This window comes from Panthera tigris, chromosome D4 (genome assembly GCF_018350195.1).
Source record: "Panthera tigris isolate Pti1 chromosome D4, P.tigris_Pti1_mat1.1, whole genome shotgun sequence".
Lineage (NCBI taxonomy): Eukaryota > Metazoa > Chordata > Mammalia > Carnivora > Felidae > Panthera > Panthera tigris.
The window spans coordinates 78,805,233-78,876,662 of record NC_056672.1 but is presented as its reverse complement, the minus strand read 5'-3'; the positions used below and the strand labels follow the sequence as shown (position 1 = coordinate 78,876,662).

The following is a 71,430-nucleotide window of genomic DNA, read 5'->3' as shown; positions in this document are numbered from 1 at the left end:
CTGTCTCTCAATAATAAATAAACGTTGAAAAAAAAAAAAAAAAGAAAAGAAAATGAGACAGACCACATCAGTTACCCAGAGGAACATTTCAAGACATTGGATAAAGGAATTAAAAAAAAAAAAAAAAGGATAATCCTGGAAAAAATCCGCCTCCTGGTCAGTTCAGTGCTTTAGTGATGCAAACAAAGTTGGCTGACAAGAAGGAGTCAAGAATGCAAACAATAGAGAGACAGATGGGCTTTTAAGGCATAACCCTTTGCTTCAGGGGGACATGTTTCACATCTTGCACTTGGAAGGACAAAGCCTTTTTTGTTTTTTGTGTTTTTTTGTGTTTTTTTTTTTTCCTGCTTTTTGCTTTTGGACCCTTCTGATATATTCCTTGAATTGTGGAGACCAGATGTTCAATCCTGCACGTATGCAGGCCCACGCCAGGGCCTTTGCACATGCTCGCTCCTTTTTCCTGGAAGCCTTGTCTCTATTCCTTACACAACCAGCTCCTTATTTTTTCCTTTGTGTCTCAGCTCAGTGCTTATGCTTCGGGCGGCCTTCCCTAACCCCTCGTCTTGTCATGTGCCCTCTCGGCCTTTTGCGGTTCTTTTTATACACCTGCCACCATCTGCCACCATTTGACTTGTCTGCTTCCTTGTGTAACGTGTCCTCCTTTCTGGAATGTAAGCCTCACGTGCACAAAAATGACTTCTCCCTCGTTCACTGCTATACCATCAGCACCCAGAATCAGTGCCTGAGATAGAGCAGGAGCTCAGCAAATGTTTGTGGAACAAATAAATGACTTTTGGGTGGATCGCCAGCTTGGAGGGCATCTCTGAACGTGCCCCCACCTCCAAGAGCCTTTGAGTTTACGAATATTTTGCCACCGAAGCAATGGTGACTCATCCCGTAGCCATGAAACACAAGAAGGCAAATCCTTCGGTCTGGATGAAGAGGCTTCTCCACGAGACACGGGAAGGCTGTCCCGAAAGATAGTGAGCTGAGTCTGCGGACCTTCCTCCCAGGGTCCCTTTGGGCGGCGGGATGGGGGGCTTCCCTCTGGCACGTGCACCCCTGTCCCAGACACAACGTAGCACACGCCGGCTTGGGCCAGCGGGAGTCTCAGGAGTGGCCTTAAATCACGCAGTGGTCCCGAGGCGGGAGCAGACCGCTGGCCCCAGTCCTAGATCACCGGCACGAGGCGGATGTCATATATCACCCAACTCCATAAAGCCTTGGTGGCACCCGGGAAGCTGCTCGAAGCGCTTCACTGAACAGCGCGGAGTAATTGTCCTCATATGTAACTTGCCCTGCGCTCAGGAGGGCCGCTGCTGCCTTTTCATTCTCCCCGTCTTCCTTATCGCTAGGTTTTATTCTCTCCCTCCCTCCTTCCCTCCTTCCCTTGCTTTCTTTTATTTTCTGAAAGGGAGTACAATGCTACCACTGTCGTTGTTTGGAACAATGCAGTGTGATGGGGGGAGAGGAGAGGAGACAAGGGAGGGAGAACTCGAGGGGATCCCAGAGCGCAAGGAGAGCAAACCCAGGAGGACCCCGGCACCCCCCCACCGCCGCAACCCCAACCCCGGAAAACCACGGAGCAGAGAGGGTCGGCCAGCCTCCTGTATGTGCTGGGTTCTCTGGTTGGTGGGTAGTGGGGAAGCCAGCGTGGTCCTGGGGCTGTGATGGACCTGGGTTCGAATGCTGGCTCCCTCCTTTACTTTCCCAGACATTGCGAGAGATGTGACAGCATCGTAGAAGGAAAGTGGACTCTAGGGACAGTCAGATATGGGTCCCGGTGCCCTTCCCACGACTCCCCTGACCTGAGCACCTTTCTCAAGCCTCTTTCCCCATCCTTACAGTGGGGTATGGACAGTGAGTTGCTCATGACGCTGGAGAGCGAAAGCAGCCACAGCGTGCAGGTGCTTAACACACTGTAGAGAGCCCTACAGACAGGTGACGGCAACGATCAAGGTTATTAACCTCAGTGAATGATGCAGCGCTGCTCACAGGGAGCTGATGGTCCAGGAGCATCTTTGTCCAGAGCGGCTTCTGTGGGAGGAGATTCTGGTGCCCTGTCCTCCAAAGGGTGTCCCAGAGAACCTCTCTGTGACTAAATCAGACACAAAGTTAGGGGAAGGGGAGGGAGAGAGAGATTGTAGATCTTGGCCATTTGCCCTGTTGATGAGACAATGGGGTCTTGGGAAGGGGACCCTGTGTGGCTTCACGGGTGGAAAAACAAAGAATCCTTTGTTTTCTTTGGCCACTGTGTAGTTGACCCAGGAGATGGCCAGAGCATAGAACGGGTGTTGCGCAACATCTGCTCCCTATTTAGCAAGGCCACTGGAGCCCCTGGACTGGCAGCCAGACCAGCTCATGGGTTGGTGGCAGTATGTGTTCCAGAAGCCCACCCATCTGGCTGGCAGTGCGCCCTAGGGCACGTTATTCAAACTTTCCAGACTCGGTTTTTGTCCTCATGAAACAGAGCCTCCAATTCGGGGACTGTGGGAGTCTGAACCCCCCTGAGCATCCCCTGGGGGGGGTTGGGGCAGGCAGGGGGACGAGAGTCCCGTGGTCCCCCAGGTCCTTGGCTCTGCTGTCTGTTGGTTCTGTACCATGATCACCAGACAGGAAAGTTCTCAAATCCCCCAAACGAGGCCCACCCCCACCCCCAGATATCTAGATCCAAGTGTGTGAAGGTTTGCCCTTGCTGGAGGAGGAGTTCATATCCTTGAGATAGGGACGACTGAAAAGGGGATTTGAGGCCTTTCCTTCCTTAAAGTGTTGGTCAGCTGACCTGCCTCATCAATGTGAGTGGGCATCGTCTGATCTACTGAGGGCCTGACTGGAACCAGAGGGCAGAGGAAAGGCCAATTCACTCTCTCTGCTTGAGCTGAGACCTCTGTCTTCTCCCGCCCTTGGACACGGGAGCTCCTGGTTCGCAGGCTCTCAGACCCGACTGAATCACCACCAGCCTCCTCCTTCTCCAGCTTGCAGGTGACAAATCATGGGATCTTCTTGGCCTCCGTAACCACATGAGTCAATTCCTATAATAAATTTCCTCTTAATGTATCTCTAGATAGCCTGTTGGTTCTGCTTCTCTGGAGAACCCTGACCAATATGACCACCTGCTGGAGGGTTTCTTCAGCTCTTAAAATGCTGCCAGCCTCACCTCATCTAGCTGAGTCCCTGTGTTAGTGTTCTGGACTCTCTAACAAAGTGCTTTAAACTGGGTGGTTTAAAATGATAAGTATGTATTCTCTTGTAGTTCTGGAGGCTAGAAGTCTGAAATGAGAACGTTGGCAGGGCCACCCTCCTTCCACAGCTTCTAGAGGAGGATCTCTCCTTGCCTCTGCTGCCTTCCGGGAGCCCCAGGCGTCCCTTGGCTTGTGGTTTCAATCCCTGTCTGTCTTCATGTGTCTTCCTTCTGTTTTTGTGTGTCTGTCTTCTTATAAAGACTGTCAGAATGGATTAGGGCCCACCCTAATTACTTATGATGTCGTCATCTTAGCTTGACTGTATCTGCGGAGAACCTGTTTCCAGATAAGGTCACATTCATGTTGGGGGTGAAGATTCCAACATATCTTTTTGCAGGGACACTGTCCAACCCACCACAGTTCTCTTTCATCTTCTGTTATCTCTCCACCTGCTCAGCCATCCCCCTGTCCCCTCTAGAATGCCCCCCCCCCAAAAAATCTGTATGTTCTTCTCTTCGGCAGAGCTCTTAACCCCTCCAGGCACCTGTAGCCAAGATATACCCTCACTGATCTAAAACCATCCAGACGACCATGACTTTCGATTCGGCAGGGTCCATCCTTCCTGGAACCCAGACCAGAGCTTCTTCCTTTTTCCTTTCCCATTACACATAGCATACAAATGAGATCATGTTATACATACTGTTCTATACCTTGGCTGTTTTTGTTTGTTTGTTCGTTTGCTTGCTTACTACTTCGCAGTACATCATGGACATCTTTCCATGCTAACAAACATAGTTCTACGGCTTGCTTTTTAAGGGCCACGTAGAAGTGTGTCCGTGCATGGCTCTCCCATAATTTAATTAACCAATTTAATTAACCAATCGCCAGCTGCTGCGATGCGGGCCGCTTCCACTTTCACACTGCGGATCACATCCTCATGATGAGCTCCACCGCAAGCCCGCGCTCTGGAATTCAGCGGTTTCCCCCGATGGGCTTTTATCTATGTGCGCACTGGGTGAACAGGAGGTACACGCTTTGCCAAGCCAGCAGAATAACCGCAGCCAGAGCTAAAGATGGGCACAAGCTCCTGACGCAGCACCTTATGCTGTCCATTAATAGGGTCGGATGACGCTCGGGTGCCTTAAATCTGCAGGCCTGTCTAATTCTAGAAGGAAACGGATGGCGCCCATCCTGGAGTCAGTGTTTGGAAACAACAAAAGGGAAGCTTTATTAACACTGGAAATGTACTCTCAGCTCGTGTTTCCTTTTCAACACCCGTCTTGTTCATCTCACAGCTCAATGAACTGTTAACGTCACATGTATCTTTTGTTCCAGCGCCGAATCCAGTTACTCCAGGCTTCTGCTAACTGCAGACAGATGAGATTTCACTTTCCCAGGGAGCAAGAGAAAGAGAGAGAGAGAGAGATTAAATCTGTATAGATGATCTTGGCAGGGCTGAGGGGGGTGGAGGAGGCACAGTGCTCCTTCGATCAGATGTGGCCTCAGGTGCTTCCGTCTTCTGTTGGTGTGACTGGAAATTCCAGATCTGTTTTCCCGAGTTGAAGAAGGCCTCCGTTCCACCCATTTTTTGGTAGAAAGTGTTGAGTTGACTATGGCCACTGCCTGTCCACTTGAAGAGAAGCCGAGAGCCATCGAGGTTCCAGAAAGGAACACCTTTCCATTCAGGCCCAGAGGATGGCCCAGCATTTAACCCTGATTTCCCTTGTAGATAGTTCACCCCAGATCAGAAAGGGACATCATGACAAATGGCAATTTAAAGGTGAAAGGATACTTTTTCCTACTTGCCTAGATGGGGCTGACACCCTCCCTGACTTGACCTTGAAGGTTTTCAAGCTGATGTCCATCCTTGACTATAATCCTCGCTCTTATGTTGCCATGATTCCCCATCAGATCTTTTTCTTGCTTATCCTAATCCAGTGTTGTCATGTACTTGGTGGGGGTGGTGGGGTTCCATATCAGGGCTTTCACTGCACATTTCAAGTTTAGAAGGGCTGTCTCAGCTTTGTTTTTGTTTTTTGTTTTGTTTTGTTTTTTCTGAATGGAACACCAATAGGGGTAGAATTCCTGGCATCAGTTTCAGGCCCTCAAAACAACCAGGTCTTTGGAGTCAGAACATGTGGCTCAGATCTCTCCTAATGTTTATTATGGCTGTCATTCTGGGTGAGTTAAAGCCTTTCCTCACCTGTCAAGTGGCCCCTATAAGAAATCTAACCTCTGTTCGCCTCTGTGGACTTTTGCTGCTTTCAAGGGAAATGGGAACGACACAGCATTTTAAAAACTGCCAGGTGGTTGACCATGGGGACTCACTGATTTCTGGGATGCAAAGGAGTATGTGATTTGGAGTTTGGCAGATATGGGCTAGAATGCTCTTTCTACTTCTCTGAGTTGAATGTCCTCATCCATAGAATTTATAATGGCTAACGGTGATCGAAGGTATGCTATGTGCCATATTCAATTCTAAATGTTTTGTGTGGGTTGAAGTATCAACTTGCAATATGATCTCCATGGGGTAGACGCCATTAATATCTCCATTTTAGAGAAGAAAAAACAGAGGCACAGACAGGTGAAGAACGCTCTGAACCTGCCAAGGATCGTCCAGTCGGAAGCTGTCGTAGTTGGGATTTGACAAACCAGGCAGAGGCTCACCTCTATTATTGGGTTGTGCTGAGGATCATATTGGTGTCTTCCAGATTTCTCCACCACAAGGTTACCATTTTCCCCTTTGTACTTGACATCACGTGGTGAGATTTTCCAAGATTATGCTGATATCATCTTGCTCATGAAACTCCCCACCCACTGACCATAATATCCACTGTCAATTCCTACCTAAATTAGCCTCTCATTGATGGTTGCCCAATGGTGATTTTCTATTTCTATCACTCCTTCCACATTTAATAGTTGGAGTTCCACTGTAAGGAGGAGTCTTCTCTCCTCCCTACTTGTTCATTAACTAACTACCTAGCTAACTAGCTACCTACCTAACTAAACAATACCAGTATGGAATTAATGGACTCCTATTTCATTTAATGAATTGTAATCCATTGTGATCATTATTTACTCTGATGCTCAAATTGTCCTAGATTTCCCCACTGGGAGTCCCCTCAAGCTGCTCCTATGTACTTTTAAGCCATTTCTCTACTTAATGCCATGAGGTATTTCACATTTGTCTTGTACTTTCTTGCCCTGCTCCAGCCCTAGAACCAGCTGTTTCTCCAAGGACCCCTGGTTCCTATTAGTAAAGGATGGTATTTAGAAGCCAACGTTTGAGTGCTCAGGGTGCTCATTCTACTCTAGCTTCCAGGTTCTTTTAATGGACAGTGCTAGAAACACGTATGTGTATATGCATACGCATACATCTCTATGTCGATGTGTATGTATGTATGTGTGTACCTGTCTATCTCATACATTTATAGCCATACTTCCAATTCCAATCCAACACCATTCATTCCTGCTTTCTCTCTTCCCATATTTTAAAATCTCTCCTCTGACAGCGACCAACAAGATCCTTACTTTTCTCAGTATATTTACATAATTGTTAGTATCCCTGTATATAGCCAATATCCAAACCAGATAATTCTGGCTGTCTGTTTGACCAGTCACATCCACTGTCCTCTACCTCTTGCAGTCTCTTGGACAGCAAGCACGGTATGACCTCCACTCTCTTGATGGAGGGAAATTCAGGGAAGATCTCTTGGTGTGAAAGAAAGGTCCTACATTTGGGCCCCTGTAGGAGAAAAAAGGTCATGGTGGCATTTCTCTCCATCCAGGTGCATTCATTGAGGTTATAGTCAATGTCATTCACTGTTCTGGACGTCGGGACTACATATGTAGATAAACCCTAGTTCTGAACCTCAAAAACCTCATTGTTTCTTAAAGGACGTGGACATATGGACTGATATTGTTAATTAGAGTGTCAAAGATGCTATATAGAGTCTCTGCTACGTGACTGACTCTGCCAGGGAGGGCATAACAGAGAAGGGACCTCACTGGGTGACTATGAGTTGGCCAAGTGAGTAAGAGGGTGAGGGTGTGCTGGAAACAGACACTCCAGGCAGAAGGCACAGCAAGCCAAAGGCACAGAAGCATGAAATTGTTTGTTCATTGGTAGGACTGCCACTCTCATAATCCTTTGGCAACTGACTCTTGAAGGTCAGATGATTGCTCACAGTCAGGGCCATCAGAGACATGTGGGTTCACTCAGCAGGCCAACAATTTAATATCTCATCAAACTTCTAGTATTTAAATCCTAATTTAGGCTTTGTTTGGGAGAGTCAGGGAAAGAGTTTTTGGTTCATAAAAACGTATGTCCCTCTTTGTTTAGTTAAGAAGTCAAAGACTTAATGCAAGATGTTTCAGATCATGTAGCTCTTTGGGAGTGTTCCCAAATAATCAGTTGATTGGTCCAGGGCTGGTGATATGGTGTGCTGTTGCATCCTGCTATCTGTACACATTTAGGGGGTGACTTTAGGTGCCTTCTATGACAAAGGACAGGACCAGTTGACTGTTTTCTTTTTTAAAAATTTTAAAAAATGTATATTTATTTTTGAGAGGGACAGAGTGTGAGCAGGGGAGGGGCAGAGAGAGAGGGAGACACAGAATCCTAAGCAGGCTCCAGGCTCCGAGCTGTCAGCACAGAGCACGACGTGGGGCCCTGAACTCACGAACCACAAGATCATGACCTGAGCCGAAGTCGGACGCTCAACCGACTGAGCCACCCAGGTGCCCCAGTTGACTATTTTTTATTATGTAAGGAGTTGTAGGTGAAACCTGAATTGCCTGACTGAAACCACATTCCTGGTGGTTTCAGTGAGGCTTTATTTAGCACCTGTCATAGGCTAGTATCCTGAGCAGTTCTAGTTTTTCCACGGCTCCAGAGTGAACCAGGGTCACAGGAAATTCTTCTGGTTGGTGATGACCTCCTTTCACTATTATATTATGCTTCCCATTTCACCCAACCCAAACACATATTGGCTCCATTCAATATTGCCCGACCCGTCCAGCTTGGACCAAGAACAAGGTAGAACCAAAGAACAGTCTCCTAAGCCTCCAAATGCTCTTGGGATCCCATAAACCACCATGGAGACTGGAGGCACCAATTAAGGATTTGTCATGATTTTCTCAAACGTGGGGCAAGTGCTCCTCTGTGCAGGCCATGAAGAGAAAGTTGGGGAAGCAAATTGGTGCTGTAAACAAGCTCTCGAGGGCCATGTTTTCTTGAGACAAGAAATTGTTTACAAGCTCCATGGGAGTGCCATTTACATAAAACAATCACTATGCTCATTACCAAGCATTTTCATTTATTCATTAAAACAGGTACCTGCAGGACTTGGCAAACCTTTGTTTGCTGGGTTCTGTGGATTTCTGTTCCCCCAAAGGGAGATTTGGGAGGGATATTTACTCCTTTAATGTTTTCAATCTGATGATAGTAACGGGTACCATATACTGAGGACTTGCTCAGGGCCAGCTGCTGTGGATACATTTTGTTATGTAACCTTCACAGCAGTCTGGTGACGTGTGACATCTCATCCCATCTGATGCATTAAAAAAATGAGATTCACAGATTCGTGGTGCTCATCCAAGACCTTCTTGCAGGTGGGCAGTGGGGCTGGGCTGGCTGTTTCTCTGGGGCGAATTGGATAGGATGAAGCCGTTACTACGCAGAAGCCGTGTATAAACCAAAGGGTAGGCCGGAAGCTTGCACACCTGTTTTGCTGTCTCCTTGAACAGTTGCAGCCTTAGCAGAGGGCCAAGGAGCTCCAAAATGCTTGCTGAAAGCGAGGTTTTACAGCTGGTGAAAAATAGCCCATAACTGGGGGTCATTGGCTCCTACCTTGATTTGATTGGGGAAATCTGGGTTCAGCCCTGCCGTACGAGTCAAATCACATCCTCTTTCTGGGCCTCTGGTTCTCCATCTCTAAAATGGGGGGAAATTAACTAGTTTAAGAGGTTCGTGGGTCTGGGTGCCTGGGTGGCTCAATCGGTTAAGCATCTGACTCTTAAAATTTTTCTTAAATGTTTATTTATTTTTGAGAGACAGAGAGAGAGAGGGAGAGAGAGAAAGAGAGAGAGAGATGGACAGACAGGGCATAATCAAGTAGTGGCAGAGAGAGAGGGAGACACAGAATCCAAAGCAGGCTCCAGGCTCTGAGCTGTCAGCACAGAGCCCGACACGAGGCTCGAACTCACAAACTGTGAGATTATGACCTGAGCCGAAGTCGGATGCTCAACCGACTGAGCCACCCAGGTCCCCCTAAACGTCTGACTCTTGATTTTGGTTCAGGTCATGATCTCACGTTTGTGAGATCGAGCCCCGAGTTGGGCTCCATGCTTGGCTGTGGAACCTGCTTGTGATTCTCTCTCCCTCTCCTTCTGCCCCTCCCCGCCCCGCCCCGTTCATGCACATGTGCTCTCTCTCTCTCTCTCTTTCTGTCTCTACCAAAAACAGAGAAAAAAAAAAGAGGTTTATGGGTCTTGATCAGATCCATTGGTAGGGTTTTGGAGGGGGATGCTTGAAGTTAAATGCAAAATTACGTGCAGTGCGTGTTTCGGGTCCTCGGAATGGTTTCTGGTCTGATACTAATCACCACGACGACAACAGAAGTGACAATTTTATTGAGTACCGAGTACGATGCTCTTTACTTTGTCTTATTTAATTCTCACAAAGCCCTATGAGGTAAGGATTATTATTTTCACTTTACACGCGGGCGAAACTCAGGCTAAGGAATTATGACCACAAAGCTGGTGAGCGGCGGACGGAGGGTGAGAGCCCAGGGAGGCCTTGACCTTAACCGCATCACTGCCTCATATCTGTCCTGTTCCAGGCTTCTTCCTCAGTCCTTGAAGATGTGAAAAAAAAAAAAAAAAATGACCACACGGAATGATAGCTCTGACCGGTCGTGGTTTGGAAGTGAAGACTGGGGGGGGTTGTGAGGGCGGCCATGAAACACCACCCCCCACCGCCCTGGAGGAGGGAAGTCACCGGCTTGCTTGGCCACTCTGCCATTCACTCAGCAAACACCAAACTCCCATGGCCTGTGCCGGGTGCTGTGAGCCTGGGGATGGGGCCTTCACCCGGCCTGGGGCAGTGGGGAGGATAGGAAAGACCCTGCTGAAGTACAATCTCATCTGGGGTTTTGCAGCTCCTTCGCCGAGTCAGGGACAATTCCTGGAGCTCGTGCCAGGAGGCCTTTACGGCAACAACAAATTATAAGCTCACTTTATTGAGTCTTTACCTCTCCCCAGGGCCTGCTCCCATTCAGCCTTCACGTGGATCCCCTGCGTGGGTGCCGCTGTGACCATTTCCCATCTGAGGAAACCAAGGCTCATGGGGCCGGAGAGACTTGACAACATTTATGCAACGAGAAATGGCGAAGTCAGGACCAGAACTCGCGTCTGTCCGCCTCTCCAATCCCCGAGCGCCAGGCTTCCGTCATCCTAGGGGGAGGAGACTGACCGGAGCCCAGGAGGAGGGCAGGCTCTGGGAGACACAGGGGTTCACGTGTTCGCTGTGGGGTGTGCTGATACGGAGTTTTCTCTCCACTTAGGGGACGAGGGACTGAGGACCAGGGAGGGAGTGGGGGTCTCCACGAGGCCGGGCGGCTGATCCGCTCCAGGGCTGGGGTTCCCTTCCGGGCCGGCCCGGTGCCAGAGCCTCCGTGCTTCTCACCAAAACACAAGCTTTGAAACTCAATGCCAGGACTCCACGCCGAAGAAGTCCCACCTCTCTCTTCACCCGTCTCAATGGGCCGTGCAGATTCAATACCTCCACACAGCACGCACCTGCTCCCTGGGTCTGAATCTATGCTCTTACCCTTGTTAGCTAGGTGACCTGAGTCAGGCTACCTGGCCTCGCCGAGCATCTCTTTTGCTGACTGTAAAACGGGGAATAGCATAGCACGGGCTTCCGAAAGCCAGAAATGAGATAAGGCGTGGCACCTTGCCGAGAGTAACGCTGCTCTGTCATTGCTTACTTCATTTTTCGCAAATAGGAAGGCATTCGATAAATTATTAAGTTGCTGTACCGATGGAGGAGGGAGGAGGCGGATAGGACTCAGGACTTTTCCACCTTCTTCTGAGCCTGCAACTCGAATTCTGTTACTATCCTCCGATGTGACATTGTTTGCACACCTTCCCCGGGGAGCTAAGCAGGCACCTAATTAGCAAAGGTGGTTTAGCTCCAAGGGGTGGGGTTGTGTCCTCGGCTGGATGATGGCCTGGTGGCGCCCCCGCCAGGGGCTGTAGGAGGGGGTGCAGGGTAGAGGGCATTGCATCCGCCCTTTACAGCCCTCCTGCTCCACCCCTGCCTGCCTCCTCCACTCTCCCTCCTCCCATCCGCCCACTTGAGCCCCAGAGCAGCCATTGTTTGTTCCCAAGAAGAAAAGAAACACAAGCCACAGACCTAACAGCCCCCTCCCCACTCCCCGCCCCAGTTAATCTAAGAAAACAAGGATGTGGCCACACACACACACAGTCATGAAGAAGCTGAAAGCCAAGGCTTCATGTGAGGCCCTGTGATTGTAGGACACAGAGCTGTAACTCAAATCCTGGTTTTTATCCCTGAAGTGAGATCTCTTTCTCCCACTCAGCTGCCTCTTCCTTCTGTCTCTTTCTCCTGAGAGACTGAAGATACCCAGGGACGAGGGCCTGACTGTATGTGACAAGAGAACCCTAACCACACCTTCTGCAACAATGAGCCCGAATGGGCAGGACTCGGGCAATGACGGACAGCTTTCCTATTCTTTGCCCTGGCTCCTGATTCGGGACCCACCAGAGAAAGCCAAGTATGTTCCCCCAAAAACCCACTGTGGAAGATGGGCCACTTACTGTCTGCCCGCCTCCAGCTGCCTGAGCCACAGCCTCCGGTCAGAACTCTCCGGAAGCCTCCTTCATTTACCAGATGGCTCTCCCGCTCCTGCCTGCCTTCGAGTCTCTGTCAGACACAAGCGATGGTGGCCGACTCCTTGGCTCTGAGTAAATAACCTCTGTTTGTCCTCATTTGGGTGGTCTTTGTTTACTTCCACACTTTCCACCCCTGCGAATCCACTTTCCAGCCGAGGATGGCCTCCCTTCGGATCTGGACTATTGGCATGAACTTTACAGGGTCCTGGACCCATTTTGCTTTAGGGCTCTAGTCCATTTACCACGAACTTGTGGCCTCATGACTCTTCCTCAAATTCCAGGACGCTGTAATTAAATTAAAGTATTTGTTTAAAGCCACCAGTGACTTTCCACAGCTCAGGAATTAAGTGTTAATTCCCATCCGGGGGCTATAGCGGGATACGTGGTTATATGTGCTTGTTCTCAAGGTGGATAGCTGGGTTCAAAATCAACTATAAGCATCGGGGCGCCTGGGTGGCTCAGTCGGTTGAGCGTCCGACTTCAGCGCAGGTCATGATCTCGCGGTTGATGAGTTCAAGCCGCATGTCGGGCTCTGTGCTGGCAGCTCGGAGCCTGGAGCCTGCTTCGGAGCTGGAGCCTGCTTCGGATTCCGTGTCTCCCTCTCTCTCTGCCCCTCCCCCGCTCATGCTCTGTCTCTCTCTGTCTCAAAAATAAATAAAAATTAAAAAATATTTTTTAAAAAGTCAACTATAAGCACGTTCCTTAAGGTTTCTCGGTCTTAGTTTCCTCGTCTGTGACATGGGCACAATAATGCCTTCCTCATGAGATTGTTGTGAATTGTGGGAATTAATGAGATTGTGTAGTCCTTAAACCAACAGATATTTATTGAGTGCCTATTATGTGCCAGACATAGGGATACAGTGAGCATAGCAAAAACAACGTCCCACCCTTCCCCTTGGGGAGATTCCATTCTACTTTAGGGAGACAGGAAACACACATATGCAGAGTGTCAGGTGATTGATGGGAATGAAAAATGATATAGCAACTGTGGAAAATATTTTGGCTGTTTCTTTTTCATTTAAGTTTATTTATTTATTTTTGAGGGAGAGAGAGAGAGACAGAGAGAGCACATGCAGGGGAGGGACAGAGAGGAGAGACAGAATCCCAAGCAGTCTCTGCACCATCAGCACAGAGCCCGATGCGGGGCTTGAACTCACGAACTGTGAGATCATGAACTGACTGATCCGAGATCGAGAGTCAGGTGCTTAACCAACTGTGCTACCTGGGCACCCCTACTTTGCTTGTTATAAAATTAAATATACCCTTACCCTAAAATCTTACTCGTGTGCATTTGCCAAGAGAAATCAATGTGTTGTTCGCACAAAAACCTGAATGCAAATGGTGATTGATAATCACCAAACACCAGAAACTACCCAACTGTCCCTTGATGGGTGACCAGATAAACAAACCAAGGGGGCAGGCCCACAGCCATGCCCTTTAAGGGTTTTGAGTGATGTGATGGTTTATTTTAGGTGTCACCTTGACCGGGCCACAGGGTGCTTGGATATTTGGTCAAACATTATTCTGGGACAGTCCATAAGGGTGTTTTTGGATGGGATACATTTATTACTTTTTTTATTTTTTTCAAATTTCTTTATTTAAATTCTAGTTAGTTAACATTTAGTGTAATATTGGTTTCTGGAGTAGAATTTAGTGATTCATCCCTTATATATGACACCCAGTGCATGGATGGGATTACATTTATTTATTTTTTTAAATTTTTTTTTATTTTTTAATATATGAAATTTATTGTCAAATTGGTTTCCACACAACACCCAGTGCTCATTTTTTAAATATTTTTTAATGTTTATTTTTAAAGAAAGAGAGACAGAGCATGAGTGGGGGAGGGGCAGAGAGAGACAGAGACACAGAATTCAAAGCAGGCTCCAGGCTCTGAGCTGTCAGCACAGAGTCTGGTGCGAGGCTCGAACTCATGAACCGTGAGATCATGACCTGAGGTGAAGTCGGTCACTTAACCCACTGAGCCACCAAGGCTCCAATAGGATTACACTTAAATGGCTAGATTGAGTAAAGCAGGTTCCTTTCCCTACTGTGGGTGGGCCTCATCCAATCAGTTGAAGGCCTGCCTAGAACAAAAAGCTAACCTTCATCAGGATGAGAGGGAATTCATCCTCCTTGACTGCCTTTGAGCTGAGATCTCGTCTTTTTTCTTGCCTTGGGACTCACACTGAAACACCAGCTCTTCCTGAGTTTGGAGCATCCTCGTCTTCTGACCAGAACTCATTCTCAGGTCTTCTGGGTCCCCCGTTTGCAGACTGTAGATTTTGGCACTTGTCAACTTCCATAATCATGTGAGCCCACACCTAATAAAAAAATCCTCTCTATCTCTATCTCTATCTATCTCTATCTCTATCATCATCTCTGTCTCCATCTCCTGCTGGTTGTTTCTCTGGAGAACCCTGACTGATACAAATGGGTTAAAGGAGGTGTCTTTCCTGAAGGTGCTTTGATGACTCAGCGGTGCTTTATGCACAGACAGGACAGATGTTATTACTCTCTTACTTGGCCTTCCTTAGCCTCAGTTTCCATCTCTGTAAAGTGGTCTCAGAAGGCTGTTGTGGGGTCTTTCCTGGGCACCCTGTCTCAATTCAACCCCCACTTTCCTGATCTTTCTGCTCAACCCTGATCACCATAAGCATGTTGTGCCTCTTGCTTATTGATTCTCTCCCACTGGAATGTAAGCAAGGACTTTTGCTGACCGTTTTGGCACCAAAACAGGAGCTGGCCCCTAATAGCTGCTCAATAAAATTGTCTAACAAATGAATGGGTGCATCTTATGGATCACCATCTCTCCAGCAACTAGCCCAGGGGGTGAGCTAGAGGAGGTGGGAGACATGTGTGCTGAATGAATGAATGAATGCACAGTTGGATGAATACACATATCTGAGAGCATAGACCCACAGGAGGCAGGAAAGGAAATAAGACCCATTTCAGTTGAGAGGGAGCCTCAGTTCTTTGGTGTGTGTGACAATACGGTGCTTATTAAAACGTGCTTTGGGGAATGGAAAGGGTCTCCTGCTCTTCAACCTCTGTTGTCTCTCATCGGGTGCCTTCCGGAGGGGTTGACTTGCAGATGCCTGTGAAGCGTCCACAAATTGCCCGCGTGCAGTTCTGCGGGATCTGCGCGTACCCAGCTCCGGGGCGTGGGCTCACCCTCTCCTCCACAATAATCCTTTTTTGATGAGGATGGACCCACGGCAGCCCCGCTCGTCTGAGGCATGTTGACTAGCGTGTTCCCAGCCTGTTTCATATGGATTAGGCAGGGGCACGGAGTCCTCGCGTGTTTTCTCTGTGCATTTCAGAACCCGGTGAAATTACATTACAGATTCATTGTATAAACAGGATAGTGAGCAGAGCCATTGTCAGCCACCCCCGCAGTCAAACAGCGGTGATTGCGAGGCTGAGGGACGCCTGGGCTGGCTGCATGCAAACCTTGCACAACAAACCGGTCACACGTTTGTTCATTTAATCTCCGGCTTCTAAACGCCAATTTGGTAGCGAAAATCACCGTTTTGCACACTTCAGCTGGGAGATAATGGGGGGAACGAGGTGACCGGCAGAGGCAATGCAAAGGTGTCCCCTCTCAAGTCTAAACAGGGCTCAGAGGGGTTAGTAGGGTTGGGGCCAAGTGTGGGGCCAGCTCCTCACCAGGCGTGTGGCCTCGAGCAAAGTACTAAACTCTGCCGAGCCTCAGTTTCCTCCTTAGAGAGATGAGAATATCTATGTCACCCTGTTATAAGTAAATTACATGTAAATTACGTGAATTCCCCCTGTGTCATGTGTGAGCACAGACCTGACACGCAGTGGGTGCTGAGCACATGTTAGGTGTCTCAGGGCACTTCACTCGTTCCTCGTTCATCGATCACGATTCGTGTGTGAATAATTATTGAGAACATACCACATTCACAGATGTAAGGACCTTGACCTTTCACGAGTTTGAGCCTTGGTCCTACAACCTATAGGAAGGAACCTCTCTGATCCTTAGTCTCCAAACCTGTAAACCACGGCTTTCACCTCTACTGTGATTATTTTGGGGATTAAATGGGAGGGAGGCCGTGAGGGTGCTGTAAAAAATGACAAAGTGTGATACTCGGGTTAGCTGTTATTATAGTGATAATAGCACATACTTAAAAGCAACTCTTCAAGCAGTTAATATGTGTTTAACTCATTTTCTCCTTATAACAACCCTAAAAGGCAGGTGTTATTATTATCCTCGTACTGCATATGAGGAAAGTGGGGCACAGAGAGGTTAAGTAACTTGGCCCAGGTCACCTAGTGGGTAAGAGTAGGAGCCAGAAATGGATCCCAGGTATCCTGGCTTTAGGGTCCTGTCTTTTGATGGCTTTTCTATGCTGCCCAACAACGGTAATCATCACAGTAGGCGGTGCCTATGCTGGGTCCGAGGTTTTTCCGGAACATCTACCTGAATTATCTGGAGGCCTCACAGGTCTGCACCTGTTGGCTTCTGGTTAGTTCTTGATGATAACAATAGATATTCACTTTGCTTAACTTAAGCAGCAAAAGGAATATACTGGAAGGATATTAGGGAACTTGCCAAGTTGATATGAAGGTTGGAGAACCATAGGCAAGAGCCACGAGAGGCAGCCACCTCTGAAAGTCTGGTTCTGCTCAGCTCCTATGCTGTGCTCTTAGCTCTGTGTGTTTTGGGGTTGTGTAGGGAGGGTTTTGCTCCCTTTTGGCTTCCCTAGTGGGAAGACGGTCTTTATCTCTTTTTCAACTTGGAAATCTCCCAGAAGAAAGGGGGTTTAGATATTCTGCAGTCCCAAGTAACAAATGATCGAAGGTATTATCCCATTTAACAGATGTGGAGGTTAAATGCCTTGTCCCAAGTCCTGAAGGTGATGAAGCAGCTCAGTGTTGCCAGCTGAGCATCTTGTGGTCTGCTCAGACCCCAGGCTGCCTTCTTTAAATTTTTAAAAAATATTTTATTTATTTTTAAGGCAGAGAGAGACAGAGCATGAGTGGGGATGGGGCAGAGAGAGAGAGGGAGACACAGAATTGGAAGCAGGCTCCAGGCTCTGGGCTGTGAGCACAGAGCCCGACGCGGGGCTCGAACTCACAAACTGTGAGATCATGACCTGAGCCGAAGTCGGACGCTTAAACAATTGAGCCACCCAGGCGCCCCTCCTTGAGGACACAGATGGATATGACATCCTCCTGTTGTTTCCTAAAATCCAAAGATATCTCAAAAGTACTTATACTCTCTGTTCCGGGTATTTTTTCATTTCAAGTTCTTTGTGCTGTGGTAATAATAAACAAAGATGGCTTTTCTGATTTATCCAGAAGGATGTTCATGACAACTTTGTTTATTATATAGAGATACTATATGTAATGTAAACATCCAGTATCAGGGGATCTTTAAGAACGTTATCTATATATGACAGAATATTAGAAACATTCTTAACAATGAATTAGGAAAATCAATAAGTAAATCAAAACAAAATAAAATAGCACTGATTGTAGACTATCAACTAGATTTTGGGAAAAAAGTCTCTCATATGGATAGAAAAAAGACTGGAAAGACATATGCTTAATTTTTAGTAGTGATTATTTTTGGTTCCAGGGGTTATGATAATTTTTACTCTTTTTTCTTATCCAAATTTTCCATAATGAACCTACATTTCTGTTACAAACAGAAAAAGGGTCCAGAAAAACAAAGCCAGGACACCCAAGATGACGAGGCTTTGTGGGGAAAATGGCGCCAGTATACTCCACTGGTGTGGCATAAATTGGTACCGGTCTTTTGGGGGAAAAAAATCACAGTAATGTATAGATAAATGTTCAAATGAGGTTTATGCCCTTTGATCCTGAACACCTACCTCTGGGAATTTCTTCTTATTCTAGGGATATAATTCATTAGATGCTGAAAGCTGTGTGCAATGGGGATGCTCATTATGGTGTTACATACAATAACAAACACTGTAAAAAAGCTAAATGTCCAACTATTGGTGAATGGCTTTGTAAGTTGTGGTGTCAACGTGAAAGGGGATTTGGGCACCATTAAAATGGTAATTATGAAGAAGAGAGCAACACGGAACCCATTTATGGTAGATGCAAGGATAAGAGTCAGTCAAGGACATCAAGGACATCAAGGACATCAAGGACATCAAGGAATGCAAGGACAATCAAGTCTGCAACCATTTAACACGTGTCAGTGTCCAGAGCTCAGAGTAGATGCTCCACACATGGGAAGGAAAACAATCATTATGGGGGAGTGAAAGGGTTTCTGGGAGATTAGCCTTAGTTTGTTTTTTTTTAAGTTTATTTAAATATTGTTGATACTTCATCTTCTTTTTGAAAAGATGGTCATTATTTTATCTTGTTATTTTTTTTTTTTAGTGTTTTTAAAGATTTTATTTTGAGTCATCTCTACACCCAGCATGGGGCTGGAACTCACAACCCTGAGATCAAGCCAGCCGACCTGAGCCAGCCAGGTGCTCAGATACTTCATCTTCTTGCTGAGACTTGTACTCCACTTATCAAAGCTCTGTTTAGATACCGGGGTGAAGCAGACAGAGGGAGTGATGGGTGGGCTCTACAAAATGAAAATGCAACTAAAATGATTGTGTAGGGGGCTACAGAGGAACCTGAGTGCGATGTGACTGGTGCTCTGTGACCCTCTGCAAGCCCTGGGCTTCAGGGTCACTTCTGAGAAATGGAGGAAAGGTGAAACTCAGTGCCTGGGAGGCTTCCAGCTCTGATATTTTCCAAATCTATGACATTTATTGAGCCCTATTACCAGGTGCTTTGTTATGCACTTTGCTGATAATCACTCTTTGGGGTTGGTCCTACTGCTAGGCATCATTTTAAGGACAGGAAACTCAGATTCAGAGTAGTGAAATGCTTCTTGCGAGGCAAATAGCCAGCAAGCAGTGAAGCAAAATAGCCACATTTCTTACCCCGCCACACATTTTATTTTCCAGGCCCAGCATCACTACAGCCTGTGAGGTTCATCCCGCCCTGGACCTCCTTCCCTCCTTCCCTCTCTCCATCTCTCTGGAGATTTTGAACCCAGGTGACTTGTCACAGTTGACCGTTGACCTCATAGAACCTACAGGTTCGCCAGTCAGGAGGAGAATATTCATTGTCTGGGGATGGAGATGGAGAAGGTATAGGAGATTTGCCCTCGTGTGGTGGGGCTTAAAAAGGTGGGTTAAGAAATCATTGTTTCCTTATTTCTTTATGTATGTCTTTTTCCTAAAAGTGGGAGGGTCTGGGAAATTAATCCTGATTAAGGAAGGGTACCGTCAGTTTAGGGCTAATCTAAGTTTTCCAGTTTTTTTGTTAATTGTAGTAATTGCAGTGCCCAATTTGTACAATGAAACCACACACATTTCCTAAGGATCTCTGCTCTAAGTGAGAGACAGAAGGTCTCTGTCTTAGCGAGGGGCTCCCCGCTAAGTGCCCTAGTGTGTATTCAGACCAGGTGAGAGGCAAGAAAGGTTTGATGCAGAGAAATCCAAACACGCAATGTGAAGCATTTCCCAGCATACCTAAAATTGTCCGTGGTGTTTGGAGAGTGAAATAATAATTTTCATAAAGAAGAAAGGAGAGGGAACGGCAGAATGGGAGTTTAGGGATTACACGGTGCCGAAGCACATTCACCACGGCAATTACGGTGCCGCGGGCGGTTCTCCAGCATGTTGTGAGCTTTCCTGAGTTATCACCTGCGTGGGGAAGAGATCGCAATGCTCACCACCCCCACCCCTGACCCGGTGAGAAGAGGGCCCTGGTGCTGCCTCCTATTGTGTGACCTTGGGCAGTTCACAAAGCCTAGAGCTTTTGGCTGGACGGGGCCCTAAAAGGTAAGCCAGTTCAACCCCATCCCAGCCAAGCCCGAAAATCCCTTTACCCTGTTAGACAAGAAAGACCACGAGAGAGACCACTAACCTGGTAGCTGCCCCTGCTTGAGGGCCTAGGATGTGTCCTTCCAATCAGCCTGCACTCAGCCTGCACAGGCCCACAAGGTCTGTGTTAGAACTCAGATCACACGGTCGGTCTCATTGCAGTGTCCCAGAACGTGGGGACCTGAAAGGAGAGAGAGAGGGAGAGATGTTTACCCACCCCGAGGCAGGTTCTGGACCCATCTAAAAGTCCTGTAGCATAGAGGACAGGAGAAGTGAGGGCGGGGGAGAGCCAGATTGCTGGGCTTCCTCCCATGCAAGGAAAGAGCCCTGGGCAAGATCACCAGCAAAAGGGACACTGTGAACACACACGAGGTCTCTAGGGCACAGCCGGCAGCCCCTTGCATCAGCACTGCCCAGTGCTGGACAGTTCCCTCTACCACTTTTTGGAGGAGGGGTGGGGGAGAATGGTGCTGGCTGTGGCCAATGTCAGGAAGGAAGGGTTTGAGGTCTCCTCTAGAGATCTCCCTTCTGCATCAAGTAGGGCAAACAACATTTGGGACTGTCATAATGAGGCCCGAGTGAGCGAATGTGCAGGAGGGGTCTCTGTACACTGGGAAGCACTGCCTCCTGAATGGGGTGGGTAATCGTCCTACGGAGCCATGGTTCCGTCTTAGAAAGTGTGCAGCAAGCAAAGTTCACAACATGGGGGGGATGGCTTCTAGGCCTGGGTCGCTCCTCTGCCACTTGCGGGGGGAGGGAAGGGTGGGGACAGAACAGTGCATGCGGAGTTTGCTAGTGCTCGGGCACTCCTGCCCTGGGGGGCTGTGCATTCAGTGGTCTCTCTGCCTGGGATCCTTTTCCTCCAGGCACGTTCTCCTGGACCTGAGTCCCAGTCTCCGCTTCCAGAGAACTAAGTTAGGACACAGCTTCAGTGAGAACCATGTAGCCCCTTCCCCTGCTTTCCTTCCGCTTCCTGACAGGGATTCTGCAGGCATCACGTGCTGTATCTGATCATTTATTGTCTGTCCCTCTTCTCTGAAATCCACGAGGGTAGCCCTTTGTCACTTGTGTTCATGCTCTGTCACCAGGACCTAGTCCAGAGCTGGGCTCATCGTAATGCCCGACGACTCCACTAGGGGAATGCGTGGTGTTCCAGGTGGAGCCTCGGAGGCCAGAATGTTCCTAAGGTGGTCATGCTACAAGGATCCAGAATTAAGGTCTTTTGCTTCTCAACTCTGGAGGAAGTCCACAGACTGTCAGAATTAGGTCAACTAAGGTGAGAGTTGCTACAATTTTCCTCGGGAATTTTTTGTGCTCAAAATGTGAAAGGACAAGGCAAAAGACCTTTGACACATTTAGTGTTGACCATTACTGGGATGGTTCTGAGGGATGAGGTATCTTGGAAAGTGTTCTGGCCTTGGGGGCAGAAAATTGCTCATTCATTTATTCAGCTAATGTTTCTGGAGTGCCCACGCTGTGCCAGACTCTGGGCCAGTCCTGGGGACTGATGCCTGAGATGCGGTCTGTGCCTTCAAGAACCTTCCAGAGACCCGGGTTTCAATCTCTGGTTTGTCCCTAATTGGCCACGTGACCTCAGCACGGTGCTCCCTTCTCTGGGATCTGTCTTCCATTCCTAAAGCAAGAGCATTGGGCTGAGTGATTGCTGAGGCTCTGGGCCGGCTCCCTGTCTCAAGGGCTGAATCTTGCTTCCAGACAGGCTGTCTGATTTTCATGGCCATCAATATTTCTCTAATCATCATTTTCTCTGGGGACTGAAATTAAAGCTAACTGGTTTTTCCAGATATAATTTCAACATTGTCACAGTCAATACATTTAGATCAAACCCGGGCGGGAAAGAGGGCGGCAGCTCCCCCCACGTATCAACAGAGGGTGAGCCCAGCGAGTGTCCAATGATGTCCCATTACCCACCGCCGCTCCTGAGACTCAATCCCCCTGTGCCACAAATGCCTGCAACCAGCGTCCGTCCACATCCTGCCTCCTATTCCTAGTGTGTGCTAATGAATGCATCGATTTTCCTATTCTGTACCACAACAGTTATTTCAGAGATAAATGCCTCCTGTTTGTGGTTATTAAATCTGTTTCATGTTGGACAGCTGAGGGTGGGTGGGAAGACTGGTCTGGGTAGAGCCAAGTGGGGGGCAATCTGGGACAGATCTCAACTCAATTTTCAGCAGGCTACAGGGCTTTGGAGCCGCCACTGCTCTCTGAGCCTCAGTTTCTCATCTGTGGTGGGACAGTGTTGTGGTGTGCCTGAGGTTTTAAAATTGTTGTAAAGCAGCAGAATGTTTTGATTACAGGAAATGTTATTATAAGGCAATGTGTGAAACAGACGAATAGGAGTGGCTTTGTCTGTAAGGGGGTGGGATGGGACTCCCTCCCACCCGGCCTCCTCCCTGCTCCCTCTGGAGCCCTGGGCACCTGCAGGGAACCCCGAGGCTCTGAAGGGCATGGTCTGAAAACTGTCAAGCTAGATGGATGCAACAGGTATTGTAGGGTTCTCAGTGACAGGTGACGGAGAGCGGGCCAGGGAAGCAGCAAAAGGAAGGGAGGATCTGGTCTGGCCGGACAGGTAACTCAGCTGCCCTCTAGGAGGTGGCCCGTGAGCATTAATATCCTAATGCCTGAATGTTGCTGCCTTTTGCTCAGAATCCTCCTCTCCAGCCGTATCCCAAGAGAGGCACCCTGGCCCCTGTGGGTTGGTAAGTGTGCCTACTCCTGGGCCAGACAAATCTGGGTTTGAGTCCCAGCCCAGACACTTTCTAGCTCTGTGACCTTGGACAAGGCTCTACACGTCTCAGAACCTGAGTTTCCCCATCTGCAAAATGGAAACACCACCACCAAATTAATGATGGTTTCCTATACGTACCGTGTGGTTCTTTGAGCTGATACAATCACATGCACTTTAATCCCTAGGAACAATTGTAACAGGAGGCTACGCTTTGACAAATTAGTCCCATGCTTAATTTTGGTGCTATCGTCTAGTCTTTGCAATCCTCTAGCAAGGAAGGGGTCAGCATATTTACCTTCAGGGGAGGCTCGGAGAGGAGGGGGCATGGCCTGGGGCATTTGGGGGACCAGCAACCGTTCACATGACTGGAGGAGAAGCTCAGCGTGGGTCGTGGGGGCTCTGAGGGCCCAGGGGGCATTCAGATGGAGACAGCCAGGAAGCTCTCTGACACACGGGCCTCAAGCTGGAGAATGAGTCAGAGCTGGAGACCGGGACTCATTAGCTCCCATACTGAGACAGCCGGGAGACATCCAGAAGAATATGTAGACAGAAAAGGAGAGAGACAGGAAAGCCCGAATCTGCGTGGCTAAATGAAGCCATAAAAAGATAAGAAGACCCTTTGGAAGGCAGACTGAAGCCTTTTCCTGGAGCTTGTCGTGCGCTCCCCAAGGTTGCTGCCTTTACGACCCAGCGGCATTTAAAGACCACTCCATCTTACCGTGCAAGCGTCATGTCCCCACCATATTATTTGAGGGCTGTTACTAAATCCATATCGCATCCAATTTCTCCATTTTACAGAGGGTAAAAAAAAATAAAGAAAGAAAATAACTGTTCATTTTGGTTACTATTTCTTTCTAACTATATTCCCTTAATGAGGCATTTGCTGCAACACGGTCTGTTATGTATTCCGTGTTTTATAAAAGATCTCTTGGGGAAAATAACCCAGGAAACACAATTTTTCAGCACCATCTCCTTTTATTAAGAATAATGAAAAGGAAACAAGAATCATTCTCCCAGTCAAACACACTTCTGCTTCCTCTTATTGGTGTTTTTATGACAACCTCCAGGTAGTGGTACAGGCGTCCACACAGTTTTTTCCACCCAGATGTGCCATTTTATGGCCATTCTAATGACCCAGTTGCCTGTACATTAAGACGGGGGTGGGGCGTGCGTATATAAATACATCAGATGCCTCTATTTATATATCACCCATATCTGGGTAAGTGTTTGGGATGGTGCAAGACCTTAAAATTACACACACACACAAAGTGGGCTCTGTGCCCAGAAAACCACTCATCCTTCAAAATGGCAGAAAGAACAAGTAGGGAAATTCACCCAGGAGGGAGAATGCAAAAGAAAAAGGCTGAGGAGGGATGTTGTTCGTTGGAAACTCTGCCCGGGTTTATGGACGGAACTGTGGATTCTCCGCACCCTCTCTCTGCGTGAGTTTGGCCACGCTCGTGGTTGGATGGTTGCCCGGGGCGGGAGGCTCCTTCCTGCCCGCGGCTCCTGCCCGGACCTCCCACCGACACCTCAGATGTGTAACTACAACTGCCAACTGGACATCTTCCCTCGGATGTTCCACAGGCACCTGGTATAAATCTCTGGTCATTCTCTCTGCCTCCTCTTTCCCAGTTACTTAGCTCAGTTAAGGCAGATCTCACTGAATAGGTAAGCCCCACAAGCCACACCGCGGCCCCAGGCAAGGGCCACCCCTGATTCCTTCACCTGTCTCCTCCCCTTTAAACGAGTCAGCAAATACCGACCGAGTCGCCACCAGGTGCCAAGAGCTCTTCTGGGCGCCGTGCATGCTAAGTGACTGACCTGCTCCCTGTTTGAAGGAGCTCACGGTTCCACGAGGAGGCAGAATCACGCAGGGGTTAAGAGTGGAGGATTCCAAGTTGGAAACGTCCATGGTCAGAATTCAGCTCTGTCACGGATTTGCTGCCAGACCCCCTGGGCTCTTAAGCTGCAGTTTCTTCATTTGTAAAATGGGAACGACATGAAGAGCCCCTGTCTTACTGGGAGCTGTGAAGTTTACGTGCAATAACTCACGTAAACCACTTACCAGAAAGCCTGGGCACGGAGTAGGAGGGTGACAAATGTGAGTCTTCTAGGATCGTCTGGGCCAGATGACAGAGATTGCCTGTGGTCTCCCACTTCCGGTCTGCCCTTTTTCCTGAGTGGTTTTCAGCGGGACACATGGCTACCTAGAATAAAGATACATTTTCTAGCGCTCTTTTGTGGGTTGGCGTGGCCAGTATGGCTCAGCCGTGGCCAGGGAGACTTCTGGAAAGCCCTATTAAGATGGCGACATCTTCTTTGTCCATTTTTTCAACTTGCTGCCTGGAATGGGGAAGTGACAGCTGGAACCCCGGCAGCTCCCTCACACCATGTGTTAGTTAGGGTAGGTGTCACAGGTTGTGTTTCCCGAGAGGCCCAAGTGGAGGTGGAATTTAGTGTGCATGGGGTTTATTAGGGAGGGAGGGGGAGGAAGCAGGATTGGGCAGGGAGGGTCAGGTGTGATGCAGGCAGGCTTCTATACCCTCTATGTCTCGGCTTCAATCACTGGATATGGGCCACCCCATCCATGGTGCATGTCCATGTCACTGGATATGGGCCACCCCATGGGGGACATGGCCTTGGGCGAGCAGTCTTTGAAGGGAATGGCAGTTGAACTGACGGCCCTCCTGGGAGTTGGGCCACAAACTCTTCTTTGAGGGAGATCTGGGAGGGCAGCTCCATGCATATCTCAAGAAATCACCTTCTACAGACAGCTCAACACAAGGAAGCGGACACTTTGCTCATGAAACAGTACATCACAGGTACCCTTGGCTTGGTGGGGACTCAGGGACTCTGGCTCCTTCCACCTTGTGACTCTCTACCTCTTTCTAGGCCCTCAGAGTCCTCTTAGTTCAATAGGCAGACAATAAAAGAGAATGAATGGTGGTTGTGTTGGGTCTTGAGGGCCGGGCCTGGCAGGGACACTTCCGTCCACAGATCCTAGCCATTGGCTGAGAGTAATTGCAAGGGATACTGGGGAATGTAGTTTAGCTGTGTGTTCAGGAAGACAAAGGACAGAATTGGGCGTATGAATGCCCAGTCAGTCTTCGTCAGGGATGATGAGAGAAGGGCCACCCTCGGGAAAGGCAGAGTGATGGCCTGGAGGGAGCCTGGGTCTGGGGGTTGGGGCACCGACACACCCACTTTGGCAAACTCACTTCTGGGCTTGGTTTATATGAGAGAGACATAAATGGAGAGAAAGAAAGGGAAGAGTTCAGCGTGATGGGGGCTGAGATTGAGAAATCCCAAAGGAGGGGCAGCTGCTTGGGGCTGGTGATGCCTGAGTGAGATTTGAAGGCTGAGCAGGGGTTGACTAGTTGCTTGAGCTGAGGGCAGGAAGGTGTAGTTCAGTTCTTTGGCTGACCCATAGATGACACTTTGCAAGACATTTCGTCTTAAAGGCTAAAACATAAATGCTTTCTGGATGGACCCACACAAGACAAGAAGCTCCAGGAAACGGGGAGAATGCCCATTTTGCTCAGAACCTGGCACAGAGCACAAATGAATAGTGAATGAATGAACAAATTAGCGTGCAGAATTTTCTCAATCAACTCTCACTCCGCTTAATGGTCCGCCCTTCCCCTTGGCTCCCCTAATCTTCCCTTACGTACCTACATTCCAGGCTATATGATGCTGTACTCTAATTACCGTTTGATGTATCTTGACTCTTCACTTGACTTCAAGGTCAAGGACTTGGTCTCATTCATGCTTATGCCCCCGTCTTCTAGCTTAGCTTGGCACCGGTGTTCTAAACAAATGTTTGTCAAATGAGTGAACAAACACGTTAGTCCCTTTTGTCATAAAGGGCTAGAAAAGTCACACTGTGGTTGCACCGAAATCTATTTCCTTCTGCCTTCCGCTAATCCAGCTCAGTTCCTCAGACATTTACCGGCTGCTTGCAGTAGCCCATGGTCTGTGTTAATACAGAGGGGAGGCTGCCTAAAGAAGGTCCCCCTGCCCTTGGGAGCTTCCCTGACCGGCTATCTTCTTTCGTAACAGCTCGCCAGGGAAGAAAGACAAGATCTCGTTCTGTGGGCCTCTGTTGGGAGTAGTCCCTGAACTGGTGTGGCCCTTAGACAGGATGCTGTGCCGAGGCGGGCTAGCCCAGGCAGAGGGAAGTGTGATATCCCCCAGGCGCTGCTGGGGCAGTGATGCTTCTAAGCTTTAGGACCTGTCCTCACTAAACTGTCCCCTACCAAGAAAGTCTGGTGCTTGGCTACTGGACAATAGAGTATGTGCTCTAGTAGGGGAAGAAGCACGCATCAAGATAGCACACAGCGTGGGGACAGTTTTACTCCAGGGGGAGTCTTTTGTGGGAAGTGACTTTAAGCCGAAGCTGCAGGTTTGCTTGAATTGTTTTGCTTTGGGTTTCTTCCTGCTCCCTCACCCTGTTGTGTCAGCCGTGGGTGTGAATAGCTCTACAGCTGTGCAGCATTTTCTCCTGGAAGTTCTTCTGAGCCTCTCTGGAAGGAATAGGGGGTTAGGGGAGAGCCTGTGGTTCTGGGGGCCGGCCTGATTACAGGCACTGGTTGCAAAGCTGATTTACATCGGCCATCTCGTCGCCTCCCGCGTTCCGTCCCCGGAGGCCCGTATCACGGCTCGCATTTCAGAGATGAGGACACAGAGACTCTGGCCTTCCTGCCCAGGAGCACATGGCTGGGGGGGCCGAGCCAGGACCGGGCCAGGCTGATCACCTGACGGGCGACCTCCGTCACCAGCTCCCGTGCCCCTTTTCACACCGTGCTTTGGGGATGACCTTGAGGTGCAGAAATGCTCGGTTGGATTTCACTGACGAGGCCACGCTGCAGCCCAGAAGCAGGAGGGACGGCGTGCAAGGCCCCTGTGGTGGAACGGGGGCCCGACTCTGAGTCCTCCGCCTTCCCCTCCCCTGCAGGCTGCCTGTGAGGCTGGGATACCCCCCCCCCCCCCACCGAAGACCACAGCGGGGAGCACCCACCCAGCACCGCCCTGCACACGGCAGGGTAGGGTCCAGGGTCAGAGCGATGCTAACAGCTTCAGGGCTAAAAGCACAGCCCTGGGCTCGGACTGCCTGTATTCAAGTCTTGGTTCCACCCAGCAGAGCGATGTGATTTGGGCACGCCTCCTGCCTTCTCTGGGCCTCAGTTTCCTCATCCATGGAGTGGGGATCGTAATCGTAAACACCCCATGGCATTGTTGTGAGGACTAAGTAAGAATACGAGGAAAGTGCCTGCATGGTGCCCACAACAATATATAATCAGCGAAACCCTAGATAGCTCCTACTTGTGTTAGATGTTCAGTAGGGACAGACCCTGAACTGAGCTACTTACAACACGATTCTGTTTCACCGTCGCGAGTCAGTGGGGTTGGCATTACTAACTCTTGTTTTGCAAAGGAGAAGACTGGAGCTCAGGGGGGTTAAGTAACTTGCTTAGAGGCACACAGCATGGGACCGAGCTGAGCAGTGCGACCCTCAAGCTGGGGCTCCTGACCATCGCACAGCGTCCCCTTGGTCCAGCGCGGTTTGCAGCTGGCCCTCTGAGCTTAATTCGGTGAATCCCGCGCTTCTCCTGCATCCTGTGTGTCAGCGCCAGCCCCCGGCTTTCAAGGTGTCCGAGGGCAGGGAAGCTATTTTTCCAAGCAGCATCTGTGCCTCTCGTAGCAGATCGTTCCTTTCTGTCGCCAGCTTGGGCCGCCGACAGGACTGGCCAGGGCCTGCACCGTGCTGTCTCCGTCCCAAATCCCGGACTGCACAATCTGTTTTCACCTCATTGTTGCCCACCTACAGAGGGACCCCACGAAGCCTCCACAGAATACCCATCGGGGGACGCACCCCACCCACCCTCCCGTCTCACCAGAGCTTCCTAATGCACCCATCTTTTAAACCCTGGGCCCTGCTGTAATATTAAGGCAGTAATTTATACACTTGGCTCCTGAGCTCCTGGCTGTTTCGAAGGCATTGATCACCCCGGAGCACTCATACATGATTCAGGCTTACTTCTCCAACTCCTCTGCCAGCTATTGATTCCAATGACATTATTTATCAATTACGAAAGGTTTATTCCTCACTCGCTCCTGCACAAAAGAATCCGCGCATTTATTTTACAGCATGATTTATTGACACGTCACCATGCATTACATGGAAAATTGAATTTTTGGAGGCTGGAGAACCTTAGGAAATTTCACTGGTTCAATTAGACAGGAGAACATCAAAGAGTTTAATGATACAATTTTTCATCCGTTTGCTGCCGTGCCGGGAGGGGAGGGACCCCAGGCCAGGGCAACTTGAACCCCAAACGGCCCAGGTGTGCACCTCCGGGGGAAGATCTCCAGACTGAAACCCACCTCAGAGACTCGGCTCAAGTCTTCTGTTTGTGACTCCTGACGTCAGAAGACTTCTCCAAGCTGGGGAAACCCTTTGTTCCCAGAGCAATACGACGTTTCCTTGGGCTGTTGGGGAGACTGGGACAGATCCGTCCTTGAACTTTGGCAGAAGGTGGATCAGTGTAAGAAATGGTGACATGATATTTAGGGGGCATTTGTAGCAGCTTCCCACTCATCAGCCCCAACCATAGCTTGGTTGTGAATCCCAGGAGAAGCCTTCCTGTGCCCCCCAGGGTGGATCAGGCCCTCACTATGGGCTCTCAGAATACTTTTCAGGTTGTGGAGGTATATTGCTATAGCGACCTTTCTGATGTCACCTCCCCCTCACATGGGGGCTCCCCCAGACAGGACGCAGGGTGGTTTGTCTCAGCTTGGCTTTGCTGCCACTCCCATCCACCACGGGGAACCAGGAATGCCTTCTCTATCAGGCTCTAGGTTAGAGTTTGCCAAAGGGAGTGACCTTGCACGAGCTAAGACCGTTGGCCTTCATGGCAGTCAGAGGTGGCTGCTTCCTGTACCTCTTCTTGAGTTCCCACCTCGACGACTGAATGTAGTGGCTCTTAGACTTCCCGGTGACCTCTGGCTTCCCCACCTGTTCTAGCGTTTGAATCTGAAATGTTAGTGACTGTTTCTCTGATCCTCTGGCTCCTGTCTTCTGTACATCTTCACCCCCAGCTTCTCTCACATGGGTGTAAACCCTAATTGCCATACTAAACCCTTTATTCTTATCCCTAGTAATGGACCCACCATTTAACTGATGGGACCTCACACTGATGCAGTGGTAATGTCTGTTTTGTGTTCCTTGCATTCTGCAAGACCAGGAATATAATAGATGGCGGATGTGATCAACTATGTCGCATCATATGGATGAATGAAGACCCCTTGTCTCCTCTAACTAGTGAACTCCTACTTGGCCTTTAAAGCTCACCTCCTCCAAGAAGCCTTCCTTGATTCCAAGTGTCAGCCAATGGCACCTCTCCTGGGCTCCCACAACTGGAGCATATATTTGTGCTTGGTTATTTTAATTTTTTTTTTTTACATTTTATTTATTTTTAAGACAGGGAGAGACAGAGCATGAACAGGGGAGGGTCAGAGAGAGGGAGACACAGAATCTGAAACAGGGTCCAGGCTCTGAGCTGTCAGCACAGAGCCCGACACGGGGCTCGAACCCACGGACCGTGAGATCATGACCTGAGCCGAAGTCAGACGCTTAACCGACTGAGCCACCCAGGCGCCCCTATTTGTGCTTGGTTATAAGCATCTGTTTACTTCCTGTCTGCTGCGGTAGATGATGCACTCCTTAAGGCTAAGGATGAAACTGAATGGTCCCGTTTTTCCACTTCTACGTGCCTGGCGCCAAGAGTCCTCAACAGAGGTTTAAGGATGGACTTAGTCATTTATTGGCCTGACCATCACCATTGCATATAAGAACCAGACATACTGGTTACTAGATCCTTTCACACCCATTCTGTTGGGTGTGAAATAAACCCATAGGGCAGGTGGCGGCTTCCCTGGGAAGAAGATCATACAGCGTCTAGGGTGTTGCCCATCTGAACAGCAAAGCACTCCCGGCTGGAACGGAGCGATTTTCCCCTTGTTCAGAGGGCACTCTACAAACCGAAGCCAGACAGACTGGAGCAAGCTTTAGAAAAGTCAAGAGAGGAACAATAATAAATTATATATTTGGAGCTCATATAATGATAATTAGGCAAATTGAATATTAAATACTCAAATGGAATCTACAATGGTAAGTTAAAACGGCATTAAAATCAGTCTCTGAGCTGTTTGAAAATGACCGATCATTTGGGTCGCTAAAGCCACCATTTATTTAATCAACTTGCTATTTCCTAGAGATTAATTTATATCCCTTTGTAACTGTGATAGAGACACACGTCACTTGCTACAGATACACTTTAAGAAACAGATTGAATCCCATAAGGCTAGCCTTGAAGCAAATTTCTCTAAAGTGAATTAGATTTTCCCATTGATTTACATGATTAAATTAAAATGTGTTCTCATGGGAAAAGTTGACCAATAAATGGAATTAAAATTTTTTCTTAACGCAAGAATGGGGTGGGGGGGGGGAGCAGTTGTAGGATATTACGGGTGCTTTGGTCCATTGCCAGCATCGGCTTGCCGGGAGCTATTGTCCTTACCCGGTCATTTGCTGCCTTTGTGGTGTAGTTTCTTACAATGTATAAAGCTTTTCTTTTTTAAACTTTATAAATCGGGGAGAGTCAACCAGAAACAGTGGCCAACGTTACCGAATCTTTATTCTGGGCTGGCTACTAAATGAGCCACTTTTTAATTCTTACAATCATCTTACGAAGGAGTTTTATTATCCTTATTTTAAAGACAGGGACCCTGAGGTTTGGAACATCAAGCCACTTGCCCAGGTCCTAAAGCTGAGTCTGTCTGATTCCAGAGCCCATGCTTTTTAGCTTCATAAAGATAGGAGGCAAAGGTAAAAATAATCCAAAGCCACTGATAAAGAAAAAATCAACTTTCTGCTTCTCTTTTGGATGGGACCATGTTCTTATATGCAAATATAGGAATATCAATCGCCTGTAAATTCTCTTAAAATAAAACATGTTGCTTGGCTGGTGCCTAGGCTCCCAGCCATGGTGGCTGTCTGATTGGAACCACTTTGTTTCCACCTCTGAGTTGCTGATAAGTGCTGAGGTCTTTCTGACATAGCGAACACGGGCAGCTCTCGTGGCTCTGGGAAGCAAGGGGACTTGGCAGGTGGGCGCAGAGGGGCAAGCAAGGGTCTTCGATTTTGATTCAGGCTCTGCCTCTCATTAGCTGTTTGGACTTGGGTAAACCCCTTTCCCTCTCTGGGCTTCTGTTTCCCACCTGTAAAATGAGGGGGCTACACCAGAGAAGTAAAAAAAAAAATTTTTTTTTTTAGTGTTTATTTTTGAGAGGGAGACAGAGAGACAGAGCGCAAGTGGGAGAGGGCCAGAGAGAGAGGGAGGCACAGAATCCGAAGCAGGCTCCAGGCTCTGAGCTGTCAGCACAGAGCCCCACGTGGGGCTCTGACTCACACACCGCAAGATCATGACCTGAGCGGAAGTTGGACGCTTAGCTGACTGAGCCACCCAGGCGCCCCTGGAGAAGTTTTTAAAGGCCACTTGCACCCCAGGCCCGATTCGTTTTGTTTCTTCGGGTTATTTCTGGCTGCTCTCAGTGGTTCACACAAAACCAAGAATTGACCGTGTGCATGGAAAAAAAAATTGATTGGCCATTTTGTGTATTTAATGGCCGGCATTTAAACTGAGAGATATTTCAGGTTAAAGAATGCTGTTTGCAAACATAAAAAAGTACCATAAAAATCAAATATATGCAGCCCATACACACACCAGCATCAAATCAAGTACACAAACAGAAGTCGAGTTGCATCATTATAAACTTCTGATTGAGAACAAAACTGTAGCAGTTTCGAAGGCAATTTTCATATAAGAATTGATTTTCTTCATGCTTTTCCCATGATTCAAATTAGAGAGGATGATGGGCTTTTTTTTTTTCTTAGTGAAATAAGTTCTTTTAGGAACACACGTGCTTTGATGTTTAAAGTCAGGCTGAAATTTTCTGAATCTAATGCATCCGTGGCAAATGTGAGTTAGTCTGTGAGACCCCAGGGCTGGAGGCAGAGTCTCAGGTCTCACATTGTCTAAAATTGGTTTATAGAATGCTTGCACGTACTGTGTCTCAGTCGGTCTTCATCATAATCTTGTTAGGTAGGTAATACAAGCCCATTCCCTGGATGAGGAAACTGAGGCTCTTGAAGGAAAAGTGACTTCCCCAAGATTAAAGAGCTAGCAAACCGGAGATTAGTCTCAAAGACCTCCTACTCCAAATTTAGTATTCTTTCAAATGAAGCGATTATTTATTTAACAAGGTTTTACCTAGTGCCTAATACATGTTGGGTATTGTTCTAGGTTCTCAGTGATGGGGTTGATGCTCTCAGTCAGTTTATACATAACAACTTTAAATAAATAACTCCACCCTTGCCGTCTGATCCCAAACATGCCTCACTGTCTTCTTTAGGAAACAGGATTTATGTATTGTTCTCTGTCTTAGCTCTATTTCTATTCCAACAAGTCATTTTGGTCTTGAATTTGACTGAGTTACTTAACTTCTCTAAGCTTGGTTTTTTGGTTTTTGGTTTTTTGTTTCGTCTCAGAGACAGCATGGTATGTTCATGTTCTTGGGATTAGAAATGAGTCTGATGTGTGTGCATGAGGAGCTTGGAGGCTATTGTACGCAGGGCTTGTAAGCCCCTTTGGGAGATAATGGACAGCCATGGTCACAGCTCTGCTCTGGCAGGATCAGTCTGGAAAACGTGGAGGGGGGGAGGGGGGCTGAGCCAGGGAAGGAAGAGGAGTGAGACCCAAGCAGGGCCTAGGGGTTGCTGTCACAATAATCCAGGGAGAGGTGAGGAGTCCAGACCAGGCATTCATGGTTGACATGGAGAGGAGAGGGAAGACTTGAGACAACTCCCAAGTTCAACACAAGGGGAGGAGAAGGAGACTCTGGGGTGACTGCCGGCTGTTGGGGGTTTGAAAAGGCTCAATAAATAGCACCTTTTCTCCTGCCCAAGTTTTGAACCAATTGGGAAATAAAGCAAGAGATAAACAATATAGAAACAAAAATACCACTTTTATTACTGATGTTGGAGGATGTGGCTGATATCTCAGGCAAGTGTGATCCTTAATACTGCACTTTAGAGCCAGAAAATATTCTCCACCTTGCAGCGATGGGTAGGACACCTTGTTCCTGGAGGTGGCTTGCTTCCAAGAGGAAGGAGACAGAAAAGTGTGGGTACGCCAGGGGTGGGGTGAATGGTGGGTGGAGAGCGACCAGGAAGGTTATGCTCCGGGCTTCCTCTTCACGGTAGCAAGCATCAGGAGCGGAAAGAGCTTGGATTTCAGACTCAGTGCACTACTTACTTAGGTGGCAAACACAGGATGAAGGGGAGACTTGGGGAGACTTTGGGTTTGTGAGGCTCTTGTGTGCCACCCAATGGAGATGGCTGGTGGGTGGTTGGATACGTAGAGTCCAAAACTCAGGAGGGAATGATGTAGAAGCTGTTGACCGACGATAGTGGTTGGAATCGTGATGAAAAGAAGGGTGGCCGGGATAAGAAATGACGCTGTTGGAGGTGGAGGGCAGAATAGGAGTGAACGAGAACGGGAAGAGCAAAAGCAGCCTGTGAAGAAGACCGAGAAAATGCAGGCCAGAGACAAACGGGATCCAAGAAGAATGGGAGCAACCAAGGCAAAGGAAAAGAGGGTTTCAAGAAGGAGCAAGAATAGATCAGGAGCCTTGGATCTTGCATGATATGAATTTGAAATCTGTCTCTCTCATTTTCCAGCCATGAGATCTTGAGTTTTGTGCTCAACAAATGGTAGCCATGATGGTGATGGTGATGATGATGGTGATGGTGAGGATGAAAACGAATGCAAGCAATTGCGAGTGTTGTAGGAAACAAGAAGATCAAACTGGACAAGGTTCCCCAGAGTGGGAAAGATGAGCTTACTTCTGAACACACGATTTTTGAGAACAACACTAACCCTCATGAAGCAATTGGTTTTCTTTCCCATGACTTCACCTTATACTTCCCCCCCAAACACTTGTTCCAATAAGAAGGCTTGAAAAAAAAATCCCAAAACTAATATCACAGACATGGAGGCGGATGCATTTGCAAGGAAGTTATTAAAACCACCTTGATTTTAATAAATTTACCACCAGGTAGCAATCTCTCAATGTCGCCTCTTTCCAATTTGCATGTGTAACTGGCATCTCGTTAAAACATCATTAAGAAATTGAAAACCAGGAAGACATAAACAGACACAGAGACGAAGCAGAGGAGGCTGGGGGAGGAGGCTGTGGGTAGCAGAACAGTGTGGACTCCTTATGTTAAAAAAAAAACAAAACCCAAAATGCAACTTGGTTATTCAAACGCAACCTGATTAACGAGCAAAGAGAAGCAGAGTAATGTAGATACTGTTTACAAATGAGCAATTATAAGACTTGTGTAAAAGGTTCATTTTCCTGGAAACGATTGGAAATTCCACTAAAAGCTACTGTCATTTTTCCTCAGCTGGACCGCCATCTATGTGTGCGAGAGAGCTTTTTCTTCAAAGGATTAACACAAGAAGGCAAGCCCCCTGGTGACTGGGCTCCTAGATTCTGGTTCCTCTTCTGTGGGCCCGATGAACTTTCATTTTTATTTGTATCTTTGGTGTGTTTGTAAATATGTTCTTTTTTTTTTTTTTTTATGATTCCAGAAGTGATAGACAGACGCTGTTGATAAAAAAAAAAGCTATATGAAAATCCATCGGGTCAAACTAACCTAAACAGGCGATGCGGTTTAATAAAAGGAGTTCAAGCTTTGGAGCGGGTCAGGCATGGGTCCGACTTGTGGTTCTGCTGCTTAACTGATCTGTGAAATGGGGATGTGGTTTGGGGAGGAAGAAATGAGACAGTGTTTATCATGTGCCGGCATATGGCATAAAGTTCACACAGTAGTGATCAACCTACGGTAGTTAATAGTTAACACTACGTCCTTCCTTTCTCTCCTAAAAATCGCTTCTTGTAATTCTTTACTGGCTTTATGAACTCTGACAAACGCTGGCAAACTAAGCCTTTCAGAATTTGGCCCTAACACACCTGTTTGGCATTTTATTGGTCTAGAAAGCTAACTCCTCTTGAGATGACCCCAACATTTCCGAGGCTTAGCACTGAATGGAAGATTACGTCTTGCTCATGGCACAGTTCATTATGGGATTGGGAAGGGGTTGCTCTGTTCCCCATAGTCATTTGGGGACCCAGATTCTTTCCATTTTGTGGTTCTGGATCTTCCTTAGGCTCTTAGAGTTCTCTTCATGCACCTAAGGGAGTGGATAACGTTCACCATTATCCATGCACACCTGCTCATCACGACCTGGTCGGATGATGCTGCACACATGACTTCTTTCTGCTGGAGGGAAGTAGTCCCATGGCCCCATGAAGGAGCAAGGGAAGCTGGGAGATGTAGTCCATCAGTGAGCCCTGAGAAAGGGAGACCATGCAGGTGAATGAGTTCTCCCAATCTCTGCTGCACAAATTAGCTGCAACGTACCGGCTCCAGTCAAGCCATCCAGAAAGTTCTCTAACTGACTTGTTTTGAGTCACGTATGAATCCTTCTTGACACGTGTTTTCCAGGTCCTAGGAATGACGTTCTCCAAACCCAGCCGGGAGGCTCAAGTGAGGGAGAAAAATTCCCGGAAGAAGAGGGGAAACAGTGCCGAGCAGACACTCACAGCTGCTGGCGACTGCCACTGAAAAGCCCAGCCCCCAGCTGGGTGGCCTGCAAGATGGCGGCTTGATGGGCAAAGCCATGAACCTTGCCTTCAGCACGCCCACACTGGCCAAGCCGCCAGGGAACGATTCCGGCTTGGGTATACTCAAGGGTTAGGGGATAGGGATTACCTGAGAAATGCAAACTGAATTCAAAGGAGAAAGAAACGGGTTCCAACACAGCAGCCATGGTGCAGCACCCAAAGGATTACTTGTGCAGGCAGGAGACCAACCCCGTGTGGCGGTGGGTGCAACGACCAGCTGGAGAACCGGAGTCTCCTTCATCGTTCAAGTTGGGACCAACTGTACCTACATCATCGCACTTCTGCAAGGGGTAAGAGAAATAATAGGGGTGAAGGTTTGAAAGAAATATAGCTGGTCGTTGCCAGAGTTCAGCAAAGACTTCGTGGAAGAAGTAGGATTTCGGGAGATCGGGTGGATCCAGGGTGCAGTGTGGGCCTGCAGAGAAGGGGGGTGGCGGGCACCCCAGGCCAGGCAGAGCAGGTGCGGTGTGGGCCCGGGGCTGGGTGTGTGGCCCGTTGGGCTGAGACGCGGAAAGTTCATGCCTGGGGGAAAAACTTCCTTTTACGGCCTCAGCCCTCAGTGCTGCGGCTCCCCGTCCCTCGTGGTTCTCCGAGGCCCTCTCAGAACGAAAATTTAGAATCCAGGCCGGATGATTCTGCCTGTGTGTCACGATTCTCCATCTTTTCAAGGGCAGTGGGCCGGGCCAGTTTCTGAGGGTATTTTTAAAGCAGGAGGCAGGGCACCGCCAGCCTGGAGATGGAGTGTAAATTTGACTTAATGGGTCTTTCTCTCTCTCTCTCTCTCTCTCTCTCTCTCTCTCTCGACACACACACACACACACACACACACACACACACCACAAATGCACAGACACTTCAGGGCTACTACGTTCTCCGCATACAACAACATTCATATACAAGGTGTATAATTCTGATGGCTTGTTTTAAATCCTATAAACAGGTTTGCAGATTTTTGTAAAGTGCCTTCCACATGCCAGGCAGGCGTCATAGGTACAGCTTCTAACCCTCCAGAAACTGCCGCAAGGTAGGGGTTTTCCTTCCCATTCTACTGGTGAGGAAACGGAGGCTCAGAGCAGAAGGGTCAAGGTCACACAGTGAGTAAAAGACAACTGGGATTTGGGGTCCATCTCTCTGTTATGGCCAACAAACACCAGAGACAATAGTTGCTTTGGTTATTGGGGCGCCTGGGTGGCTCAGTCGGTTAAGCTTCCGACTTTGGCTCCAGTCGTGATCTCACAGTTCCGTGGGTTCGAGCCCCGCGTCGGGCTGTGTGCTGATGGCTCGGAGCCTGGTGCCCGCTTCGGATCCCGTGTCTCCCTCTCTCTTCACCCCTCCCCCGCTCGTGCTCTGTCACTCCATCTCTCTCAAAAATGAAGGAACGTTAAAAAAAGTTTAAAAGACATAGTTACTTTGGTTATTAAAAAGACTAGCAGCTAACGTTTACGGCACATGTCCTCCGAGCCGGACATTGTGCCCAGCGCTCTCGCACACAGGACCTCATCGGATTCTTGCAACCCTCCCAGGAGGAAGGATCCATTACTGTTATGTCCATTTCCCAGACATGGAAACTGAGACTCTGTCCCCTGAGTTAAACGACTTGCCACAGTTTCTGCATGGGAAAGCAGAGGGGCAGGCTTTGGACCCAGGCATTTTGATTCCGGCTTCCTCTCTTGTAGCTTCTGCATTAGGCTGCCTTGTTAACGGCAATCCTTACGATTGTGTGATTTTCGATGTTCATTGTAGCACATTTCGGTGTTCTGTAGATTGGGGGAGGCAGGAGGGACTCTACTACTCCGTGAGCGTCTGCTCTTCTCGGTTCTCCGTACGATAAGCAGGGCCAAGCGAAAGCTCCTTTCTGCCCCCTCCGCACATGGGCTCAGAGAAGCAGAGCGTGTGGCCAAAGGCGCAGGGCAGGGTTTGAATGCAGATACGTTGCCTGGAAAGTGCCGCCTCCAGCGTGCGCGGCTGCCCTGTGCTTCTCGTCCACGTCCTGAGCTTGTTTTCGAGTTGGACGCAGCAGGTTCTTTGCACGTATTGATTAAACCAAGAAACAGATAAGTGTTTCCACTCAGCCACGTCAATGAGATTCCAGGCTTCTTGGTTACAGGGACTAAATGTCTCTTTTTTTCCATGGTATTCACCTAGGCACATAAACCCACGACAGATTTCTAAAAAGTTCTTGGCATTTATTGAGCACATACTGTGTGCCAGATACTGGCTTAAGGACTCTGTGTTTTCATTGGCCAACAATACTTTGAGGCGGGTATCGTTTTTCCTGGGCTCAGAGAGGGTGTGTGTCTTGCTCGGGGTCGCCCAGCCAGTAAGGAGCAGCCCTGGGGTCAGAGCCCAGGCCTCCTGCCATTATCCTGACCTCATTCCATTACATCACTGCCCCTGCAGTGGGAGAGGCTTAGAAAAAGAAGATGGGCTTCAAGATAAAGGCAGGCTGGCCACGCTGTGAGTTAGGAAAAAAAAAAAAAAAATCACAGATAACTTTGTGTGACTCTAAATACTTTACTTTCTTTTTTCCCCCCTTTAATGTATTTAGAATTAGAGGCAAGCGTGAACGATACCAGCAGAGCCTGCTAAAAGCCTGCCAAAATGACAGGGGAAGATTACACAGCGGGGAAAAAACCGTGTCGACGTTTCTTATGGCATAAAAGCAAAACCCCAAACAACAAAAAGCCCCCAAAGTGAGAAGTGACAGCATCTGTGGAAGATCAGTGGGTGAAAGTCACAGGAACCTGGGCTTTAAATCCAGATAAAGAAGACTTTCCAGCGGTCAGAGTTGTCCAACAATAATCGAGGCTCCTGGAAAGGTAGTGAGATCCCAGTTCCTGAAGGTATGCAAGGGCTGCTGATCAGGTGCTGAAGGGGCCAGGGAGAGGGTGGTTCAAACGTCTAAGGTTTGACTAGACCACGCCCATGAAATTGATTACAACTTCAACCCATTTTCCAGACTAGAGGCTTACAGGGGTTTCATGTGCCAGGCACTGTGCAGAAAGCTTTTCTCATTCAGCTCAAGCCTCGGCCGGGCTTAAGAACTCCTTAAGAACTGGGTAAGATCAGACCAACCTGGATTCTGGTTTCATGATTTGCAGTAAATGCGAAACCCCAGCATAGTTTCTTGTGTATGTCTGGGGCAGCGTGTGTGTGTGTGTGTGTGTGTGTGTGCGTGTGTGTGCGTGCGCGTGCGCGCGCACGGGGTAGGGTGGGGGTTCCTGCTCTCAAGGGAATCTCTGCCTCTGAGTTCCTGTTTACACTGAATCCCTTTAGGACAGTCTTTCTGCCCCGTGCCAAGATCGAGAGCTCAGAGGCATCACTTGATTTCCACAAACATGCACCTTGGGGCGCGGGCTGGACCCTGCAGAAGGTTTGCAGCCACAGAGGGGGCGTATGCTGGGGTCGTGCAAACGGCATGAGACCGTAGTCGTTCCTGTTGGTGAAAGCATTGGACTGCACCGCCCGTGGGCATGCCCCACTGGTCCTTGGACCTCGTATAGCATCAGCCCTCCTCCCCAGCTCCCCAGCTCCTTTCTTCCCTCCCCCTTTCCCACCTTCCTCTCAAACAACCAGCCAATCTGCCACCCAATCAACACACTGACCCCTTGCCAACCAGCCAGCCCATCAACCAACTAACCAGCCAGCCAACCAGTCAGAGGCTTATCTTTCTTAAAAAAAAAAAAAAAAAAAAAGAACCATCACGTGACATGCCAGTTCGCGCTCCAAAATAAACAAATGCGAAGGAACAAAGGAACGAATGAATGAACAAGCGAATGAAGGAAGGAACACCCAAACAGTCCATCAGGGTGTTTTCTAGAATTTGCCTTCATCTCTACTGAGAACTCTGCCCCCATCCCAGGCAGGCACCGTCAGGCACGATAGTTTCAAAACCTGCCCTGTCTCCTTGAACCCTGACGACGACCCTACCTGTAGGTGTAACTGTTTTTCTCGTTACCCAGCTGAGGAATCTGAAGCTGGGAGAAGGGAGGTCATTTGTCCAAGTTTGCACGGCTGGGGAGGAGCAGGACCAGGAGTGGGGCTGAGGCCAGCTGAGCCACACGCAGAGATCAGAAAGGCCGGAGCTCTCCGGGCTCCCTGAAGTCTGGTGCCAACTTTTAAGAGGGCATTTTAAGATTCCACCAAGTAACATTGTCTCGTTTTCTCCTTCACGCGGGGCTGGAAGGAGGTGTTTTCCTCCCCGCATCATAGCCCCGCAAAACTGAGACTCAGAGAGGTGTCTTACCCAGGGTCCCCACCTCTAGGATGTGGTGGGTCTCAGGATTTGAATCCCCTGGTTCTAAGAGCCCGATGTTCCCCTCCCCTTGCCACGTGTGCCTCCTGGGTACTGGATTAATGAGACACAGAGACACAGAGGAGCTGGCATCCGGTGGGGACCATCAGCCATGGAAATGGCTACTCACAATGATAAATTCTCTAACAGGACTTCTTGGCATGCAAGGGTCGCAGAGGAGGCAGGAGGGCCAGCTCTGGGGCCCACGGGAAGCCTCCCAGAAGAAGTGACCCCAGAACAAGGTTCAGAAGAGTGGCTAGGAGCCCAGCATGTGGACACCTGTAGGGAGGAGAGACCATTCCAGGCAGAGTGGGTCTCCCGGCGAATGACACAGCCTCGAGAAATAGCCATGCTTGTGTGGGAGGGACCGGCTGCCCAGCAGGAGAGGCGAGACTGAAGCGGTCAGTGAGGGTAGATCGTGCAAGGCCTGGAAGGCCGGAACAAGGGTTCAGACCTGATCCTGAGGGTGATGGGGAGCCACTGGAGGCCTCGAAGCAGAGGGGTGCCCTGTTCGCTTTGAGCAAGGTGCCAGGGGTGCCTTGGACACCGCACGCACGCACGCACTTGGTGCCTTGCCTTTCTCGGGCACCATTAATCTTCTTTTCGGGAATGGGTGCTGGGGGTTTTAATGAACTCATTACTCATTCCACTGTCAGGTGAGTCCGATTGTGGTGGGAGGTTGGGTGGAGGGCTCGTCCGGCTGGGGCTGTGAGGCTCTGATCTGATCTCCTCAGCAGACCCTCTGGCTCCATCCCTGGCAGGAGCTCACCCGACCTGTTCCGGCCCTCCCCTCCGCCTCCCCTCCCCATCCCACGCTTTGCTGCCTCCTCAACTCGCCAACATCCATTCCGATGGGCGTGATTGGAATCTCGTCTTCCCGGAACTTGCTGCCATCTGTCCCTCCCTGTGCCTGTGTCTTGTTCACACCCTCTGAATCTCTAGCTCACCGCTGGGCGTGGGAAGCTTCTGCCTGGGCCCTGGACGGGCAGTCTGCCCGTCTGTCTCTCCTCCTGGCACCCCTACCCCCAGCCTCGGCTTCCCTCCCCTTCCCTGCCCTTCCCCACCGGGGACTTTCTACCTGACCTGCTCTTCCTTTTTTCACCTTGAACTTGTCTGGATGTCTGTCTGTCTGCCCATCTCCTCTCGCCTTAACCCTCTGCTTGTTCATCTCTCCCCCTTTCCTCCCCCCGTCCCTTCTCCCAGAATTGTCTGGAAACAGACCACTCCAAGATCTATTCAGTAGAAGGACGCGCAGTTTTGAAAATTCCTAACTATTCTGATTAGATCCAAGTAATTCATGCAATGGGCTTCAGGGTGGAAGCCGACCCATCTGGCGGAAGCCGTGCTGAGGCCACTGGAGGCACAAGCGTGGGGCCCCGGGCACCTCCTTTTCGTGAGCCACGTGGCCCTTTCGTAATTAGGAGCTTCTAAGCCAACCTCATGTCCTAGGCCAGCTAGAAGACGGGGAAGACACTCCAAATCACGCAAGCAAGGACGTTTATAGGTGAAAAGACCCCTTGAGAGTCAACCGTTGTCATTTTTTTTTCTTTCTTAGATATGGAGAATGAGGCTCAGAAAAGGCAAAGTTTTGGTGACTGGCTTAAGGTCATTCCAGGAGAGTCGGTTGAGACCCCAGGCCTGCTGACCTGTAGGGATCTTTTTCCAACCCAAAGAAAGCACAGGGCATGGCAAGCTCCCACCCAGGGCCGCAAGGCACACGGAGGGGGGAGTGGTCTCCTGGGCCCTCACGCGGGCCGCCTTCCCGCACACCTCGCTGCTGACCCTGGCAGACGAGGTAAAACTCTCTTCCTTTGGTGTTTCTGGCAGAAATGCCTCTCTGTGGACCAGAGCATGTGCTCTCCTTCCTCTGTGTGGGTTCCTCCCGGGAGATGCTCCAGCATGGACTACATTTCCCAGACTTCCTTGCAGCTGGGTGGGAACACGTGGCTGGTTCTTCCTGTCCCGTTGTGAGCAGAAGCCACGCGTGCCACTTCTGGACGAAGGGGTTTGATGAGAGGACATGCCTTCTTCATACACTTGCTTTCCCCTTCATGCGCCAGGTGCAGAGGGACCCCGAGGACCCAGGGGATGGCAGAGCCTCACGATGGAAGGGACCTGGGCCAGCGAGCCAGAGAGAAACCGGTCGACCGAGAACACCCACAACACCTGTTACATTGGCGACAAGAGGCTTATTTGTCCCAGCAGCCAGTGTTACCCTGAATGACGCGGTGTCGGTCACAGGCTGCTTACTCAGACTACCTGAGTCTACGTATTAAGGTCATCGTCATCCTCTTTCCTATTTTATTGGGGAGGAAGCCCTGTCCTGGAATTTCCTGAACCATCAAAGGGACTGTGCTGCTTGTCTGCCTCTCTGACTGATCTCCCCTGACCCCGCAGTGGCTCCTTATTGTCCCCACCACTGGCCTTCTTTTCTGTTCCTCGAACCCGCATATTCCCACGTAGAGGTCTCCGTTTCTGCTCTTCTCTCTTTTTTGGACGGCTCCATCCCGAGATCTTCCAAGTTTGTCCGTTTCCTATTTATTGAATCCTATTACAACACCCCACCTCATGAGGTCTTCTCTGGCCACCCCATCGTAGGCACTGACCCCATCTCCCTACGCCCATCGCCTTACATCGTACACGTGGTCGCGGTCTGCTTTTCTCAAGCCCCAGCCACTACCTAAATTTATCTCGACCATTTATTGGTTTACTCCATTATCGTCCCGACACACTTTTCTTTAGTTTCTGCTCTGTTTCAGGAAACAGAAACTCAGAAGGGCACTGTGATTTCTAAACCCGCTAAGTGGTGGTCCTGGGATTTGAACCCAGATCCGACTGATTCTACAGCCTCTGCCGCACGGTTCTCCTGACAAAATTGTACTTGGATAGCTCCACTTATTTCCTCAGGACACAATTTTGATCCCCGATCCCGAGGCAGGGCGGTCTAGGGGGAAAAGTGTGGATTCTCGGGTCGGAGCCTGGGTTCGTATCCTGGCATTGATGTCTTACATCGTCTAACATCTCTGAATGCCTTCCCCACAAAGCAGAATGAATGTACTTACCTCAAAGAGGGAATGTGAAGGGCGCCCGGGTGGCTCAGTCGGTGGGGTGTCCGGCTCCTGATTTCGGCTCTGGTCATGATCTGGTGGTTCGTGGGTTCGAGCCCCACCCCAGGCTCCGTGCTGATGGTGCAGAAGCTGCTTGGGATTTTCTCTCTCTCCCTCTTTCTCTGCCCCTCTGCTGCTCACGCTCTCTCTCTTTCTCAAAATAAATAAACGTAAAGAGTTAATGGGAGGATAGTGAGGATAGAAAGAGATAACATATGAAACAGGTAATGTGATGCCTGTACACGGTGGGGGCTCAGGCACCCTTAGTTTCCTTTCTAATAAAGATACCGACATTTTTTCCGAGAGTTCTGCCTTCATCTCAGACCAGGCAATTTATCAGCGGAAAGAGGGGAAAAAAATACAGATTTGGATAAAAACACCAAAGATTCTGAAAAGCACCTGGTTCATCCCTAACTTCTCTCTTGGGCTTTGCTGGGAAGCGAAGTCTAAATCCAAGTCAGAGCTCCCAGACCTCATCACAGTTACTGTGTTGAAAGCAAACAGACTTTGGGATTTAAATTTTTTTCTCCTTTCCCTTCCCCCCCCCCCGCCCCCCACAAAGCACAAATGTCATGGACAAGGGGCAAACTCATTACAGCTGGGTTTCTATCTGCCTGGTCCAGACGCATGTGCTAAAATGGGAGGCCAGCTCCAATGGCCAACGTCCAGGACCGCATGTGCCGTGACTAATGTATGTAAAACACACACAGGGCTCCTCTCTCCCAGCATCTGGAATCAAAAAGCAAAAGTTAGCTACAGAGAGACTCTCGGCGAGCTTTCCAAAGTCTTCATTGCTTTTTAAGTTTGGAGGCAGTGAGTCTGGCTGGCTTAAAGCAAGGGAGCCCTTGATCGGGACCGGGGATGATTATGATTTTTTTCATATGGATGGAACTGGACTGAGGGTGTTCGTAGGTCCCTGACCATGAAGTTCACTTTTTCCGTATTAGTCAGAGACTAGGTTGTGCCTGGGTAACAATAACCCCAAATTTCAGAGGCTGAGACAAAAAGCATTTGTTTCTTCTTCGTGGTACGTGTTCGGTGCAGGTTGTGGGGGTGGGTGGGGGAGGGGCCGTGACCGCCGTAATGACTCGGAGTCCCAGGCCAAAGGACGAGGTGCCACGGGGAACTTTGCCGGACGCTGGGCCACAGAAAAAAGAGGTCTCGGGAGGGTCTCACAATGATCATTATCTGCTCAGCCCAGAGGTGACACATGGTATTTCCTCCCCCAACTCATCGATCCGCCAGAGCTATTCCCACGGCTCTCCCAACCGTAAGGGAACACAGGACACACAATCTGACCATGTGCCCAGAAAAAGGAGACCAAAAAATATTTGTTCACAGCACCTCCCTTCTGTTCCTTGCCGTTCCCGGATGGGTCACCAAGTCTAGGTGATCCAAATCTCTTCATTAACCGGAAGAATCCATTCTCTTTATTCCATGGCTCTCATTCCTCCTCAGCTCAGGTCTCCAGATCTCTCGCCTAATGGTGGTGTCCACCTCCAACCATCTCCCTTTGCCTGTCTTGCTCCTTAGAATTCATCCTCTGCATCCGTCTCAGTGATCACTCGAGTCTCTATCCACCCAGGTCGTTCCCTTCCAGGTAGAGAGCTTGGGGTCCTTGGTGCCGTCTTTTCTGCACCCCAGCCTGGGTTTGTAGGGAGGAAGATAACGGATCTTTTGTTTGTTTCTAGGCAAAGGCCTTTTAGGACCTTCTGAAGCTGTGATTCTAGGATTCTGTTTTTAATCTCATCCCCGGAGCTGCAGACACACACCTCCTATAGGGGGTCCACCCAGGCGCTTAATCAGCAAAGACAATCAAACTCTGAAGAACGAGGACCCGCCGTTGCCGCTACGCAGCCAATGGGAAGGACGCGGAGGTGTCCAAGCCTCGGCTGGACTGTGCCGGTTCCCTTCGCAGCTCACCACCCACCATCTCACCTCGCTGGCTGTCCTGTCCCCAGGGACAGCTCCCGGGCCCTCCTGCACACTCCAGCCACTCTCTCTGCAAGGGCTGTTATTGTCTCCCAGCAGATCGACACCGAGAGACAAAATCGCCAACTCAGTCCATCCAGAAGATTATAACCCTTCCTCAACACGGGCCTGAGCGAGCTCATCAACGTGAGCTCATCAGCTCTCTCGGCAACACCGTGAGGTGGACCAAATGACCGCCCACGTTGGCAGGTGTGGAAACCGAGTCTCGGAGAGGTGAGGTCGCTGGCCAGTAAGCAGAACAGGTGGGGCTGGACGCGGCTCTTATGCTCTGCACCGCGGTGAGCAGAGACGCCGGATTGCACATTCTGCAAAGCACGGTGTTCAGAAGTCTACACCTAGACTCAAGGTCCCCTAGTGTCCCTGGCTTGGCCTGGAGCTGTGGCCAGACCGGGGACCGCAGGCCCTGAGACAACCAGGCGTGTTCCTTGTCTGCTTCCATCAGCAACAATGGGCCAATTAAGGCAATTACCGCCGGTTTATGTAACAGGACACAGGGATCACAGTGCTCAGCTCTTTGAAAATCTCCTATAAAAGCGCTAATAATGCATTAATGTATTAATCCCCTTAATCCTGGCAAATTACCGCAGACTCACTCCTCGGAGCTGACAGTGGGTCTCTGCTGTCCCTGTGAGACGCCGGGTGCTCGTCTCCCACATCCCTTCTTTCTGAAACACTCCTTAGGAAGCTGTGGGGTCCTGTTAGGACAGGGTGCTGGTAGACGGCCGACTGTGGCAGGAGGAGGGATGTTGATTCTTTCACAGAGAGATGAGGGTGTGCTAACAAACGACTCTTTCTGGAGTGTTTCTCAGCAAGGAGAGATAGCCCAGCACGGTCAGCCCTGCCCTGGGCTGCCAACTCTGTCACTCGCTGGGTGGTCTTGGGCCACTGTTCAACCTCTCTGAGCCTCTGCTTGCTCACCTGTAATACCCGGATAACAATTCCTCATTGTAGACTTGATGGAAGATTCCAGAGCTGCAGGCGAATGCCTGACACCTAGAAGGCATTGGGTACATCGACAGTCCCCTTTCCATCTGTAAAATGGGTATAAGGACCCCCATCATGAGGATTAAATGAGCACGTACGTCAGTTTCCTGGCCCATAGTAAATATTAATTCTTTCAGGCACTAGGACAGTTTTGGTGCCAGAATGCAGTCAGGCCTGGCTTTGTTGTCTGCTGGGCCCGTGGAGGTTTCTCCAGGGTCCTTCAGGGGCCTCTCAGTGGATGGCAGTGTGCCACAGAGACCCCCCTACTGCTCCCCTGGAGGTTTCATTCCGTCCTTAGCAGCCCCTCCACGGGCAGCCCGCGGTACCCCACCAGAGATCTGGTGTGCCAGTGGTGGTTGGACGACAACATTTTGGAGCTGGAAATGGGGAGAAGGAACCCATTCCCCTGTTCCTGTCCCCATTCAGTTCTCGGGCGTTCCTTTCTCTTTCAGGGTTGGCCAAGGCTGGGGCTGGGGAGGGGCAAGGAGTCAGGTTAGCGTCTTCCAAGTGATTTTGGTTTTGTGCTCTGAAACACAGACCGTTAAAAATCCTCTCTGGCAAGGACATTCGGATTCAGAATCCTAAGGTTTGACGGCCTATTTGGAAGGGGACAAGGGAAAAGGACTTTCATTCTTGCTGATATCCTAGGACAGTGGGAGAGTTTTAAAATATATTCATGAATCCATCGACACTCCTCTTCCAACGGGTGGAGCTGAGTTAGCCTCTAAAGTACAGACTGGACTCAACGCCTTGATTCTAATGAAGAGAATGTGGCCGATGTGATGGTGTAGGCCGTGAAAAATATTTGGCTTCCTCCTTGCTCTCTCTGGAGCACTCACCCTGGGGGAAGCTGACTGTCATGTGATGAGGACAACTCAAGTGGCCCAATGGAGAGGTCCATGTGGGAGGAAATGAGGCCTCCAGCCAATGACCATTGGAGGCGCCATCTTGGAAGCAGATCCTGGCCAAGTCAACACTTCAGATTGACTGCAGCCCCAGCCAATGGCTTGACTATAGCCTCATGAGAAGCCATAAACCCCCAGCTAAGCTGCTCCCAGATTCCTGATCCACAGAAACTGTGTGAAGTAATAAAAAATGTTTGTTGTGGTTTCGAGCCACTAAATGTTCAGGATAATTTGTCACACAGTAGATAACGAATACAATGAACAGTGAAAACAAAACACAAATTGGGATCTCAATAACTAGGCCTCAGTGTGTGTGTGTGTGTGTGTGTGTGTGTGTGTGAGCATGGAAAATACTAGATGTGTTCACCTATTTATTAAAACCCAAAGGCAGGCATGTAGGGGTGAAGGTGGGCAAATCACACACCTGGTGTCCAGGAGGCTCTGTCTGGAGGGAACAGGCCATCACAATGCAGGGGGTGGACAGCAGGGAAAGTCCGGGGGGCTGTGACAGCCAAGAGATGGGGACTGTGACCCGACCCAACTTCAAGGGCAAGGAAGCTTTCCAAGTGGTAGTGACAGCTACTGTGAGTCTCTAAGGACCTGTAAGAATCTTCCAGGGGAAGGGGAGTTTGGGGAAGGGTATACCCGGCAAGGGAGCTGCATAGACAAAGGCCTGCTGGTGAGTGAGAGTACGTTGCCTTCCAGAAGTATAGATTGGTTTAGTGTGGTCGGAGCTCAGGGTGTGTGTGTGTGTGTGTGTGTGTGTGTGTGTTTGCACATGCCTGTGGAGGGGAGAAGGGTGAGCAGAGAGGACTGCAACAAGAGATAAACAAGTCCAAATCCTAGCTTAGCATGCCCTAGGTATGGGATTTTTGGACAGGTCGCCTTTCCTATCTGAGCTTTGGCCTCCTTATTTCCAAACTGGGAATTCATTCAATAACACATTTGACAAAGACCTTACACTATGCCGGGCCCTGGGCTACGTGTGGGAACAAACACCATGATGGCACCCAGAAGAACCTAGGTTCTCTGGGGGCCTAGAGCTGAGTGTAGTCCAAATGTGTATGTGTCCTTGTTTTCCGCCAGCCTCCGTGCTCAGCCTTGGGGCCAACATTCTCTTGGGGGAAGGAAGGGGGGTTTCCTCTTGTCATCTCTGGGGCTTTGGGCAGCTAATGAGTGTGTTGCCAATAACGTTGAGCCTCTTCTCATGGCTGCACTTTGAGTTCAGAAGGGTGTGTGTCTCGTACAAGTCTGGGGTCTGGAGTCAGAGCCTGGGTTTCAATCTTTAAAGCATTTCCAGTCATGTGACCTCAGGCCACTTACTTCTCCGTCTCTCTGAGCCTCAGTTTCTCCATAAACAAAAATGGGCATACTAGATGGACACGTATGTCAGAGGTCTGTGCAAGGATTAGGGTGATCACACAAGTTCTTGGACACTTGGCAGGTGGAAGCCAACCTTGTGAATACCTCTTAGTGGGATAAGTCAACGCACAGGACATCCTGGTTGTATCCTAGGGCGCTGCCGCCTGAGGGCCGGGTTCGAACTGTGTGACCTCGGGTCAGTATTTATTCTTTCTTTCCCTCCCAACTTCCTCATCTGCAGAATGGCAGTCCCCGAAAAGGCCCACTGCAACTGTTAAATGAGTCCACGTATGCGAAGTATTTTAGTGGGGTGCCCAGCATTCGGCAAAGGCTACGTAAGCGTAAGCTACTCTTCTTTTATTTATTTACAGTATTTTGCCGTTTTCTTTGCGGTTTGCAAAGAGGGGCAGGTACTGATAGGAGGAGCAGAAAGGAAGGGCTCTTGGACCCCCAAAAGGCAGTGCCAGCAAGGAAAGAGCCCCTCGTGTCTACACCCAGAGAGCGATCCCAGTTGTGTTTCCTCAGGCCCTCTGCAGGGCCGCCCTTCCTGTGGTCCAGGGAACCCAGGATGTGCTGAAAGCCCAGAGCCCATCTCTCTGCTTTTCATAATGGCACCTGCTCCCCAGTTCTCGCCTCCACCCGGCACTGGGGCCTCAGGGTGACGCGTGTGCTGGGTCAGCAGGCCTGGTGTATGTGTGGGAGGAGGGGTGTGCCGGGGAGGGCGGAGGCAGCCACCCTCTCTCCTGCCCCCCTGCCATCGGTGGGCCGCAGGACACAGACAAGCTCTGGGCTTAATTGGCAAATGGATTCTCGAGGGATAATTTCCTTGACATGCACCGTGGGAGGGTCTGCAGGCCTTAATGACCAGCTCGGCCTCCTAAATGTGTTTACCAAAAAATAAGGTTATTGATTCCACAGATATTTTTTTCCCCCTTGCCATCAGCCTATTAATGCGCGTTTTATGTAACAGGACAAATAGATCATGGTGTAAAGTCTTTTGAAAATCCCCTGTGAATGCTGTAATAATGCTTTAATGTATTAATCCCCTTAATCCTGTCAAACTTCCAAAAGAATTTCAGGACATGCTGACAGAAGATCTTGCTCCCAGCGCTGGCAGCCGCGGCTGCAGGAGGCGGCCGCTGCTTTTAACCTTTTGCGGGTGGGAGGCGACCGAGCTTGTAATGGGCGCAGAGTTATGAGCGCGCTTTGGAGAGGGTGGAAATAGAAGTGGGGCTGGTTCCCGCATGGGGGGAAGGAAAGGCAGCCCCTAGGGGCTCAAAACAGAGCTGGTTGTGCTGGACCCAGGAGGCAACGGTGCCTGGCGTTTACTGATTTCCCTCTCTCTGTGTCTCTCTGTCTCTGTTGGTCTCTATCTCTCTCTGCTGGGTGCCGAGCCCGATGCTTGGGCATCTCCACCAAAGCCCTGTGTGTGTGTGTGTGTGTGTGTGTGTGTGCGTGCGCGCGTGTGTGTTGCTGATGTCAGTTTCCATGTTGAGGATGTCAGTTTCCCCCTCGCAAGGTCACCACACGCTTCAAATTAGGGGCCCAGCCTGTTCCAGTATGACTCCGCTTTAACTGGCTTGTCTGCAGGGGCAGAGTGGGGAGGAGGGGTTCAAAGCTTGATCTGACCCAGAAACCCACGTCGCTTTCTTTCTTGTAGCCAGGACTTGGCAAACTTTTCTGCCAAGGGCCAGGAAGTAAATATTCTTGGTTTCATGGGCCACATGGTATCTATGCAAAGCCCTCAACTCTGCCATTTGGCGGGAAAGCAGCCAGAGTTCCAATAAAACTTTATTTATAAGACTAGGCGGTGGGTTGAGTTGGCTTGGGAGAGCCTACGTCTGAGCAACTGAACGCCCCAAACTTCGGACAGAACCTGCTGGACCCCCTGCACAGGTGTCTCTGAAGGCTGGCCTGCTTGTTTCTTCAGAAGGCCGTGTACCAACGACCGGGACGGAGGCTGCTGGCAGCCGCTGAGCCCTGGCCACGTCAGGGGATGTTTCTCTAGCTGCCCAGGCTGAGAACCGTGATCTGGCCTCCATACCTACCCCCCGCTCACCGGGCCATGAGAACTATCTCATCTCTCAGTCTCTCCAGACTCCCTCCCCTTGGCCCCGAGTCAGGATGGACAGAGGGGCACTCAGGTGCCCTGCTCCTGAAGGTGGTGAAGCCTCACTAGTCCAGGCGCCTGTGTCGCTCCCCGGGATCGCTGCAAACAGGGCCCAGACTGTTCCGGACACTGCGTCAGTGGGTCCCGTCCTTCCCCTCGAACAGGCCTCAGGGGCTGCGGATGGGCCTCGGGACAAAGCCCAAATTTCTCTCTTCTTTGTCTTCCAACCTCCTTCTCTGAGACCCCACCTGTTCCCTCAAGGGCACATTCCGTTCACCCTCTTCACCCACGTTCAACCTCCTGGGCTCCTTTACTGCCTCCGGGGAGGGCGCATGTCTTCTCTACAGGCACAGCTCCTTCCCTCTTTTCCTGGTTAACTTCTGCTCATCCTAGGCTCCCCCCTCCTCCAAGAAGCCTTCCTCCATCCACTACCTGAGGGAGATGTTGCTGCCCTCTACCCTGTGGGCCCACCATAGGGAGGAGACCTTCCCCACAAGGCTTGTGTGAAACTTAACAATAGCAGTTCAGGATCAGACAGGAGCATTGAGTCCATCCAAGGAGGAGTTAGGAAAGGCCTCTTGCGGAAGTGCTGTTTCCTTCAAGTCCTGTGGGATGATGAAGAGTTATCCAAGGGAGGGGGATAGGAAAAGAGTATTCCAGGGGCACCCGGGTGGCTCAGTCAGTCAAGCATCTGACTTAGGCTCAGGTCATGATCTCCCAGTTCGTGGGTTCGAGCCTCGTGCTGACAGCTCAGAGCCCGGAGCCTGCTTCAGATTCTGTGTCTCCCTCTCTCTCTGCCCCTCCCTGCTCACGCTCTGTCTCCCTTAAAAATAAACATTAAAAAAAAAGTTTTAAAAGAAAGACTACCCCAGCAGAATACTGGTTATGGAAAGCCACCCAGTGAGGCTCTTTGCTGTCTATAGGATCACAATGGAACTTCTGAGCATGGCATTCAAGGCTCTCCAGCTTCTAGCTCCAGACTCTGGCCTTGCACGGATACCCCAGCATCGAAGTCATGGATTCCATGCAGTTCCTGCTTTGTGCTCTTGCTTTCGCAAAGTGAGATCTGCCCCATTTTATGGCGTATCTATCCCGGGACCCCAAGATGAAGAGACCCAATCAATTCCTGACCTCAAGGAGCTCACGGCTTAGCTGAAAAGAAGGCGTATCATCCCCAAATTGCGAGGGACACAAGGCAGGTGCTCTGGCATTTGTTGAGAGAGAGAGAGAGTACATGATTAGAGCACAAAGAGCCGAGGGGCCCGGAGGGTGGGGTAAACTGTGTGGGGAGCTGGGGCCATATTGGTTGATGGAGCTGCATGAGCTCAAGTCAGGAAGGGAAGGGTATGCGCCATGTTCCGGGACCAGTGGGAGGGTAGCTGTGGCTAGACGGTTGGCCTTGTGTGTGTGTGTGTGTGTGTGTGTGTGCGTGCGGTGGCGGGGCACGGGGAGGGGGGTTGGCAAGGACCGAGACGCAGATGGGAAGAGTCACAGGGAGGAAGGAGCCTCAGGGCCAGGTCAGGGTCACTGAATGCCAGGCTGAGGCATTATATTTATTGCCGTCCGTGAGGAGTCATCGAAAGAGTGATGTGGTTGGACGACCCGGGGGCGTGCAATGGACACAGAGGCCGACTCGGGTGGGCGTGCGGCACTGAGTTGCAGCCATGGTCCAGGCCTGGCGGTCGGGGGATGGGAGCGGAGAGGCGGTCCCTGGAAGCTGCAAGTAATAAACCGACCGATGTCAAGCTGAACAGAAGAGATTCAGGCCCCAAGTCAAGGTCCTCCCCGGGCAGGTGGGCCCTCCTGGAGCCACCCAGGGCCCGGAGGGTGGTGTGACCCAGTGCTCTTCGGGGCCCAGCTCTCTAAAGGGAGTGGAGGACTGGATTCGAGGGGGACGAGGTCGCCGGCAGGGATGAGGACTTCCTGTCACAACCTCATTCTGGGCCAGGCAACAAGAATGAGGCCAAGCGTGGCTGTAAGGAAGGCGAGAAGCCGGTGGGGGTCCACGACTAAGGGCCTTGCTTGGCATCACACAGGTAGAACGTGGCAAACGGTGGATTCAAAACCTTGAACCTGTTCTCTTGAGTGCTAAGCTCTCCAGGTATTTCCAATGGCTGAGGCATCTTTAATGGAGCCATGGCGGGCACTTCAATTTAGGGGCAGAGCCCCAGGCGGATCCTGGCAGCCAGCACCACAGGGCTCCTCCGTTACACACACATGTGCCCCTTTCCAGAACCCTCCTTGAGCTGGGGGCCCACTTTCCCACCTTAGCCCCTGACTCTTACCCCCTGCTTGGCCCTCCGGGCAGTCCCGGGTTCTGGGCTCCCTCTTCCTTCCCAGCCCTCCTCCTCCCCTGCACAATGCTGGAGGCTGCTGCCCTGGCCCCTCCTGGCTTCCCCTTCTACACACACACACACACACACACACACACACGCACACACTCACACACATGCATTTATTTCCTTTAATCTTTCTGCCTAGATCAATTTCTCCATTCCCCTAATCATTTTTTTCTTGTTCGCTTTTGAACTGCCTCCAATTTGTCTGCTTTGGCCCGGTAATGAGGTGCCCCCGAACGAAATGCAATATTCTGCATGTGACTTCGCCAGGGTCGTATGGATTTTCTTGCTAACTATCTCCTCGGACCCCGGGTGACAGGCTTTCTTAGTGTAGCGACTCTATTAGTGATAGGGCTCTTCTAAAGATGCTGGTAAAACTCACCAAGTTGTAGAATACGAAGCCAGGGGCACCGGAAGCTCTGGCACTTTCCATCCCCACTTACGTGGGGCTTTTTAAATGTTTATTTTTTGAGAGAGAGAGAGAGAGAGAGAGAGAGAGAGAGAGACAGAGCGGGAGCAGGGGAGGGGCAGAGAAAGAGGGAGACACAGAATCTGAAGTAGGCTCCAGGCTTGGAGCTGTCAGCACAGAGCCTGACCTGGGGCATGAACTCACAAACTGCGAGATCATGACCTGAGCTGAAGTCGGACGCGATACTGAGCCACCCAGGCGCCCCTACTTGGGGCTTTTTACTCCCCCTTACCTTTACCTGTTCTCTTCCCTTGGCCGGGGATGCCTTTCTCTCCCACTTTCCCCCATTCCTGTGGTTAATACCTGTGCTGTCTCTATGACCGAGCTGTAATATGGTCACCTCCTCCAAGCCTGCTCTGATTTTCAGGCGGAATTCAGGTGCTTGTCCCTGTGCTTTTCTTGCAGAACAGGCACAGCCTCTGCCCGGGAGCTGAAGTCTAATGGGTAGACAGATACAATCAAATAAACATACAGATACACAATCCAAACCAGAGGAAAGGCCACGTATAGGGAGGTATGAGAGTTTATGACAAGTAGGGTCAGAGGAGCTGACGTGGGAGGGTCAGTAAAGGCTTCCGTGAGGAAGTCTCCTTGGTGTTGAGCTCTGGTTATTAGAAAGGTTTTCCTTATGTGGAGCAGAACCTGTTGTCTTCTAACCCTGACCTCTTGGTTTAACCCTCTGGAGACACACAAATGTGGTCTGCTCTGTGAAAGGTCTTCAGAGATTTCAAGTTACGATCAGGCTTTTTGTGCCCTTTTTCTTTCATGTTTAAAAAGGATATGATTATGGGGCACCTGGGTGGCTCAGTCTCTTAAGCGTCTGACTCCTGGTTTCGGCTCGGGTCACGATCTCACAGTTAGTGAGTTCGAGCCCCACATCAGGCTCTGAGGTGACCATGCGGTGCCTGCTTGGGATTCTTTCTTTTTCCCCCCTTCTCCCTGCCCCTCCTGCTCTCTCTCTCTCAAAATAAAGAAATAAGTTAAAAAAAAAAGATGTGATTATGGAATCTTGAGCCATCTTGGTTATTTGGTCACCCTTACCTGTATGAGCTCCAGTTTTAAGTAATCTGTTATAGGATTGTTGTAGGGGAGTGGAGAGAGGGAGAGAAAAAGAGAGAGAGAGGGAGAGATGAGAAGAAAATGAATAAACACATGGGCAAAGATCAATAGATAGATGCTGGAATTAGTTAGCAGGGATATTCAGAGTGTGATTGATCCAGCTTGAAATGGACTCCAGGCAAGGGGGTTTACAAAGAAATAAATAGATCCTCTGGATTTGATTTTTATTGTAATTCTTATTAGGAAGTTGGGCCTGCAGACAGGCAAAATTATCTCCAACCAAAGTATCTGTTTCGCTAAATGCCACTCAGAGATGGAAAATACATTTCCCGTGGGTTGTCTCTCCCTATTTCTCTGCTCACGATCTCCATTACGCCACCCCTTTGCGCTTAGCCCGGATGTGAATCTTTCTGAACACAAAACTCCGGGCAGCCACGGCCCGTGGATCCACATTAGTGTGTGTCTTGTTATTTATTGCTACAATAATAATGCCATGCGACAGGAAACTATGAAACTTGGTGGCACCGAAGACCGTATGGCTTGTGTGCTGGGATGGCGACTTTGGCCGACCCGGGTGGACTTGGCTGACACTGTCTGGGCTGTCGTATGCATGTGTGACTGGCTGCGGTCCCTGCCCTAGCTGGGCTGACCTGTGTCAGCTTAGCTGGGTGGCTGTCTCTCAGGGTGGCTCATGCTCACTGTGGGACCCGCAGGCTTATCCTTGTAGGAATGGCAGAGGCCCAAGAGTGAGGGGAAGCACATAAGGCTTCTTGAGGCCTGGACTCAGAAATCTACCTCATTCTAAGAAATTCGTGTGGCTGGGCTCAGATTCAAGGGGGTGCAAAATAGACTCCGGCTCCCCAGAGAGAGGAGCTCCAAAGTCATGGTCAAGGAGCATCGATACGGGGATTGGTGAAAAATTGGGGCTGCCAAGGGAGTCTACTGCAATGCATGAGACGGATATAAATTGCTATGGGCCATGTGCTAATTACAAGGTTTACTCAGCCTGTATTAATAATATGAATTTATCTCTATCAACTCCAGAATGGCTGTCTGCATACCGCGGTGTCAAGATGGGCAAAGGTTATTGCCAAAATACAAATTTCCTCCATTTATCTCCTCACACGGCTGCTCGCTTCAACGGGGTCAACAGACTGTCATTCCATCTAAACAGTACCTCGGGAGGGGCGCTACGGACTTGACCGGGCTCGGGTGTCATCCATGACTCCTCACTGTCCCTCCTGGCTCCCCCAGGACCCTCAGTGATGCAGAAGCCATGGTGGAGACAGGCAGGACTGGGGTCCATGGAGAGAGGTCGTCTGACAGCCCCTTCCACAGTCCTACAGTCTGTCTGTGCTTCCACAGTCCTATGCTCTGCTCCTGTCTCAGGTCTGTCTCTGCTCCTCTCTGCCCATCTGACTCCTTCTCTCCTTGAACTTCTCTCTTTTGCCCCTGAAGATTGGCTCTCCTCTGAAATTCCCACGCTGGGGCCTTCTATCACTGCTTGTCAGTGGAGAGGAACAAAAATGGTGTCTAAAAGGAAGTGACAAATGGAATGTCACCGAACGGTTTGGGTCAGGGGTCCTTCATTCCTGCTGAGAGGTTTCCTTAAAGGGAACTTGGACCAGAGAGCCTTTGGGAAGGAGGGTATCGCCCAGGAGTGAACCCTGGTGGGGTGGGGGAGGAGCGATGTGGCCCTTCATTTGGGTTGCGCTGTGTGGAAGGGGAGGGGACAAACTCTTGTTGTTGGGGTCTCAATGGTCTCAATGTACCACAGAGTTTAGTGACCAGCTCTTTGAATTTTTTTTTTAAATCAATCTTCTCCTCTGTCTTTAGGATTTAGGCATGTGCCCAGGAGGGCTGGTCTGGACAGGTGACAGCCATAAGGGTACATGGAGAATCACTCTCTGAGAGCCAGGGCTTTGTTTAGTTGATGGGCCCAGTTCCTTCCTTCTGTAGGACAAGACCTCTCCTGGAGATCTCCCCAATCCCTATGGGATTCCCTCTCTTCAGTCCTCAGGCTTACTCACCCCACCACGGCGGTCTCAGAAAGGGCAAGTATCAGAGTCGGAGAGGTCCCAAGGCATCACCCACTACCTCTGCGGATGGGGAAACCCAGCCCAGATATGAATAGGGGGTCATTCACATTTCTTCCCCTACGTGGAGGCTAGGGGAGCATCATTAGCATCGGGTTCAGGAGCCAAGGTGTCAGAGTATCTGGTAGATCGGACAACGTAAACCCGTTCATTACACACGCATGTCCTTTGCCACGTGACCTTGCTGTGTTTCTCACTATAGTTTGCAGTATTTTGGGGGCTTGGCCGTATGGCTTTCACTGGCCAATGGAATACTGGTGGGCATGATATGAGCAGAGGCTTTAAGTGTGCTTGCATGGTTTAGGTCGGCCTCTCGTGCTCCCGCCATCCACCATTGGGAAGAACGGACCCTGGGTAGCCTCTGGGTCCAGGATGAAGATGCACGTAGCATACTTGGACTCAACCCACAGCCGGGAGTCAAGCCCAGCTGAGGCCAGAGATTCCAGCTGAACGCTTACTCGTCTGCAAGTGTCGTAAGCCACCAGCATTGTGAGGTTTTCGTTATGTAGCCTTCACTTAATAGCACACGGGCTAATCACAGGGCGGGAGAGGGTGTGCGTGTGGGGACTGGGGAGTGGGGGATGATCTAAGCGGGCTGGGAGATGGCAGCATGTAGCAGCCAAGGTAATAAGGCTTTGGAGTCCAATATTCCTGGGTTCAAGACCCGGTCTCCGCTGTCCATCACTTATGCAAATCACGCGTGAGTTTCGGGACAGACTGGCCTAACCGTTTCTGACCCAGCTCTTCATTCGCAAATTGGGGACAATCACAGAACCAACTTCAAAGGATTGTTGAAATGTGATTATGTAAATAAAGAGCTCAACGTAGGGCCTGACTTCTATTCCCTTTACTTGACAAATTTCATCTCATTTTTGTCTCTGAGAACTCCCACCAATCGTTTTGCCTAGTTCGCTCTTTTTGCCCCCCAGTTATATTGAGGTGTAATTGATATATAAAAATTGTAATGTCTTTAAAGTGTACAACGTGATGATCTGATGTACTTACACGTTGTGAAGATTCCCACCGTTGAGTTAATTAGCACCTCCATCAACTTCCGTATTTCCCTTCTGTGTGTGCGTGAGAACACTTGAGTTCTGCCCTCCTACCAAATTTGATTTATATGATACAGGAACCGCTGCAGTCACCACGATATACTTTGGCTCCCGAGACCCTAGTTGTCTTATAACTGAGAGCTGGTACCCTTTAACCAACCTCTCCCTATTTTTCCTACCACCAGCCCTGGCAATCACCCTTCAGTTTGAACTGGTATACGTTTTATGGGAGATGTAATGAAATGTTCACTCCAGTCTCTTCTACCAGGTTCTACATGTTGAGATAGCCGGCACCCTGTCAGTCCCCAGCACCATGCCTGGCACACAATAGGAGCTCAATAAATGAATCAAAGCAAAGGCTAATAATGGTAATGATCGTGATGATCTTTCCCTGCACACCTTCCTCTGCTCTTTGCATGAGGTACTGGGGAACTGGCTTGGATTTAAAGAGCTTGGGTAAGCTGTTGGCAGATGTGGGGCTCAAATTCAGGTCTCCCTATTTCTGGACCGGCATTCTTCTCTGCTCACAACACTGTCCCCCCCCCCCCCCAACGGTGCCCTTCCAGAGCCACAATTTACATGGCGGGCTAGGAACCCTGCCTCTTTTACATGGTGGGCTTGGAACCCTGCCTCTCTCTGCCTGAGAGGATTAGCCAGCCATCAGTGCTCCAGCCTCCCATTTACCCACCAATGGATGGAAACATGCTCCCTTTGTGTCCAGCCGTTTAGCTAGCATTTTGCTTTAACTTTTCTGTGCACGCTGTCTGGCGTCCCCAAATTGGCCTTTGTGGGGAAATCGATAACAACTCATGCATGCCAGGCACATATCCCTTCCACAGGACATTAGGCGGACCGTTGAAGTAACTTTGGTTGGAAAGGCAAGTTCTATTTGTAATTGAGGCAAGTGCAAATGAAATGATGCTTTCATATGGGTGTTTGGCAAGCTAACACTATTTCTCCCCTTCCCTGTGTCTCCAGCTGTTGGGACCCCTTTTCTCTCCCAAGTGCTGTCTGCCCCAGTAGCTCTCTTGCAGGAATTGTTACTCTTTTTTCGGGCTGCCGTGGTCTAATCCAGAGGTCCCTGAAGTCAGGACACCTGTACCCCAGTCTAAGTTCATCCAGGACCTCCCTGTAGAAACCAGAACCAATTCTTCCCCGCCTTCGGGATGCAGTGCTCCCATTATGTTGCGCGTTCCATGTTAATACCACCCTTAAGTAATGAGGGCGACAGCATGAACATCTGTGGAGTACCTTCTATATGCCAAGAACTTAACATTCACGATCTCATTGAATACTCACTTGCGATCCCATTTTCCACATAAGGGAACAGGTTCAGGGAAGGACATTAACTCACCTGAGGTCACAGAGTTTGGGAGGATTCAATACCTATTTTTCCCACCACACTGGGATGGAGGGATGTTGAGACAGTCACTGCGTCACAGGAGTTGAGGTCTGACTTTAGGCTAATATTCCTGAGAAATCAGGGATAGGGTAGGTTGGGAAGGCACAGAATAATATTGAGAATAGAATATCCTCACTGCTTAGTATTGATAGAGTATTTTTTTGTTCATTTTTTTTTCATTTAAGCTCCACACGTCACTATCCAGATGAGGAAACAGGTTTAAAGAGGCCAAGTGACTTCTGAAAACTATAGAAAAATGCATAGTTTTGATAAAGTAGGGACTGAAATTGATGTGTCTGACTCCAACCCAGTGCTCTTTTCTTGGCCGCAATTCAGAATTACAGAGCTCTCCAGAAGAGGGTTTGATGATGGTGGTGGGGATGGTGATGGTGACGATGAAGGCAATGATAATGATGATGGCCGTGTGATGATGGTGACGGTGGTAGTATGATGCAACTCAGCGGACTCTAGATCCAGGGCCGGCCCATGGTCTGATCTCAACATACCTTTCCAGCATTACTTCTACTCATCTTTTCCAACCCTCTGCTCTGGAGGAATTGGTTAAGCTAGAATACGGAGAGCGGAGAATGAAGAAGAGACTCACAGGACCCGGGATGCCAAAGCCAAAGGTCAGCCTCAACAGTGAAGATACCAGGGGACTAGGTAGGGAGCACCCAAGCGTGGGTGGGCACCTGTTGGGTCAAATCTCATGTTTCTTTACCATTCTCCACACTCCCTTTTATCACTGCCATGGGAACAAGCCTAGCCTAGACTGCTGAAGATGCATGGTGGAGTCACCCCATCTCTCTAGCTGACAGGTAATTCCAACCACCAGATATGTGAGTAGGGTTGTGTAAGACTCAGCCCCCAGCGAAACTTCCACCTGACTGTAGCTGAATATTCTCACAGGAGACTATCTGTAAGACCAGCTGAAGGGAGGCGCAGATGAGCCCAGCCTAAATTGCCCACTCACAGAACAACGCATAGTTGTTGTTTTAAGCCACTACATTTTGGGATGGTTTGTTGCACAGCCAAAATGAACTGGCAAACTATTTTAAAAAGGTACATGGGAAGTGCTATTTTTGGGTAGTTGGAAAGAAAGGGCGATAGGGTATTGGTCAATAACACTAATGATCAATTAATAACTATCAGGAATGCTTTTTCCCCCAACCGAGAAGTCTTTCTGAGCCTCTAAGGAGGGTTGGGGCTCCTTTTGTGCCCTTCGAGTTCTCTGGGCTTCCCTGATCCCAGAACTGATCATACTGTGTGATAATTGACCACCCTACCTCAGAGCTTGACAAACAGCCATTCTCAGCTCTCGGGATTGCCAGGTCGGTCCTGAGCTTATCTGCTTCCTTTGGCCACAAGCAGCCTCTTCTGTTTAGCTCAGAGGGTTGTACAAATACTTTTGACTCGAAAAAGCTTGACCTTCTTGTCTGGTGTGCCTGAGGAGACTGCAGACTTTGAGAGGTGGAAATGGGGGTAGCATGGCTACTCTTTCCCAGCTCCTGCTACTGTGCCTGGTGTATAGAGTGTGTTCAGTAAATATTTGCTGAAAGAAGGGATGGTGAGTGACGGTAGCTAGAAGTTTCTATCGGTGTGGGGGGGGAAATGGAGGAATGGGGGTTGGCTGGATGGGTCCTGTCCAACAGCCTTCAGCTGCACGCTATGGATTGGATTGTGTTCTCCCAAATTCATATATGTAGAATTCCTAACCCTTAGCACTTCAGATACGACCTTATTTGGAGACAGGGTCTCTACAGAAGCAATCATAAACAAAGCATGAGAGTTGGGGAGATGACGGAATTATTTCCTTTAGGCACATAGATTAATCTGGACCGAGACAACACCTTGCCTATTGTCTAGGAGAAAGCCACGAGCAGAGAGAGAAGACTCCACCTTAGAAAGCTATGTTATTGGGTCCTGGTTCACTTGGATAAGTTTGCTGTTCAGCAACTCCTTGTAGCTAAAAAATCTTGTAACATGTGATAAATCGATTACTTTCTACTTGGAGTAATTTTTGACCGGTTAGGCATAAAGGAAAGGCATTGGGATTGTCGAAGCCTTTCTTGTTCTTGGGAGTGTCCTGAATGGGCGGGTTGACTGTGGGGCTCCCCTCCCCTTCTGCCTCTAGAAATTTTCCTCCTTTGATCTCCCTTCTCAGAAGGAACAAAAAACAGAGAAATGGGCTGTGAATCCCATTTATATTCATTAACACCCTAAAGATGAAAAATACCTTTCTATTATCCCTGGGATAATTCAAGCCCATTGCATAGGAAAATGTTATATATCTTTGTCATTGCAATCTCAGGGGCAAGAGATTAGGACTTACGGTGCAGAGCAAATCAGAGTGGTTCTGCCAGAAACTTTCCAGACTCATCGATGAGCCAGGTTTCAGGACCAACATTAAGGCATTCAAAGAACAGTCTTCCCTAATGGCCTCCTAGAGAGGTATCAGGTTCTCACGATTAGTTGAGGGCACCAGAAGCAGAGGCAAGAGAGGGGCTTCTGCTCCCTGAAGCACACCCTGTGGTTTCTGAAAGCCATTGGATAATAGTCCAATATACCGAACACGTATTGGATTTTTACTCCATGCTAGGAGCTGGGCTAACCTAACCATGCCCCATTTCTCCTTTGCTGCTGTATTTATCTCTTCAAAATATTCTTAGAATTGAGATGCAAGGTCTAGGTGATAAAATGCACTTCTCCGATCAAGGTCACTCCGGTGAATGTTTACCATAAGGACCACCACCCAAATCGAGACCGAATGCCCCCAGCACCCGATAGCTTCCTTTGGGCCTTGCCAATTAGTGCCCCTCTCAGGTAATTACTCTTCTGACTTTAATCCCTGTCTCTTAGTTTTGTCTTTTTGAACTTCATAGATGGAAGCTTCTAGCATGTACTCTTCTGTGGCTGGCTTCTTTTGCTTCACACAAGGTCCTGAGCTTCATGCACATCATGTGTCTCAATAGCTCTTTGTTCTTGTGGCTGTGCACTACACCATTGTGTGAAGGGGCCACGACTTACTTATACATCCTTCTGCTAATGGCTATTTGGGGTTACTCTCTGTTTGGGGCTACTTGAATAACTTGCTTTATTTTATTTTCATTTTTTTTTCAGTATTTATTATTACTTGAGATACTAAACATTTTGCTTCTTCTTGTAAAAAAAAATTGTTTTCATGCTTATTTATTTTTGAGAGAGAGAGAGAGAGGGAGACAGAGTACGAGCGGGGGAGGGGCAGAGAGAGAGAGAGGGAGACACAGAATCCGAAGCAGGCTCCAGGCTCTGAGCTGTCAGCACAGACAGCGGGGCTCAAACCCACAAACTGTGAAATCATGACCCGAGCCGAAGTTAGATGCTTAACTGACAAAGCCACCCAGGTGCCCCTTCTTTTTCTGTTTTTAAAGTTTATTTATTTAATTTGAGAGGGGAAGGGAGGAGGGGCAGAGAGTGAGAGGAAGAGAGAGAGAGAATCCCAAGCAGGCTCCACAATGTCAGTGCAGAGCCCGATGCAGGGCTTGAATTCATGAACGGTGAGATCATGACCTGAGTTGAAAGCAAGGGTCAGACGCTTAACCAACTGAGCCACCCAGCCACCCCTAAATATTTTGCTTCTTTAGGGTGTCATTCAACCTTTGCTAGAGTATTAGCTCTGTGAAATAAGAGAATCTTTGAATCTTTTCTTTTTCCTGTATTTCCAGCTGAGAACGAGTCCTGATGTACAACAGACACTCAATGACTATGTGAATGAATGTAGAGTTGAATGAATGGCCTTATCAACCATCATGTATGGTGACAGACTTTCCTAGTTTGCCTGGGACTTTCCCGTTTTAGCACTCAGAGTCCTGCTCCTGGGCCAACCTAGGACGTGGTTATTATTATGGTTTCTGTTTTGCATTTGAAGATATTGTAGCATAGAAAGTTGTAGAGACTTGTCCAAAGCTATTCCATCAGGAAATGGCAGAGCCAATGTTCAAGGTCAGGTCTTTCCAATGTCCAAAGGGAATCCTTACCTACTGGCTCCCAGGCTGAGAAAAACCTCCCATAACAAGGATGAGGACATCTATAATGCTGAGGAAATTTGACAGTTCGAGGATGTTGGAGTTTTCTAATCATTTCCAAGGGTTGCTTTGAGGTTCAGCCTGCCACAGAGTTTATAGTCAGTTCTGGGCTTGAATCCTGGAGCAGTCACTTGCTGACTTGGTGAGTCTGGGGGAGTCTCTGAGCCTTAGCTGCATTAGCGGTGATGGGGGGATTCTAATATTTCCCTCGCAGGTTACCATGACAGTGGCATGATCTGATGAATGAAAATGTCCAGTCCTGACCTGATGTATAACGGGTGCTTGACCACTGCTTTTAGTAGGATTACTAAAAACAGCTTGACAATAGATATCGGCTTCTCAGTCAACTCTACGGGTCTTTGTCGGGGACTGCTGTGGGTCCAGTGGAGCACTGAGTCCCCAGAGTGGTGGTGATGATGTTCGTAGCACAAATAAAAAATTCTACCCTGGTCCGAGTCATGCCCGGTACTGAGGGAAGGACAAAGTGTATTCACGTGGATGTTCTAGAATTGCGTTTTCCAAACCGGAGTTTGAGACCCCTTAGGGTCACGAAATCAACGTTGCAGGTCTCTGACCGGGAAAGAATCAAATAGGCGTTACCAGGTAGAGTAACGTAACTGATGGGGCTGGATTTGAATGCTGGCTCTGCACGGGTGAATTACTCAGGGGAGTTAGAGTCTCACTTGATCCTCATCTATAAAATAAGTATAATCAGGGATGGATTAATATTTGTAAAGTGTTCACAGGGCAGCCTAGGACACAGGAAGTGCAGAATGTGTTTGCAATTATTAACACACGCAGGGAGGATATCATTTTCTTTACACGGTACGCTTTTTACAATTTTATCTGTTTATGTCTACACAGGCTGGTGCAGGACAATGATGTAAAATATACTGATATGCTGTATTTCTTACTGTGCATTTTGGATTTTTTTTGGTATTTTTTTAAATGTTTATTTATTCTCGAGACAGAGAGAGACAGAGCCTGAACAGGGGAGGGTCAGAGAGAGAGGGAGACACAGAATCCGAAACAGGCTCCAGGCTCCGAGCTGTCAGCACAAAGTCTGACGTGGGGCTCGAACTCACTGACCGTGAGATCATGACCTGAGCCGAAGTCGGATGCTCAACCGACTCAGCCACCCAGGTGCCCCTCTTTTTTTTTTTTTCTTTTTTTGAGTAGGCTCCGCACCCAGTCTGGGGCTCAAACGCATGACCCCGAGATCAAGAATTGCACGTTCCCCCGACTGAACCAGCTGGGAGCCCCTGTTTTCTGTTTCTTTTTCCGGTCACCCAGGCCATACTTCTTAGTGGGCAACATATAGGATATCACTTACTCCTTCAGAACTACGTAAGGCCGTTAGCATCGTCCCGTCGTGCAAGAGAGGGTGTGGAGGCTCACGGTGGCGACATCGTGCGCTCCCGTGATCTGCATGTAGGGCATTTTCTGAGCCTTGCCCTGCCTCTCAGAGGTGACAGCCACGTCCAGTCCTGCAGGCTTCCGTTGGAGGAGCTGAGCCAGTCCCCTCTTGGCCCCAAGCTAGACAGATGCTCCTGGGCGCCTCTGGGTCGGTGAGTCAGGCTGCAAACTGGCTTTTTCATTGCAGGTTTGTCTGTTGAGTGTGCACACGCCTTTCCCCTCTGAGCCTTTGGTTATTTTCATCTTTCCTTTTTCCTTCTAGTAATAAAATCTAATCTAATTTCCAGTATATTTAGCTGAAATTTTATTTCCAGGGTTGGGTCCTGCGAAACTGCCACCGGCTCCGGGGAGCTCAGAGGGAGACTGGGGCTGGATTCGGGGTACAAACCCATCCCAGGCCATGCCCTAAAATCCACGCCGGACGCAGCAAATAAATAAGACAGACACGCCTTGAGCTGCCTGAATTGGAGAGAGGAGAAATCTGGGTGCTGGGCAGGATACGGTCTGAGAGTAGGCTACTCTAAGCTGGTCTGGAGTGATGACCACAGATGGACAGTACAGACAAACACTGCTTCTTTCCCCCTGTGTCTTCTTCGTTCCAGGACGATTCGGTTTGCACTGAATACAAGAGGGACCTCGGGACTGAGAACAAAGCGGTGTCCCTACACCCTGCAGAAATGGGGCCGAGCTGTTCTCATAACTCACTTCACTGCTTGTTGAATGCCCATGACACCATCTCTCCATTTGCCGTTGTCCCAGGGAGCCCAGGTACCAGCTGGACATGAAGGACTGGGACAGGAGAGAGCCTGGAGGGTGACGAGCCTCTCCCAGGAGGTGGTGACAATACCAGCCCTCAATCACCCAGGCACCGGGCTGAGGGCTTTACATACGCATTGGCCGTGGGTACAGTCGCACCCAGGGAGACAAGAACTGAACGATAGTTTGTCTTGTTTTCCTATCTGAACTGGGCTTTTATTTTGAGTCACCGGTTGGCTGAATGGCAGAAAACCAACCTCAGCCCATTTGGGCCCTCCTTGCCCCCGGGGTTATATTTTAAGTTCTAGGGACTTCCAGGGTGTGGAGGCATTGTGGGACCAAGACAGGTGTGGGCTTCTAGTACGGTGTATGTTATCATCCATCTATGCTGCCGACTGCTGGGACATCCTGGTTCCCACCCAGTGTCCCCATGGGGATAATTGTGATGGGGCCACGTTATGGAAGTAACCCATGAGTAGCAATTACAGAAATTTCTAGCACATGTAATTGTTCAATAAAGCTCAGCGATTATTTTTGCTATGATAAATTTCAGTTATTAGTGTTTAAAAGTTTATTAATTTATTTTGAGAGAAAGAGAGAGAGAGGACACGGGGGAGGGGCAGAGAGAGGGAGAGAGGGAGGGAGAGAGAGAATCCCAAGCAGGTTTTGTGCTGACAGCATGGAGCCCAATGTGGGGCTCGAACTCATGAACCCTGAGATCATGACCTGAACGGAAATCAGGAGTTGGATGCTCAACTGACTGAGCCACCCAGGTGCCCCTCAAGTGCAGTTATTATTATTATTTGCCATTATATTGTCTTCTAACTCAGTAGAATGTAGTATCATTTGAAGTTCCCAAAACCTTAGAGTAACAAGATGTGAGAATTGAAAGAAGGCACTTTGGAAATAATCCAATCTAACTTCCTTATTCTATAGATGGGAAAGCAGAGGTCCAGAGAGGGAAAGAACGTTACCCAAGAACACACAGCTTGGTGACTGGGTAGATGGTGCCATTAAAAAGAAGAAGGACTGATTTGGGCCAAAGATGAAAAAGAAATTTTGCAAAGGTTGAGTTAGAGATGCCTGAGCACATTCTGTAGTGATGTCTAGCAGTGGTTAGACATACAGGTTTCAGCTCCGGGAAGAGATCCGCACCAGAGCATGTGACCAATGAGTCGCTGGCATATGCAATGCCAAAACCACACAGGGCGGCTGAGATCACCCACAGGGCAGCTGAGATCACCCAGGTGTGAGGATTGGTAAGAAAGGAAACCTGGGAAGGGTCTGGGGATTCATCCACATGTACAGGGAGAGCAGAGGTGCTGGCCATTGAGGCGCCCCCAGAAGGAGAAAATGGGGACACCAGCACAAAACCAGGAGAGGAAAGAGCTTCCAGAAGAAAACTCAGCTTCCCGCTGCAGGAGGAACGAGCTTTGGAGAAGCCAGGTGGAGAAGGGAAGGGAAGGGGGGGGGTTGGTTAAGTCAGGGAGGAGTAGAGTTTGGTCAGATCTCAGTAGGAGCTGGGGTACTGTCTCTGCCCGTGATTAGTCCAGGGGAGGGTTAATGACATCCAAGCCGTCTGCTGAGGCATATAATGATGATTAATTCAATTGGCCACCTTCAGTGCTTGGAATTCTAATCAATTTTTCACTCCGATTTAAAAAAAAAATAGAGTTTTATTGTAAATTGTCTTTGTTTCCTGCCATGGAATCAGAAATGAACCAGGTGACCCTTCACCATTGGCGAGGTCTTGGCTGTACATTCATATGTGTAATTGTTTTCTTGGAAGCTTGGAGTCTATGAACCGGAAGGGGCCTTGCAAGGTAAATCATTTGGCTCCTTATCCAGGGTGGAAATCTCTCCAACATTCTTAGCATCTGGGCCTCCAGAATCTGCTTGCACACTTCCGCTGGGGCTCACTGCATGGTTTAGGAACTGGAATTCTTATCTACGTCTTCCCTACATCGACCCCTTTCTGAACACCCACCCAGTTGACCCAGCTCTGTCTCCCGGAGTCTCATTGAACCAACCAATTCCCATTTCCAGTTGGCCTTCCTTGTTTGAAAACGTCTTCCACTACTTTTGGAGTTTCCGTCCTGAATCAACCCGTTCCACCGGCTTCTACTTCTTGTGACTCGGCCAGCCTCTCCGTTCTGACTCTGTTCTAGCATTCTGATCTGGGATTTTACTGGCCAATCATGAATTTGAGTTTGGGCTTCCTCGCATCCTAGCTGTGTGATCTGTGCATATTTCCTGCACTTTCTAAACCCCATTTGGAAAATGAAGATAAAAATCGCACCAAGCTCAGAGGATTGTTTGTAACGCATAAATGAGATAATGCATAGTGTTCAGCGTTTGGCAAACACTCACACAAGTTAGCTGATTTACTTAATTCAACAAGCGCTCGCTCTCGCTTATTATGCACCAGGCACCGTTCTAAATATTGTGGAAGCACTAACTCATTTAGTGTTTATAATGACGTAGCCGGGTGTAAATATCACGCCCTGTCTACAGATGAGGAAACTGAGAGGAAAACTACATCGTTAGGTATTGTACTAATATTTGTCACTCACGTTATCAATGAGCTTTTGCGGCACTGGGAACACCCAGTGGCTTCTGCGAGGTCAACGATCCAGATTGGGCTCCAGGGGTCTCCACTGATTCTGTTGGTCTCAGTTGGGTTTACTCAGGTGTGCACACATTAACTGGAGACTGGGGGATCTTGGCTCTGTGCCATGGGTCTCTCATTCTCCTTCTGGAACTTACACTCCTAAGTTACCCGGGTATGAAGAAGCAGGAGCATGAGAGGAAGTCAGTTCAATTCTACTGGCAACATCAGCAAATGTCCCACAGGAGGCAGGCTTCTAAGATGGCCCCCAGGGATCTTCACCTCCTGGCATTCGTCCCCTCGTGAAATCCCCCTCCCCGGACTATGGGCAGGACTTGCGACTTGCTTCCAGCAGGTAGAATGAAGCAAAGATGGCGGGCTTTCCTGACTAGCTTACAGGAAGACTGTGGCTTCTGTCTTGCTGTCAGATTCTCTATGTTGTCTCCTTGGCTTATGCTCTTGGATAAAGTGGCCCGCCTGGCGAGGAACTGAGGGCAGCCTCTGGCCAACAGTCTGCATGGAGCTGAGTCCTGCCAAGAAACCACGTGAGCTTGGAAGCAGAGCTGTCCCCAGTTGGGCCTTGAGATGACTACGGGCCAGCTGACGTCTTTATTGCAGTCCTGCGAGAGGGCTGGAAGCAGGGGACCCAGCTAAGCTATGCTGAGGTGTCTGACCCACAGACACAGTGAGAAAATAAATCCGTTGTTTTAAGCTCCTAAACTCAGGGTAATTTGTTAGGCAGCAAAAGATAAATAATACACATCCGTATGGTCAGAGCACGTCACGTGGCCAGGCCTGGGGTGGGGAATTAAGCTCTGTGTATAGGAGAGAGAGAATCGCAATGTTACAGAATAATTTTCTTAACGTTTATTTATTTTTGAGAGAGAGAGAGAGACAGAACGGGAGTGGGGGAGGGGCAGAGAGAGAGGGAGACACAGAATCTGAAGAGGCTCCAGGCTCCGAGCTGTCAGCACGGAGCCCGACGCGGGGCCCGAACTCACGAACCATGAGATCAAGACCTGAGCCAAAGTTGGATGCTTAGCTGATTGAGCCACCCAGGCGACCCTGTAAAGTTACAAGATAAAGGGTGGGAAGGGTGTGGGTACAGGGAGGGGTGGAGAGTTGGGGTCTGCAATGCCGTTCACCGCAAGCATCTACTACCTGCCAAGACACGTGGACACAGGAGGTGCGGAGATGACCAAGACCTAGGCCTTGCCCTTGGGGAGCTCAGGAGCTAGTGGAAAAGCCAGAGAAGGCTTTTGGAGTCTGTGTAATGATTTGCTCAGTTGGCAGTCGACACTGACTCTGTGTGGAGCTCCCTGAAAATGTCACCGCGCTTACCCGGGAATTGACAAAGGGACTCTGAGAGCATCCCGAGGCACCCTCTGGAGTGAAGCGAGCCCAGGTGCCTTGGAAATGTGGCTTCGGTGGCCCCAGCCTTTGCCAGCTCCAAGCGGAGACCTGAGGGCAATGAAAATCATCTGTCCAATAGACAGGTCCGGGCAACCATGGAAACCAAAGCCTCATCCATCACCGATGGCAATCAAGAGAACACGAGGTGGTTTGGCTGGGAAGGAGGCATGGAGGGAAGGAGCAGATGTTAGGAGCTCAGCATTAGCAGGGAGAAAATGCAAGGTACACGGTTTACCAAATTTGTGTTGGGCACTGTGCTAGGTACCATCTCATCTGGGCATCACAACGGCTGCATGAGGTGGGCATCATTATCCCCATTTTGCAGTTGGAAAACTGAGGACCAGGGAGTGCAGAGTCACTTACTTACCCAAGGTGCGGTTCGAATCCAGGGTCAGCTCAAGCCAAGGTAACGTTCTCTCCAGAGAGGGACCTCTTACCCGACCTTTCTCTTATCTCCTATTCACCCGGATTCTGAGGTTCGAGAACCCTGATTCCGGTGCATTGGATGAGCAGAGTCAGATAGCCCAAGAGCCTCACTGCCTCTGTCACGACTCCCTGAATGATTCTGGCCAAAGTCACTCCCTTCGTCTAAGCCTGGTTTTTCCATCTGTGAAAGGATACGTTTGGATTTTATCGGGGACGTCAAGCAAGTTGTATCTCGTGCGCCAGCTCCAGCTGTGTGACGGTTGGAGCCTGATGTGTGAGGTTGACGGGGACTCTGAACCTGGGTTTGGGCTCGGTGGGAGGCAGTTCTGTGCTGGCTCAGCCAGGCCTGCGGTGGGTACAGACAGGGAGAAGGTGGTCTCCAAGCTTCGGAAATTCTTCCAGCGAAGAAGGGTGACTCTGGTTTTCTACGTTCCCCTTTACTCTTTATGGATTGTTATCAGGCAAAGCCCATCGAGAGAGGTCCCATCTGCCTCCGCTGAATATTAAACTGACGTATGGAAAGAGCGGGCTGGCTGGCTGGCCCCCGAATCTGCAGGGGGACGAGACCACACAAAGACCCGTATGTCGCCGCTCTGATGGCCCTGTTTTACCGCCCAGAGTCGAAGCCCATCTGTAGTGGGGTGATCGGTGAGAACACCGAGGGCAATACCGAACCCCAAAAACCATCAGGTAAAGGGCCATAAACAACCCTGCTAAGGTCGTTCACTCCTGGATGCCACCCAGGACTCAGCTCTCTGCCTGGAAGTCGGCCTGTGGCGAATGTGAATCCTTAGTTGCCTTAGTTGAGTTTTCTGCTTAGAACTTAAGCAGGGAGATGCCTCTCTTCTGGTGTGGGGGGACTGGGGACAAGGCACCCACTGGCCATTGTATTTCTTCTTTCTGGATCTTTGATGCCTTGGCTACAGCTGGAGAATTGTAGGCATTCTGTAGCCAGCAGGGTCGAGAGACTGAAGTCCAAACCCTGCTCTAACCTGGTGACGTGATGAACCCTCACGGGGACC

The 71,430-nt window shown here is 49.5% G+C and overlaps 2 long non-coding RNA genes across 2 annotated transcripts; one reads left to right on the top strand and one right to left on the bottom strand.

The window, feature by feature from the left end:
• Nucleotides 1–19,067: 19,067 nt before the first annotated feature.
• LOC122233199 lies at nt 19,068–26,535 on the bottom strand. The gene is made up of 4 exons (XR_006210703.1): nt 26,451–26,535; nt 24,808–24,949; nt 20,034–20,171; nt 19,068–19,231 (listed from the first exon to the last, which is right to left on the bottom strand). It is a non-coding gene; the product is annotated as an uncharacterized LOC122233199 (long non-coding RNA).
• Nucleotides 21,094–47,998, top strand: LOC122233198. The gene is made up of 7 exons (XR_006210702.1): nt 21,094–21,266; nt 36,376–36,844; nt 37,495–37,648; nt 39,103–39,397; nt 42,404–42,643; nt 42,909–43,125; nt 45,647–47,998. It is a non-coding gene; the product is annotated as an uncharacterized LOC122233198 (long non-coding RNA).
• The last annotated feature ends 23,432 nt before the right edge of the window (nt 47,999–71,430 follow it).